The sequence below is a fragment of the Oryctolagus cuniculus genome, chromosome 6 (assembly GCF_964237555.1).
Source record: "Oryctolagus cuniculus chromosome 6, mOryCun1.1, whole genome shotgun sequence".
NCBI lineage: Eukaryota > Metazoa > Chordata > Mammalia > Lagomorpha > Leporidae > Oryctolagus > Oryctolagus cuniculus.
In genome coordinates, this window is record NC_091437.1 from 121,939,832 (window position 1) to 122,011,920 (window position 72,089).

The window sequence follows — 72,089 nt, forward strand, 5'->3', positions numbered from 1 at the left end:
TGGGGCCTCTTCTAGCCTTTAATGGCAGACGGGCCCACGGGCAACCATAACTCACAGACCTGGGGCTGGCTATATAAAAGGACATTGCCTACCATGTGCGGGAGGTCAGTCACCATCACTTGCATGTTAGCCACCTCACAGACCACGGGGATCTGACTTTGGAGAAGGGCTCAAGGAGTCCAGCATCACAGGAAAAAGTACACGTAATCTGGATCCAACGTATCAGTAAAAAATGTATGTACAGACCATTTTCTCAGTGGGAAATTTAGCAACTATTTTCCAGTCCCTGGTAGTGCATGGTTTTCTGTGCCAGTCCCTCCTCAACCACTGCCTTTCCCTGCCCTGACCTCACCCATGACTCTGCCTCTCTTTTATGCTTTGAGTGAAAGCTTGACAATGGTCACACACATATCCTCCTACTACATGCATGCATCAGCAGTTGTAGGACGAAGCTATTCATAGGTCAGTGGGGGAGACAGCATTAGGAAGGAGGTGTTTTCAAAGCCTGTTCCACCTCAGTGCTGCCCAGTACCAGGCCATCCTCCCTCACCACTTGCTTAGGGCAATGGCTGCTGTTTGCGCCCTTGAAAATTCGCATGCTGAAGCCCTAACGCTCAACGTGATGGTATCTGGAGATGGGACTTTTGGAAGTCATTGGGTTTAGATGAGGCCATGAAGGTGGAGAGCTCATGATGGGATTAGTGCCCTTATAAGAAGGGGAAGCCAGATTTCTCCTCCCCTCTCTCATTCCCTCTCCCTCTCCCGCTCCCACCTCCCAGGGAAGGCCAGGTGAGGACACAGTCTGACAACAGCTGCCTACAAACCAGAAGGAGGACCCTCACCAGAAACCAAATGTGCCTGCGCCTCGACCTTGGACTTCTGCCTCCAAAACTGTGAGCAGTGAGTGTCTGCTCTTTAAGCTGCCCAGCCTCTGGTGTTTTGTTACAGCAGCCACAGTGACTAAGTCAGTTATGCAAGTTCACTAACTGTATGATGGCAGATTTCCCCACTTAGATTACAACTCTCCAGGAGCATGTCTTACTCAGCATTGTCCCCACAGTGCCTAACCACAGGTACCCGCTTATTAAATGTCTTTTAGAGCTTAAACTCAGTTCGAAGGAGCTTGGCCTCAATCATTCAGGCAATGGGAGCCCCTGGGAGTTTTTGAGTGGGGAGCGGTATTCCCTGTTTTTCAAACTAATGACCTACCCTTTGGAACCTCAGGTTGCTGGCAAAGGACCCAGGTTGCACAAGCACAAAAAGATGTGCAGGCCCTTTGAACAGAGGGCATAACTGACTGTTAGATCTAAGCCATCTTTAGGATTTCCTGTTTTCTGTCCTTGCGCTCCTTGCAAGGCTAGAGCATCTTGCAGACCACCAGTCTGCAAAGGGTGGATTTTATTTCCGCTCATTTCAGTGGGACTAACCTTGTGACTGAGTCATTCTTTCTGACGGCTCTAGCTGCCTGAGTGGGGAAGGTGTCCAAATGTGGAGGCGATTGAAAATTCTTTATGAGGGGGAAGATCTCCCATCATACCTTTCAACTGTACTTCTAGGCGATAATGAACGGTTCCTTTCTAAATAACTAAATGTCACTTTGTTAGCCAGGAACTACTGAGGCGGGTAAAATCTTGCTTTTAAACTTATTCGATGCATTCTGTGGAACTCTAAGCTATTTAAACACACACATGTGCACGAGCACACAGGAGCACACGTGTACATGCACACACACACGTGCACACACACACTCATGCCTGCTGTGGTTGCTGCCTTTGATCTTTCGGGTGGCTTTGCTTGTAAAGAACACAAAACACCAAACCATTTCTATAGCAGGTCCCAGCCAAGGAGTTAGCTGCGCGATAAGGATTTCCATATATAGGAGTGCGACTGAGGGCTGAGAGAAAATGTGGTAGGGGCGGCTGGCTACAACTCTCAGATCATTCTCTGAGAAGGAAAAGAGAGGAGGAAAGCACCCTAGCAGTGCACAGGAAGTGCCCGGCTGACATAACGGCAGAGCACGTTGGTGTGGGAAAGGCATCGGCACTCGAGCAGCGGCTGCCACTGGAGATGCCTTAAAATGCATCTTTCCGATTTTCACCCTTTCAGATCTTAAGAGCTTCTGCAGGGACTCCCGAAAAAGACCTTGACTCTTGAGGCCGGGACATTTTGCACAGGCTTTCTCACAGGCTTAGCGCTATGTTCTTTGCAAACCGCTAAATCCTTCAACCTCTGCATTTTGTTTTGAAGTCATAAATTTCTCTCCAGGTTTCTTGGAGCAGAGAAACCAAGCACAGCATGTTTTATTTGTGAACAACTGGAAGAAAGCAACCTTACTGCCAAACTAAAAAAAATATTGTAGCTTTCATTGGTGTTGCGTTTTACATAAAGATATGCGCTGGCTGCCAGATGTGGGTATGTGCAATAGAATTAAAATAGTTTAATCCCCAGCACTGCACTGGTTTTCTGGTCTAAAAATATCTCAACAGGGCTATGAGTTGGACTGAGTAAACCAAATACAATTAGAGGATATGAATGGAACAACCCTTGCTGAGTTCCAGAAATTCGATTGTGTTCGTGTACTTGGGGGACATCTGCTTGCCTGTCCCCTGGCCCTTGCACTGATTTTCACTCTGCCAACTCAGCCCTACCACTCCCCCCAACAGGAAGGGGCAGGGGGGTGATGGGATCAGACAGACCACCTGGACTGCAGCCAGGCCCTGCCCTTACACATGTGTGTGTTCGGGGACAAGTCACTTCCTTCTCTGAGCCTTGACTCGCCTTGCAGGTGAGGGTAACAGGAGACCTCTTCCAGAGACGTGAGGGTCAAACAAGATGACAAAATGAAGCATTCATCCCAGTACCGGGCACTTCCTAAGCTCGCTGGATAGAAGCCTGCTGTCATGAGCGTCGCCTCTCTGGGCACGGACATGGCTTTGGAGGACAAGTTGATTGGTGGGATCCTTACAACCGTCAGTGTTTCTGAGCTAAACTACTCTGTAAGGGTCATTGCACCGAAAATGTTAAAGCCAACATGGGTTGCCTCAAAATTACTAAATATTTCTCACTCTGAAGAGCTTTGGAATTATCTGCAGAGTTTCAATAATTGGCTAGAAGTATTTCAAGTATATCAGTCTCTGGCCTTGTGTCACTCCCCCTTCATGGGTCCTAGGTTGGGTGTCCAGGCCCCCGCTGCCCCACATTCCCTGTGATAGGATGATGTTGAGATCAACTCAATGGCATACACACACACACACCAGAGACATTAAGTTTTGAGACTCATGTAGCTACTATAGCGTTTCTTCTTTCTAATGATTGTCTGAGTTCAAGTCCTCTTTCCTGAGTCTTCAACCAACTCTGTAATCGTGCCTCAATTTCCCCAGCAGTAAAATAGTGCTGAGCAAGGAGAAAGGCTATTTGTGTCAGAAAGATCTGTTTCTACTCTGCCCAAAGCCAAGTAACTTAGTCAAGGAAGCAGGAGCTTTGGACTGGGGGATGGGAAGGGGATCTGGTTTCAAATCCCAGCCTATTTTCTAGCTGTGTGGCCATTTCTTGGTCTGTTTTCTCCTTGTAACACCAAGTGGCAGACTGCTGTTGCTTATCATGTAGCTGTTTCATTTTCTTTTCTTCTTTCTTTTTTTTTTTTTTTTTTTTTTTTACCAGTAAAGACTTTTAACCAGTGAAAGGTTTTGTTTGGCACTAAAATGTGTTCAGATAAAAACGATCATCTTCCCAGCCTGCCATTTCATACAGTCTGGCCAGCTAGACATAGGTAGAAATTACTGACGAGAGTGAACAGGGAGATTGTATAAGAACAGACTGGGGGCTGGTGTTGTGGCACACATCACAGCCTCTGGTGATGCTGGCATCCCATGTCAGAGTGCAGGTTAGAGTCCTGGCTGCTCTGCTTCCAATCCAGCTGCCTGCAAAATGGGTACCCTGGGAGGCAGCAGAGGATGGCTCAAATACCTGAGCTCCTGCCAACCACATGTGACACCTGTATGGAGTCCTAGGCTCCCGGCTTCAGCCTGGTCCAGTCCTGACTGCTGGTAGCCATTTTGGGCATGAACTAGTCTCTGTCTTTCACAATGATGCTCTGCCTTTCAAAAATCAATCAATCAATCTTAGGAAAAAAAAAAAAAAAAAGAACAGCTAGTCTTGTATTAAATTTTCATTTCCTGGCCAGTGCCGTGGCTAATCCTCCACCTTCGGCGTCGGAATCCCATATGGGCGCCGGGTTCTAGTCCCGATTGCTCCTCTTCCAGTCCAGCTCTCTGCTGTGGCCCGGGAAGGCAGTGGAGGACGGCCCAAGTGCTTGGGCCCTGCACCATCATGTGAGACCAGGAAGAAGCACCTGGCTCCTGGCTTCGGATCAGCATAGCTCTGGCCGTAGCAGCCATTTGCGGGGTGAACCAATGGAAGGAAGACCTTTTTCTCTGTCTCTCCCTCTCACTGTCTGTAACTCTACCTGTCAAATAAATAAAATAATAAAAAAATTTTCATTTCCTTTTCTCCTGTTTCTCCCCTTGCCCCTTGGAAATTGCATTTAATGCCTGGAGGGGCAGCAGCCATCCCAAATCATGAGGTGGCAACCCTGAAGATGAAGGCTTCAACATCAAGGCTGGCAGAGAAGAAAGTTGGAAAGGCCCAGTGTCTGATGGCCTCCAGAGCTCCTAGGAAGCCCCAGGCCGCCCACCCCTGCACTTCTTATTTTTCCAGACAAATCTCTCTCTCCCTCATCTTATTCAGAACAAATATACATGGGAACTAGTGTGATATTTTCCAGGGCACGGTGTGAGCACAGAGGACAGGTGTATGGAGCACTCAGCGTGACTGCCAGCACGCGGCCGACTCCAGTTGCTGTGTGTTCCCTTCCCCCCTTTCTCATCTTCCCATTATGGATTCTCCTTGCTACAGGCAAATATCAAGGTGTGGGGGCCATGTCAGATATTTTCCTTTCAATGTTGTTAGTCCCTAAGTCTGAGCTGCACAACTAGAAGTGACCCCACATGCAATACGACTTCCAAAGCAAATAGGTTTTCAAGCTGCCTCCTTAGAGCAGAGTCGCGGGGGAGAGGAAGCTATCGGCCACGTGCTCTCTGAACCACACAGAGCATTACAAGCTTTATGATGAATTCTGACCTTCACATTTCGGAAAGGACGTCTCTTCTTAGAGCAGAGTCTGAAAATTACTGCCATACTCACTATGTGTGTTCAGCTTAGGAAAGATTTTATTTGTATTTTTTTTTTATAATGAGAAGTAGTGTGGGAGATTCCATCTAATGAGATAATACTCAAGATGTGATTTTTTTTCTATTTGTTTTTAAAGATTACTTATTTGAAAGGTGGAGAGGTGGGGGCAGGGGGGAGACACATACACACACACACACATACACACACAGAGGGGGAGAGAGAGAGAGAGAGGTCTTCCATTCACTGGTTTACTCCCCAAATGGCTACAATGGCAGGAACTGGGCCAGGCCCAAGCCAGGAGCCTGGAACTTTATCCAGGCGTTCCATGTGGGTGGCTGAGACCTGGGTACTTCGGCCATCTTCTGTTGCTTTTCCATGCTCATCAGCAGGGAGCTGAATCAGTGGTGGAGCAGCTGGGACTCAAACTAGCGCTTGTATGGGATACCAGTGCCACAGGTAAAGGCTTGATCTGCACCACAGTGCTGGCCAAAAGATGTGACTTCTCTAATTTGACAGGCACAGCCAGAGACAGTGTTCCCATCATCTGGTTCACTCCCCAAATGCCCACAATGGCTGGGCTTGGGCCAGGGGAGGTGGGAACTCAACACAGGTCTCCTTTATGGGGGGCATTCCCTGAAAAGACAAGAATGAGAGGACCAGCACCCTCTCTCAGGTTGTCTGGAGAGGTGCCCATCTGTTCTTATGGATGTCCCTACCCTAATAAACCTTGCTATTTTGCTTTCCACTGCTCTCTGTCTCACGCCTGAATTCTTCCTTGAGTGAAGACAAGGACCCTTTGCTTCGGCACTGTGGCATAGTGGGTTAAAGCCCCAGCCTGCAGCGCTGGCATCCCATATGGGCACTGGTTCGAGTGCCTGCTGCTCCTCTTCCGATCCAGCTCTCTGCTATTGCCTGGGAAGGCAGTAGAAGATAGCTCAAGTTCTTGGGCCCCTGCACTCACGTGGGAGACCTGGAAGAAGCTCCTGGCTCCTGGCTTCGGATCAGCTCAGCTTTGGCAGTTGCAGTCATTTGGAGAGTGAAACAGCGGAATGGAAGACCTCTCTCTGCCTCTCATTTTCTCTCTCTATAACTCTGACTTTCAAATAAATAAAATAATTCTTAAAAAAAAAAAAAAAAGGAATGAGAGGACCATGGTAGCTTTCTTCAAATATCACTTTGGTCCCAGGGGAGACCTGGAAGATCATTAGCTATGTGGACTTGGAGACAGCAACTTCCGAAGTCCTTTCCAACTCCTGCCTAGATGAATTGTGGGTCATGGGCTTTGAGCAGATATTAAGTGAATTAACTAAATAAATAAAGACTTACCCCTAGGGGAGGAGTTTGGCTTAGTGGTTAAGATACCAGTTAAGATGTGTGTGTCCCACATCAGACTGCTTGAGTTCAGTACCTAACTCCACTGCTGACTTCTTTTTCCTGCTAGTGTAGACCCTTGGGAGCCCATGGTAATGGCCCAAGTGATTGAGTTCCTGCCACCCATGCCACCCACACAGGACACCTACATTGAGTTCCTGGTTCTTAGCTTCTACCCCAGAGGCCACTTCAGGCATTTGAGGAATGAACCAGCAGAAAAGAGTGCTCTCTCTCTCTCTCTCCCCTGCCACCCCTTTCTCCTTCTCCCTCTCCCTCTGAGTGTGTGTGTGTGTGTGTGTGTATCTGCCTCTCAAATATTTTTTATGCTAAAAAGAACTACCCTTGTTTTTTTTATAGTTTTATAACTTTATTTGACAATCAAGAGCTAGTTCTCATCCACATTGACTGTAGGTTTTTGAGAGTATTGATGGGTATGTAGGTAACCAAAGTATATTGCTTGTCTGGTGAATCTTAGTCCTCATTATGTTTTCTGGGCAATCTCGTGCAGATGCGCTGTGGGGTGTTCCTTATTCCTTTGTTGATCCTGGCACCAGTGCATACACCTGGAGTGCCCATCTTCTTCTTGGCACATATCCAGACTTCTGAGTGCCTGAAGGCCATGTTTCCTGAAGCCAAAGATATGGATGCACTTGTGAATGTTGACAGTGTACTCCTGGCACATACTTCATTGATGGCAGAATGTTTCTTCTTCTTACCGCCATTCTTTGAAGAAGCCATCTGCAAGGGCTCAAGTTGGAAAAGTATCCCTGATATTTCTATAGAAAAATACAGTCCACAGCACCTAACTTATTGGTGGAGACATACCTATGTCAGCACCGCAAGGAGTAACCTGTCTTTGAAATCCAGCCGATGAGTCTCTTTGTGTGAAAATGCCCAGGGAAAACAACAACCTGCCCCAATCTAAATCCAAAAACAGTGGCTGCACAACTGAAATCACTAAGACCAGGGGGACTAACATTTGTGAAAGTCATGTTTATGAGCATCTTGTTCTATTTCCACGGAGTGAACATCACACATCTTTGGCATCTCCTATAAGTAGTCTGTTCTGCCAGCCAAGAACACACAGAATGGAGACTGGTCTCTCAGCAATTGCATGTTGGTTGTATTTGAAGCTATTAAATCTTGAACACATGGAAAAGAATATGTCATAATGCTACCAGTGGAGAAAAGAAAGTGCACACAAAATCTAATGTGAAGACAGCATGTTGGGAAATGAAGCAAAAGGGAATTTTTCATTACTTGCATCTGGGTTTTATGTTGCAATAAAAAGTATCTGGCTACCACAGTTGGTTTTATGTACACCTCGTCTATAACTACCTAAGCACTCCATTGGGCTAGAATTTAATCAAATATCCTGGTTTCTAGTTAGTAGATTTGTGGCAAGCATCAGTAATAAAAAAAGCTGAAATATTCCTTCCTTAGACTCAATAAATGTTCCCTTCTCAAATTCAGGTTGAAAAGAAGGAATTCGCTGACGGAGACAGGGAATGTGTTCTCTCACTTTTGTTTTTCAACTTACACAACACATTTATTTTATTGAGGACTCTTGCATTCAATTTGAAGATTCACAGCCTTGGAATTTATTTTTGAAGTGATTTTGAAAAAGAAGCAGCACATCATTTTAATGAATTTTTTTCTGTGATCAATAAAAGTCAGCCTTAACTTTACCCATCATTCTTCACTCCTACACCTTGCCCCAACTTCACATTTTGTTCAAACTTGTCAAATTGCAAGTAAAATCCTACTTCCCAAAATACAAGAAACTTTGAAAAATGAAATTAAGCCACAAAAGTTTGACAATGAGGAAAGGAACAAGATTTACTTGTATATGTTCTTTATGATTTATTTGGAACATCTAAAAGGCCCTTTACTCGTGTGTGTGCAAAATTTTTTAAAAATACTATAAGAATAGGTAGCTCATAAACTCCTTTGGAGAAGGCAGGAAGAGGTAATGTGAAAATAAATTAGCTTCTTAAACCCACAGCTGCACCCTCTCTCACCTAACAGGGTCTGTAACCTAAACTTTTGCAGGCTTCAAGAAGGATAGTGGAGAGTTTGGTTTACAAGGAACTGGATCCATTTTATTCAGCACTTGTCAGACAACACCTAAAGTCTTGTGTTTGGCTAATGTTCTTTAGTGTTTGCATAAGGCTTTCATATGTATCCTTTTAGTGGAGAGATATTACCCTTGTGCTACTGATGAACAGAGATTCTGAGACATCCATTACTTTCCCAATGTGATGTAATCATCCCAGAGTCTTAGGGTTAGAAGAGACCAAGGAAGTCATCCAGACAATGAGGGAGAGTAATGGATTTGAGATCAGAAGGTCTCCCAGCCTCCTGATCCCATGCTTGAACCTTATAGCCCATGTCCTTTCAGCCTATTCCTCTTGCTAGGAGATTTCAAATTCTCCCTGGGCCAGAGGTCCCTCAGGCCTCTTCACTCCTCTTCTCCCACCTTCACCCACAGATATACAGCACAGTAAAGAGTTATGCAAGCTGAGTGTAAGTCCTAGATCTACACTAACATTGTGTCAACTTAGGTGTGTCTCTTAACTTCGCCATGTCTCATCAGCTGGGAATGACAGCAGTACTTATCTCATGGGCTCATGCTGTGAGTGTTCAATGAGATGATACATGGACATCTTTCAATAGCACAGAATAAGCAACTATTGAGTTTTCAGCTTGATTACTTCTGCCATCACCTAGTTTAGCCCTACATTATTACTCCTTAGAAACCATACTGATCTCCTAACTAGTCTTCCCACATCCATTTGTACTCTGTCCAATTTATTCTCCATACTAGAGTTGAGTAAACTTCCTAAAATATAAATCTAGTCAATAAAGAAAGAAATAGAAGAGGATAACAAAAAATGGAAAAATCTTCCATGCTCATGGATTGGAAGAATCAACATCATCAAAATGTCCATTCTCCCAAAAGCAATTTATAGATTCAATGTGATACCAATCAAGATACCAAAGACATTCTTCTCAGATCTGGAAAAAAATTATGCTGAAATTCATATGGAAGCACAGGAGACCTTGAATAGCTAAAGCAATCTTGTACAACAAAAACAAAGCCGGAGGCATCACAATACCAGATTTCAGGACATACTACAGGGCAGTTGTAATCAAAACAGCATGGTACTGGTACAGAAACAGATGGATAGACCAATGGAACAGAATATATTGAAACACCAGAAATCAACCCAAACATCTCAGCCAACTTATATTTGATCAAGGATCTAAAAGCAATTCCTGGAGCAAGGATAGTCTATTCAATAAATGGTGCTGGGAAAACTGGATTTCCACGTGCAGAAGCATGAAGGAAGACCCCTACCTTACACCTTACACAAAAATCCACTCAACATGGATTGAAGACCTAAATCTACGACCCGACACCATCAAATTATTAGAGAACATTGGAGAAACCCTGCAAGATATAGGCACAGGCAAAGACTTCTTGGAAAAGACCCAGGAGGCAGAGGCAGTCAAAGTCAAAATTAGCTATTGGGATTGTATCAAATTGAGAAGTTTTTGTACGGCAAAAGAAACAGTCAGGAAAGTGAAGAGGCAACCGACAGAATGGGAAAAAATATTTGCAAACTATGCAACAGATAAAGGGTTAATAACCAGAATCTACAAAGAGATCAAGAAACTCCACAACATCAAAACAAACAACGCATTTAAGAGATGGGCCAAGGACCTCAATAGACATTTTTCAAAAGAGGAAATCCAAATGGCCAACAGACACATGAAAAAATGTTCAGGATCACTAGCAATCAGGGAAATGCAAATCAAAACCACATTGAGGTTTCACCTCACCCCGGTTAGAATGGCTCACATTCAGAAATCTACCAACAACAGATGCTGGAGAGGATGTGGGGGAAAAGGGACACTAACCCACTATTGGTGGGAATGCAAACTGGTTAAGCCACTATGGAAGTCAGTCTGGAGATTCCTCAGAAACCTGAAGATAACCCTACTATATAACCCAGCCATCCCACTCCTTGGAATTTACTCAAAGGAAATTAAATTGGCAAACAAAAAAGCTGTCTGCACCTTAATGTCTATTGCAGCTCAATCCACAATAGCTAAGACCTGGAATCAACCTAAATGCCCATCAACAGTAGACTGGATAAAGAAATTATGGGATATGTACTCTATAGAATACTATACAGCAGTAAAAAAAAAAAAAAAAAAAAAAAAACAAGGAAATCCAGTCATTTGCAACAAAATGGAGGAATCTGGAAAACATCATGCTGAGTGAAATAAGCCAGTCCCAAAGGGACAAATATCATATGTTCTCCCTGATCGGTGACAACTAACCGAGCACCAAAAAGGAAACCTGTTGAATGAAATGGACACTATGAGAAACGGTGACTTGATCAGCCCTTTCCCTGACTGTTGATGAACAACTTAATACTTTATCCCTTTTAGTATTTTTTTGTTCTACTTAATACTATTGGTTGAACTCTGTAATTAATACACAATTATTCTTAAGTGTTGAAACTTAACTGAAAAGTGATCCCTGTTAAATATAAGAGTGGGAATAAGAGAGGGAAGAGATGTACAGTTTGGGACATGCTCAATCAGACTTACCCCAAACGGTAGAGTTAGAAACATGCCAGGGGATTCCAATTCAATCCCATCAAGATTTCATGTACCAATGCCATCTCACTAGTCCAAATGATCAATTTCAGTTCACAATTGATCATAATGATAAGACTAAGAGAAAAAGGGATCACATAAACAAGACTAGTGTCTGAAAATACTAACCAATAGAATAAAAAAAGAGAGAGAGAACGATCCAACATGGGAAGCAAGATACTCAGCAGACTCGTAGAATGGCAGACATCCTAAACAGCACTCCGGCCTCACAATCAGCCCTTAAGGCATTCGGATCTGGCTGAAAAGCCCATGGGAGTATTTCAGGCATGGAAAGCCAAGACACTCTGGCAAAAAAAAAAAAAAAAAAAACTAAATGAAAGATCTCTGCAAGTGAGATCCCAGTGGAAAGAACAGGTCATCAAAGAAGGAGGTACCTTTCTCTGAAGGGAAGAGAGAACTTCCACTTTGACTATGAACTTGTCTAAATAAGATCAGAGTTGGCAAACTCAAAAGGCCTCCATAGCCTTGGCAACTCATGATGAGAGCCTAGGGTGATTACTGACACCATAAACAAGAGTGTCAATTTGTTAAGTCAACAATAGGAGTCACTGTGCACTTCCTCCTCATGTAGGATCTCTGTCCTTAATGTGTTGTACATTGTGATTTAATGCTATCACTAGTACTCAAACAGTATTTTACACTTTGTGTTTCTATGTGGGTGCAAACTGTTGAAAGCTTTACTTAATATATGCTAAATTGATCTCCTGTATATAAAGAGAATTGAAAATGAATCTTGATGTGAATGGAAGGGGAGGGGAGTGGGAGAGGGGAGGGTTGCGGGTGGGAAGGAAGTTATGGGGGGGAAAAGCCATTGTAATTCATAAGCTGTACTTTGGAAATTTATATTCATTAAATAAAGGTGTAAAAAAACATTAGTAGCATCCACTGACTTTAAAATAATGGCCAAATCTCTTAGCAAGGCCCAAAACATCATGCATGGTCTGGCCCAGCTCACCAGTCTCTAGCCTTGGCCCAGAGCAACTCCCTGTCATTCAGCTCTGGCCACACTGAACTTCTACCATTGCCCACAGCTTTGAGGATCTGCCCCCTACAGAATGTCAGATTGTTCAAGCCATCCTACCTGCTCTCAGAGGCCCATTCACATCCTTCATAGCATTAGCCCCATTTGCAGTTGTGTGTTTGTGTAGTTACTATACTTACAGTCTGTCACTAACCCTTTAGGGCCTTGAGGGTTTACTTACTGCTATTCCCTACATCGAACATGGGGCCTGCATTGTTTGGTGTTCACATTATATGTGTTAAATGAATAAAAGGTGTTGTGGGGACATTTTCAGATTTCTGAGTGTCTTTGGGTAGGTTTACTCCAAGGTCCCTACTCTCTCTGAGATCAGGTAATTCCATGCTTCTTGTCTATCCCCCCACCCCCTCCCTGGATGTCTCAGGAGGGCTCTTAGATGAGTACTCAGGAGACTTGCTGCAAACTTCTTCAGATTTATGAACAGATGAGTCAGAGACATAGAAAATATGTAAATTATCACCCTGACATTATCTTTCTCCCCACCACCAACACACGTTATTTAGAGCAAATTAATTAGCATTTCTAAACCTATTTTTTCATTATAAAAGTTCTTAGAGTTGGTAGAGACCTCAATTATATTTCTAGATATAAGTCCAACACATAAAAAATAAAATTAGACCAGCCACAAATAAGTTAAATTATAACTATAAAAAGATATAAGAGCAATGTGACAATATAAGGTACCTATGAATCATCTTAACACATCTATGTAAGATCTTTGTGGAGAAAATTTAGACGTTTTATCAAAAGATATTGAAGGAGACTTAAGTGATAATAGAAATAGACCACACTCATGAACTCAGTACAATCCCAAATTCTAGAAATTTTTATGGATTGGACAAGCTAATACTGGAATTAGATGAAAAGACAGTGGGCCAAGAATAATCAAGACAATTTTGAAAAAGAATCAGGAAATGAAAGCATGGAGGAAAGAAGGTGCCCATAATTGCCTACAGCAATTAAGACAATGTGGTTTGCCACAGAGAGAGAACAGAGCAGTCAAAAAGAATGGAGAGTTCAGAAAGAGATCCTTGCATCTTTAGAAATAATATTTAACAAAATTAAGACCGAAGATGAGAGAGGAAAGGATGGTTGAATCAGTAAAACTGTGCTGGAATAACTGGGAATCTGTATGGAAAAAAATGAAAAGAGATCCTCACTTCCTTAAAGCCCCTAAAATTATTTCCAGATGAATTAAGACATAAAAGTGAAACACAAATCTGTAAAAATTTTAGAAGGAAATACCGAAGAATAGCTTCTTGAAGAATTTCTGAAGCCTGATACAAAGTTCAGCCCTTAAAGGAGAAGATTTATAAATGTGACATCATGGAAATCTCAACGTATTAATGAATACAGGGTCTCAGTGGGGAAGGACCAGAAAGTCCCGGACATAGATGCTGGTGATGCACAGCCACGTGGCTGCACTTAATGCCACAAAACTGCACCTAAAGATGGGTAAAATGCTGTGTATGTGTTGCCATAGCTTGAAAGACATTCCAACACTATTTAAAAAGTGAAAAGTTACAAGTTGGAAGAAAAATACTTTCGTGAGTATCCACAATATACAAGAAGCCAAACAAATAAGTAAAAAGAGACAAAAAGGGAAAGTAAAGAATCCGTAAGCCCCATAAAGAGGCAATGCATGCAAAACAAAGTCCCTGTGATCATAAGCAGCCATGCTTCCTCATCTCCAGGGAGCTGTGAACAAACACCTCCACAAGGCATTTCACACCTTCCATGGCGGCAAAACTTAAAATGTCCGACAGTGCTAAACATTGGCTGGAATCTGAAAAATGCGAACTCCTACCCCTGTTGGTAGCTGGTATAGAACCCTTTAAAACTCACGCTGGCGGGTGTCTGACTGCAATGGACTGAACGTTGATGTATCCCACAAGTCATGCATTGAAATCCTAGCCTCCAAGTGTGTGGCATCAGGAAGTGGGGCCTTTGGGAGGTCATGAGGTCATGAGGGCAGAGTCCTCCTGAATGGGATTAGGGTCCTGATAAAGGAGACCACCCCAGAGAGCTTGTCTGCCCCTTCCACTGTATGTAGGCACAGCAAGAAGGTGCCCTCTGTGAACCAGAAATGGGACTCTCACCAGACAGCAGGTCTGCTGGCATCTTGATATTAGCTTTCCCAACCCACAGGACGATGAGAAGTAAATTGTTGTTGTTTAGAAGCCACCCAGTCCAGGGAATTTTGTTACAGAAGCCCAAACAGACTCCAGAGAGCTAAACCCTAAGACTCAGCAATCCCTCCCCTACGTAGACATCTTCCAGAAACTCTTGTTCCTCTGTCCAACACAAAGTGATCACTGACAAAGCCAGCGATGAAAAACCTAATTGTTCATCAACAGACATATAAGTACATTATAATATTGTCATATTACAGGATACACTCCAGTAACAAAATAAATCAACAAAGTGGGACTATTTGTGTTAGTCTGATACAGCTTAAAAGTTTAAAAATGAAAGCCAATCTCAAAAAAATTCATACAATAGCCCATTAAATAACATTTTTAAATCAGCAAAGCAACAGAGTGGGTTGTATAGAGATTCTTAGAAATGTTATGAAAGTATGAAGACCTCTAAGGGAATGGTAAACACCAAAACCAGTTCGGTGGCTAATTCAGCACAAGGAAGGTGGATGTGTGTCTCTCTGCATTTTTGTGTATCTGAACTATTTCATAGCAAACATTTTAAAAATTTATTTATTTATTTAAAAGAGTGGAGAGAGAGAGAGAGAGCGCACTTCCATTTGCTGGTTCACTCTCCAAATGACCACAACAGCTGGGACTGGGCCAGGCTGAAACCTGGAGCCAAGAATTCCATCCTAGTCTGCCACATGGGTGGCAGGGGTCTTGGGCCTTCTTCCCAGGTGCATTAGCAGGGAGTTGGATCAGAAGCAAAAGCAGCCGGCATCACAAGGGGCAGCTTAATCTGTACCACAAAGCTACCCCCTCATAATAAACCTTTTAAAAATACATATTTGGAGTGACTGATCCAACTTGAAATACAAGAGCTGCCATGTGGAGTTTTATGGGGGTTCCTAAGCTGGTGCACTGCTTAGAATAAAGTCCAGTTTCCTGTCCCCTTTCTGGGCTCAGAGGTTCCCTTAGCGCCCTTGTTGGGCATTCGCTGAGCATGTTCTCAATGGACCCCAGCAAGCACTCAGGCCAAAAAGTTCAAAAGCACAGGCTTTGCCTGTAGTCCTAGGTACTGTGGACAAGAACCTTTATCCTTCCATGGGGAGCTAGAAGGAGAATAAGGTAATAAGAATAGAATGGGTCAAAGGGACCCCAACTTCAGCTGTAAGGCAAGCATCATTACAGATGACCTTGTGCTACTCCGGCTAGAAAGAGAACTGGAGCTGTTGTTCTTTACAGTAGGTGAGCAGATAGAGCCCCTTTGCCCCACGTAGCCCCAGAAGTGGAGGCAAGCAAGGAATGGCTGCACTGCCTTCTCTTTCCCCTCCCCACCGCACACCTACCTTTCAGCCATTGCCAATGGGGGCGTATGTCTCTTGACATGAGCTATGAGATAACATGTCCACACAGGGTCTGCTCCTGAAGTTCTCTCTACCATCTCATGAGCCCTGCTCCTTCTCAGAGCATACAGAGCTAGTAGTCTTGAGAAAGAAGAGCTACCATCAAGACGTGGCCAATAAAACAAAGGAACACAGGGGCCGGTGATATAGCATAATGGGTTAAGCCGCTGCCTGTGACACCAGCATCCCATATGGGCACTGAGTTCTGGCTGCTCCATTTCCAATCCAGCTCGCTACTATTGCACCTTGGAAAGCAGCAGAGGATGGCCCAAGTGCTTAGGCACCCGCACCCATGTGGGAGACCTGGAAGAAGCTCCTGGCTCCTGATTTCAGCCTGGCCCAGCACTTGTTGTTGTGGCCATTTAGGACTTAAACAGAAGATTTAAAATATCCCTCTCTCTCTGTAACTGCCTTTCAAACAAATAAATAAATCAAAAAAGGAAAGAAAGGAGCCAGCACCATGGCTCACTTGGTTAATCCTCCGCCTGTGGCACCGGCATCCCATACGGGTGCCGGGTTCTAGTCCCAGTTGCTCCTCTTCCAGTCCAGCTCTCTGCAGTGGCCCAGGAGGGCAGTGGAGGATGGATCAAGTGTTTGGGCCCCTGCACCCACATGGGAGACCAGGAAGAAGCACCTGGCTCCTGGCTTCAGATCGGCACAGTGCCGGCAGTGGTGGCCATTTGGGGAGTGAACCAACAGAAGGAAGACCTTTCTCTCTGTCCCTCTCTCTCACTGTCTATAACTCTACCTGTCAAATAAATTTAAAAAAGAAAAAGAAAAAGAAAAAGAAAAAGAAAAAGAAAAAGAAAAAGAGAAAGAGAAAGAGAAAGGAAGGAAGGAAGGAAGGAAGGAAGGAAGGAAGGAAAGTAACTCAGGCCAGATGTGACAGTAGACATATGTTAGGGTTGCCAAGGGAAGGGCACTGTTAGCAGTATAGAGTTTTTTCAAAGTCAGTTTATTTATTTATTTTCATCTACTTGAGAGCCAGGGAGAGGAGAATGAGAGCACTTTCTTTCATTGGTTACTACCCAAATGTCTTCAATAGCCAGAGCTGGGCCAGGACAAAGCCAGGAGCCCATAATTCCATCAGGATCTACCACATGGGTGTCAGGGTCCCAAGTACTTGAACCATCAGCTGCTGCCTCCCAGGATACATTAGCAGGAAGTTGGACTGAAAGCAGAGTAGTTGGGATTCAAACCAGTGCTCGAATAAGGGATGTGGCATCCCCAAGTAGCAGTGCCACAGTGCCTGCCCCATGGATATTTGTTGAGCATTTGTCCATTTGGTCCCTTGGTGAAACCGATATCTCTTACCCATCAATATGAGACACTGCCCTCTGGTTTCCTTACCACCCAGACTAGAAGGCACCTGTCAGGGCAGAACCCATCTCCTAGGCTTAGCTTCTGCCATGGGATGAAAACTGAAGACCTTCATAAGAGTTTGTTCTCACTCTCTGTCTCAGTGTAGCCCTGACCCAAATGCAGGGAAGGGAGGAGGGTGGAGAGAGACACTCCCGGTGAAAAAGAGAGGTGAGGGTGCCAGGGAGAGGAAGCCCCATCGGCTGCCTGCTGTGCTGCAAGAGGCCAACACCAGGGAAGTAGCTACCCCAGCCACTCACAATCTACCCCCTATCCCTCGCCTTTTTGTCACTCAGGGTGAAGGGCACCGGCTCTGGCCCCACACTGCCTGGATCAGGGCCCAGTCACACCACTTACCAACTCTGAGCGCCGGTGAGTTTTGAAGCCTTTGATTGCCTCAGTTTCCTCCTTGCCCCCAAAAAGCTACAATAGAAACCATGGCACCTGCCTCACCCTCACGGCCAGGGGGTGAACTGAGTCAGGAGGAGCCAAGCTTGGAGCAGTGGCGTAAAAGGAGTGCAGTGGCAGTAGGGAGGGCTCACAGGACAGAATTTACTGCTGTGCCCAGCGTCCTCACTGTGAACCCAGGCCTGGCAAGGATCAGAAAATCGGTGCACAGTTGCTGTGCTGGAAAGCTTGGAGTCAAGGTGCCTGGTTCGCAAAAGTGATGTTTATTGGCTGCTTTTCATCATGCACAGGCATCATCAGTCATTCCATGTGCATGCTAAGCATCAATTATTCCACAGTGCATTCCATTCATTTTTATTGGAATTTTTGGTTGTGTCTTCATTTCCAGCAATCGTAAATAATGCACACAGCCAGCAGAGGAGCAGTAGACATGGCCATGGCCATCAGGGCCTAGGTTTTTTCTCTGCTGCTTCCTAGTGGTATGACCATGGGCAAGCTACTTCGACTCTCCAAGCCTCACTTTCAGTATCTACATAATTACCTTCCTACTTCATCAAGTTCTTAGAAGAGCTCAGGGAAACCACAGATATGTCTTTAAAAATTCCATATGTATTTGCTTATTATGAGTTAATGCATAGTATTTTCTTAAGATTTTTGTATTTATTTATTTGAAAGGCAGAGATTTGAAGAGAGAAGGAGAGAAAGAGAGACAGAATCTTCCATCTGTTTGTTCACTCTCCAAAGGACCAGGTTGGGCCAGACTGAAACCAGAAGCCAGGAGCTTCTTCCTGGTCTCCCTCGTGGGTGCAGGAGCCCTAGTACTTGAGCCATCTTCTGCTGCTTTCCCAGGCACATTAGCAGGGAGCTGGATCGGAAGAGGAGCAGCCGGGATTCCAACCGACACTCATATGGGATGTTGACACTGCAGGAGAAGGCTTAACCTTCTATGCAAGAGCGCCAGCCCCAGTATTTTATTTTTTTAAAGATTTTTTATTTATTTATTTGAAAGAGTCACACACACACACCCACAAAGAGAGAGAGAGAGAGAGAGAGAGAGAGAGAGATTTTTTATCAGCTGGTTTGCTCCCCAAATGGCCAGAATGACTAGGGCTAGGAGTGGTGGAAGCCAGGAGCCTGAAACTCCATCTAGGTCTCCCACATGGATGGCAGGGGCCCGTACTGGGCCATCTTCTGCTTCCTTCCAAGATGCATTAGCAGGGAATGGAATCCGAATTGAAGGAGAGGTTTAACCTGCTGCACTACACCACCACCACCTCCACCCCTCATTTTAACACCTGTTCCTCAGGACTTCCTTAGTGAGAAAAGAGGGTTCCAACATCCTCAGGTTCAAAGTAAGTGAGAGCTGCAGGCACTGGCCGAGTTCAGCAGCCAGAACAAGGCAGTGCTGGGGTGATCAGATCCCAGAGCCACCTTCTTCCCTGGGCACTCAGGGAGCGGGGGTGTTGAGTGCCCTTGTTATGATGGTGCTATCATAGTGTTGTGACAGCATCCTTAGGAGGCCGAAGGACATGCTGAGCCACTTCTGTTTCTTTGAAGCTCCTAGAAACATAAGAAAATGCTAATATAAGGTTTTTAAAAGTGTAGTGTATTTTAAATGTTTATACTTAACAAATTCATACTAGTAAATGTTTATTAAAAAATTACAATGCAATTCTTTCAGGAACAATAGACATAACAGAGAAGCCCCAGGCTGTTTCCCACAGAAGCTGTTCTGAGACTCCTGCATTCCACTACAGAACTCACTAGTGCCTTGGGTCAGGGATTGGGAAGCTGGGGAGAGCTCCCCTGAGAGCCTTGGGAGCCGAGCCCTGAGCTTGTCAATCTCCTCCAGGCTAGTTTCGGTGATAGAGCATGAATGCTACTGGTGCTGACTTGGCATGCAAAGTAAATACCGAATGTCACAGTGTAAATGTTAACATTTTAAGATCCTGGAAATAACTGCCATCCGTTTATTTCAAATGCACACTCAGGTAGCTGGTTGTTATTTTAGATCCCAAACAGATTTTTTTTTTAACTTTTATTTAATGAATATAAATTTCCAAAGTACAACTTATGGATTACAATGGCTTCCCCCCCGCATACCGTCCCTCCCACCCACAACCCTCCCCTTTCCCACTCCCTCTCCCCTTCCATTCACATCAAGATTCATTTACAGATTTTTTTTAAGATGTATTTTTTTTTTATTTCAAAGGCAGAGTTACAGAGAGGCAGAGATGGAGAAAGAGGTCCTCCATCCACTGGTTCACTCCGCAGGTGGCCACAATGGCTGGAGCCCCACAGATCCAAAGCCAGGAGCCAGGAGCCTCCTCTGGGTCTCCCATGTGGGTGCAGGGGCCCAAGTACTTGGGTCATCTTCCATTGCCTTTTACACTTTTTAAACAGGTGTCATCTTACTTGTTCATGGATACCAAGGCTAAAGTCACTACTACCTCCCTACCCTCTTTAAAAATGAAGATATAGAGGCTGGCTTTATAGCACAGTAGGTTAAGCCTCCACCTACAGTGCCAGCATTCCATATGGGCATGGGTTCTATGTTTTAGTCCCGGCTGCTCCTCTTCTGATCCAGCTCTGTGCTATGGCCTGGGAAAGCAGTAGAAGACGGCCCAGGTGCTTGGGCCCCTGTACCCATTTGGGACACCCAGAGGAAGCTTCTAGCTCCTGGCTTCGGATCGGCCCAGCTCCGGCCACTGCAGTTGTTTGGGAAGTGAACCAGCAGAGGGGAAGCCCTTTCTGTCTCTCCCTCTCACTGTCTGTAACTCTACCTCTCAAATAAATAAATTAAATCTTTTTTAAAAAATGTAGATATAGAATAGAATTCAGTAATATTTTATTAAGCAAATCCTTTCTGCAAAGTCCTGTATTTGGGGCTGTAACAATGACAGTGGCATTAACAACAGCCACTTATTGAGCACATACCCTGCACCAAGGCAGCCACGGTGCTTCGCATACATTATTTAATCTTCATAACAATCCAAGAAGGTTGGTTTGTTCTTATCATCATTTAAAATCAGGAAATGGATGCTCAAAGCACAGGTCTGATGGATTCTAGATCTGTTGTCTTGTCCTTGGGAATCTGCTCCTATTGTAAGGTCCAAGTTGAAGTGCAGGTCAAATAGTCCTTTCATAATTTAGCTTTCTCACCTATAAAGTAGGAGTATTAGGCTAGATTATTCCCAAGTTCCCTTCAAAGTTCTAACTTTCCATCACAGAGATACACATTTCCTAAGACATGTTCATTTGTCTTTCAAATAACACTTTCCTGTGAACTTCTGTATTTTATAACTTTTCATGGATGTTTATAGCTACGTAGAAAAAAGTGTATACATCTTGATGAATGAATCAAATGAATATGCACATGTAACCAGTACCTAGAAGAGAACCACGAGTTTCTGTTTTAATTTCAGAGAGATGTTGCCATTAGTAAGTTCATTTAAGTAATATTCATTGGACATCTACACTGTGCCGAAAAAGATGCAGAGCCAAGAGAGTGAGAAGATAAGACACAACCCGCAAAAAATATTTGCAAAAAACACATTTAACAAAGACTGGTATCCAGAATATACAAAGAACTCTTAAAACTCAACAGAACTCTTAAAACTCAACAACAGTAAAATGAATAACATAATTTACAAATAGACAAAAGATATGAGCAGACATTTCATGAAAAAGATGTACAGATGGCACAACAGCATATGAAAAAATGTCCAATGCCATATGTCACTGGGAAACTACAAATTAAAATAACAGTGAGAAGCCCTACATACCTACTAGCATGAGGAAAAACAGAAACATCAACACCAAATTCTGGAGAACAACAAGAACTCTCATCTATTGCTTTTTTTTTTTTTTTTTTATTTGACAGGCAGAGTGGACAGTGAGAGAGAGAGAAAGGTCTTCCTTTGCCATTGGTTCACCCTCCAATGGCCGCCGCGGCTGGCGCGCTGCAGCCGGCGCACCGCGCTGATCCAAAGCCAGGAGCCAGGTGCTTCCTCCTGGTCTCCCATGGGGTGCAGGGCCCAAGCACTTGGGCCATCCTCCACTACACTCCCGGGCCACAGCAGAGAGCTGGCCTGGAAGAGGTGCAACTGGGACAGAATCCGGCGCCCCGACCGGGACTAGAACCCGGTGTGCCGGCGCCACAAGGCGGGGGATTAGCCTATTGAGCCTCGGTGCCGGCCTCATCCATTGCTTTTGAGAATGCAAAATGGCACAGCCACTGTGGAAGACAGCTTGGCAGCTTTTTACAAAACCAAACTCACTCTTGCTATATGATCCAGCAATCATGCCTCTTAGCATTTACACAAGGAAGCTGAAAATTTACATCCGCACAAAAAATCTGCATATCACTGTTTATAGAAGTTTTATTCATAATTCCCCAAACTTGGAAGCAACCAAGATGTCCTTCTATAAGGGAAAGGCTAAGCCATAGTACATCCTGACCACAGACTACTGTTCAGCTGCTAAAAGAATGAGCGATCAATCATAAAAAGACATGGAAGAAACAGATGCCTATTACTAAGTGAAAGATGTCAACTTAAAAAAAAAGCTACACACTGCATGATTTAAGCTATATGATATTCTGGAAAAGGCAGAACTTTGGGACAGTAAAAAGGTTAGGAGTTGGAAGGGAAGGTGGAGAAATATGGAGTACAGAGGGTTTTTCGACAGTGACACTTCTCTGTTGGATACTATAATGGTGATTACAGGTCTTTATACGTTTGTCCATACCCATTCCATGTACAACACTAAGAGTGAATCCTAATGTGAACTAGGACTCTGTTCATTGATTACCCCAAATGTACCATACCGATGAAGCTTGTTGATTGCAGGAAAGACTTATGCAGGTGTGGGGGCAAAGAAGAAATGGAATCTCTCCATCCTTTCTACTCAGTTTTTCCATGAACTTAAAACTGCACTACAAAATGCAGTCTATTTTTTAAAAAATGATGCTGAGTGTGCATTGACATAAAGGAAACACATTGTAACCTTGCCACTCTAAGACCTGAGATAAATTACTTAATCCTTTCTGAAAAACAAAGGCATGGGACTTGATAAAATCACTTGCTCCCTGTAGCTCTAGAACCTGTGTAGTAAAAATTATATTGGGGAACTTAAATCATTGTATGAAGCATTTTGTCTTTGCCAAACTGACCCCTTGCTGTATTTCATTCCCTCCTGTGACTATGTCAAGAAGGGTTAACCAGATTATGCTCATGTTGTGATACCTGCTACCGTTGTGAGTGGTACAAGGAGTGGAGACACCAAACACAACTGTGAAGTTCATTGCTGCTCAATTTCCCTTGTCCATGCCACTTCCCTTAGACGTTCCCCTCTCCTGGGAGTGGAGGACCCTCATATTCTCCCCTTCTTCTTTATAAAGACCTGCTGCCAGGGGCAGATCTCTGTGGCTCTCCCTGACCACTAGAGTCAATTTGGTCCTTTGGGTGTGCCCGAGGTCTTGGGACTCAGTTCTGTGAAGGCCCAGTGGTACAGACATCAGTGACTCTGCCCAGTCCCTTAGCTGGATTCTAAGCAACTTGGCTACAAGACCCATGCCTCACTTTGAGCCCAGGCTTGGTTGATCATTTCACATAAAGTCACTTCCCATTAGTGCCCAGGACTGATGAAGCCTGCCTATCAGCTTCATACAGAGTATATTTGATCCTCATTATTTGTGGATTCTGTATTTTCAAATTTACCTACTCACTAAAATGTATTTGCAACCCCAAAAATCAATACTCACAAGGCGTCACACACTCACATAGAGTGGAGGCACAGCTAATGCACGTTTCCCACCAAGGGCAAGCGAGACAACACTGTCTTTCTCTTCTTCAGCCGATAGAGTAGAAACAAGCATCCTTTTTGTGGTCAACTTAGGGCCATTTTTTTTTTCTTTTTTTCATGTTTGCCCTTTTAGTTGGTGGTTTTGCTGCTCTAAAGGGCCCTCAAGCATGGTACTAAAAAGCAATTCAGTGATCTCAGGGAAAGAAGGTTGTGTGGTGCCTTAGAGAAAGCACATGTTTTAGAAAAGCTTCCTGCCAGCGCTGTTGGACTTGAGTTCAGTGTTAAGGGAACAAATGTCTATATGTACTCCACAGAAACACACCTAACATAAGGTAAGGTTTGGTTGATCAAAACATTGAGACCAGAGGCTGGCAAGGACATAGGATTGTGTGTCCCTTGGGGTTAATGGCTCATTCAGAACTGGTGGAGACTGCCAGAACATCACTGCTAGCAATCATGCGAATCAACTGCATTTGTATTTTGTAAGAAGTGACCTGGTTCTTTTCAGAGGGATCCTCTGACCATTAGGAACAAATGGTTTACTTAGTCAACAAACAAGGTGGAGGGGTGGCCGGTTCCAGTGTCCCTGAACCCGTGCTCCACCCCCGAGTCCACAGTTCAAAACATTCACTGCATTTTCCCAGAAACATAAAAACAACACCCAGCTGTCTTCTGATGTCCATTGTCTTCATCATTTAAACTCTATCAGAAACATAATTAGTAATTGGTTGTTTTTTTCTTAAACAATGTAAGATGAGGAAAACAATTTCTTAATTAGTGCTCAAGCCTATAACTGTTCTAAATCTAGATTGTTTAATAAAAGTTAAAATGCAAATTATGTTTTAAAATGTAAATTGTTCTGAAACTCCATAAAACTCACTAGAAGATTCATTTTGGGCAAAATAACTCTTTACTACCCAGGAAATGCAAAAAGACATCCAAAATTTCTACTCATCACTTGGATATGAGGTTTAATAATTTTGCATTATTTTTTTTTTATCTTTTATTTAATGAATATAAATTTCCAAAGTACGTCTCATGGGTTACATGGCTTTCCCCCCCATACCGTCCCTCCCACCCACCACCCTCCCCTTTCCCACTCCCTCTCCCCTTCCATTCACATCAAGATTCATTTTCGATTATCTTAGTATACAGAAGATCAGCTTAGTATACCTTAAGTAAGGATTTCAACAGTTTGTTCCCACACAGAAACATAAAGTGAAAAATAATAGATGATTTTTTTTTAAATGATGATGAAATCAGATCAGACCTATTGTCATGTTTAATCCCAGTGAGAGTCAAGTTGGGAATTGATAGTTTCTTTTCTTTTTTTTTTTTTTTTTAACAGAAGATCAGTTTAGTGTACATTAAGTAAAGATTTCAACAGTTTGCACCCCCATAGAAACACAAAGTGAAATATACTGTTTGAGTACTCGTTATAGCATTAAGCCTCAGTGTACAGCACATTAAGGACAGAGATCCTACATGAGGAGTAAGTGCACAGTGACTCCTGTTGTTGACTTTACAAATTGACACTCCTGTTTATGGCATCAGTAATCTCCCTATGCACCAGTCATGAGTTTCCAAGGCTATGGAAGCCCCTTGAGTTCTCCGACTCTTATCTTGTTTAGACAAGGTCATAGTCAAAGTGGAGGTTCTCTCCTCCCTTCAGAGAAAGGCACCTCCTTCTTTGAAGACCTGTTCTTTCCACTGGGATCTCACTCACAGAGATCTTTTTGCCAGAGTGTCTTGGCTTTCCATGCCTGAAATACTCTCATAATTTTGCATTATTTTTTACAACAAGACAAAAAGATGAAGAAAATAGCCTTAAACACAGAGTAAAAATAATCATTATTACCACAACCATTGTAATAATTATACCAAATCATTAAATAAGTGGTGCATTGGCTATCTGTAGCTACTGCACCAAATTATTACAATCAAATTACTTCAGTTTTGGAAGCTACAGGTCCAAAACCTGTTTTGCTGGGCCAAAATTAACTCATTGGCAGGGTCACACTCCATCTGGAGGAGCAACTTTTGCTTGCTTCTTCCATCTTCCTATTGACCAATGATATCCCTTTTCTTGTGGTCACAGTACTTCCTCCTCTTCTGTGTATCAAATCTCCCTGTCCCATCCTCTTATAAGGAATCAGGTGTTTGCATTACAAGCCCATGTGGATGATCTCACCATTTCAAGATTTTCAACTTAATCATATTTACAATAGCTTTTTGGCATATAAAATAGCATCTCAGTTTTCAGCTATTAGAACATGGCTCTTTTTTGGGGGGAAGTACAGCCTACTGCAAGTAGTAAAAATAATACTAATTGTATCAATGCTAGTGACCTAGCAAAATGGAAAACCAGTGATACGCCTATAAGAACATCACCCTTCATTCCTGAGCCCCCATCCTGCATGTTCAATTCTGATTCTTTTGTCATAACAACAATGGTCAATGCTAACATATATCTAGCACGTGTTGTGTACCTGCTCCTGTTGTAGGTTCCTGTGTGTTATCCCACAGAATCTTCACAACTACCCCCACAAGGCAGGGGTCTTTATTTTACAGATGTGAATACTGAAGAGGCTAAATCTAGGCTGAGTGGGGAGTACAACCTGGATTCTAAGCTGGGAGAGTGTGGCTCTAGCACTCTGTCCCTGGCTCACTGGGGATGCCCACTGGCCTAGAAGCAAGAATATGTCACAGGCAGGAGAGTGGCCACAGGTGCACACTTGCAGTCAAAGCCACAGCTACAAAACTGTGTGTGGTGTGTGGACTCCACAGTATCCTAAAATAAGATGCTGTGCTGAGAGAGTAAGAATTGCCTTGTAAGTTATTACCAAAGGCACAGCTATTCAGACCATACTGTGTTTACAGAATTCTGAAGGTGAATGGAACAGATAGAATGCACTAACACCCTCTGATTTTTGATCCTAGAGTCCATGAACAGCTACTGATGAAAACAGGCACTAACTGAGCTCGGGTGGTGGTGTGGGGAGGGAGGGGGCAAGGAGCAGTTCATGCAGGGCAGAGAGCACAGGGTTGTAGAAGCTGCAGATTCTTTTGCACTGGGCCTTAGCAGTACAGTCGCAGGATGGGCCCAACACATGCTTGCATGTTGAGATGCCAGACTCACTGCTGAAATGGATTAAATGGGCTGTAAAATGATTTTTCTGAGCCAAATGGTCCATTCGTCCTCCTGGAACACAGTATCTCCATGCCTGTGCTCACTCAGCTCTTATGGTCTCAATTCCCACCTCCTTCCTAGCTGTCAATCATCATGTAGTGAGCATCTTATTCAAGGCAGTGGGCTAGGTGTTGCTCATGGCAAAGCAATTGAATAGGATTTATCATAACTGTGGAACCAAGAGTTAGGTACCAGAAAAAGAGAAGGGTGATCTATTCCAATGCTCGAACTGGTAAAAAATTATTCATTCATTTATATCATAAATATGTAGGGGCCATCTACTGAGTGCCAGGCACTAAAGAAGCAAAAAACTGAAAATAAGAAGGCATCTTACCCAGACTGAGAAGGAGGGTCTGCCTCTGGGGGAGTCACAGACTTCACTTAATCTCCATGATGAACAGGAATTACCCAGGTCTGGTAGAGGAGGGTTTTCCAGGCAGTAGAGCAGCTCTGTAGAGCTGGGTCAGGGGAAACTAGGTAAGAGTTGTGATGGATAAGCCTGGGGAGTTAGGGCTAGAAATTGGAGGTGTTTGAAAGCCATGTAATGAATTCCAGACTACCTCAAGGGGACAAAGGAACTCAAAAGTTTTCATTTTTAATAAAGAAAAAGTGTATTTTAATCACAGGAAGCATCCAGACTATATACTACATATCAACAGAAGTTCAAAAGTATATTAGGTATCTTCCACTATAAGTTCAAAGTAAAACAGTTACTGTCTTTTAAATATAAAATGTATATAAAAAGGAAAACAATAAAAATGTTAGAAGTTGATGTGGATTGTCTAAGTGTCAATTTCCTTGTGATATTGTACTGTGGTTATGCAAGATGTTACCACTGGGGAAAATTGAGCCTATTATTATTATTCCTTATAATTGTATATGAATCTACACTTATCCCAAAACAAAAGTGTAGATTTTAATGTATGCACAGACAAACACAGAGAGATCTGTATCAGGGGAAAATATTGATAGTGCAACACAGCACAGTGGAACCCACTGACAGGTTCTGAAAACCAAAGACAGCAACTCATATTGTGATGCTTTGGGATCTGATGGGCACATGGCGGTTTGTAAGCTGTATTTTTTTTTTTTTTTACAGGCAGAGTGAATAGTGAGAGAGAGAGGCAGAGAGAAAGGTCTTCCTTTTGCCATTGGTTCACCCTCCAATGGCCGCCACAGCTGGCTTGCTGCAGCCGGCACACTGCGCTGATGCGAAGGCAGGAGCCAGGTGCTTCTCCTGGTCTCCCATGTGGGTGCAGGGCTCAAGCACTTGGGCCATCCTCCACTGCCTTCCCGGGCCACAGCAGAGAGCTGGACTGGAAGAGGGGCAACTGGGACAGAATCCGGCGCCCCGACCGGGACTAGAACCCAGTGTGCCGGCGCCACTAGTTGGAGGATTAGCCTAGTGAGCCGCGGTGCCGGCCTGTAAGCTGTATTTCATTGCAAAAGAGCTGGGTATGCCCATGGATCTGATTGATAGGAAGAAAGGAATGACTCAAATGACAATGAAGTTCTATTAAAAAAATAAAATTGTGACTGGGAGAAAATGTGGCTTCTGGACTCTAGTTCAAAGGTAGAATTAGACTTGTCCACCTCCCAAGTTACTAACAAATACAATTACATTATTTCATTGGCTACTATGGAATGCTGTGTCAGCCACTGGCTTCCTAACCTGTGGTACTGCCTGTGCTGTTTCTAGCCATGCTTCTGTGATACTTATTAACGTAAGAATAAACACAGACATGGAGGGAGGCGTGCACAAGTCCTAATACCCAATGCATAAGATAAAGTGCCCAATCACAAACAATTTAGAGTTTAAGAGTTCCCTGAAAGGTTTTTAACGATGGGATTGACATGCTCTCATTTATCGTGCAGGGGATCCCTCTGTAGCAGTATAGGCAATTTATTGGATAGGATGAAGGGTAGAGGGAGAAACAAGGACTTCCACTGAGGCAGCAGTGGTAATGGAGAAAAGATGGATTCCAGAATTATTAAAGATCCAAAAGAATTACTATCTTAGTGCTAATCTCCAGTGGAGCAGAGCCTCTGAACCTATTACAGTCAAATCCAACTGCAAAAGAGATATCTCCATATTAACAGCAGTATATATGGGATGGATGTCTGGTTCTCTCTGATAAAAAGACATTCAGACAGCATCTCGAGTATGGTGTGGCAGCTTCAGCATTATCAGGGACTCAGGACCCAGTGCTAATACACAGCTTGCATCCTTAAAGTTACCTCCTGGTCCAAGATGGCTACCATAACTGTGCTATTGTGTCCGGATTCCAGGTACCAGAGAGAAAGGAAGCAATAAGAAAGGGAGAAGGTGGGAGCCAGTGCTGTGGTATAGCAGGTAAAACTGCATCCTGTAATGCGGCACCCCATGTGGGCACTGATTCAAGACCTAGCTGCTCCACTTCTGTTTTTTTGTTTTTGTTTGTTTGTTTGTTTTTGTTTTTGTTTTTGTTTTTTTTTTGACAGGCAGAGTGGACAGTGAGAGAGACACAGAGAAAGGTCTTCCTTTTCCATTGGTTCACCCCCCAATGGCCATTGCGGCCAGCGCAGTGCGGCCAGAGCACCACTCTGATCCAAAGCCAGGAGCCAGGTGCTTCTCCCGGTCTCCCATGCGGGTGCAGGGCCCAAGCACTTGGACCATCCTCCACTGCACTCCCTGGCCACAGCAGAGAGCTGGCCTGGAAGAGGGGCAACCGGGACAGAATCCGGCGCCCCGACTGGGACTAGAACCTGGGTGTGCTGGTGCCGCAGGCGGAGGATTAGCCTATTGAGCCACGGCGCTGTCCGCTGCTCCACTTCTGATCCAGCTCTCCGCTCACACGCTTGGGAAAGCAGCAGAAAATGGCTCAAGTGTTTGGGCCCCTGCACCTACATGGGAGACCAGAAGAAGCCCCTGGTCTCTGGCTTTGGCCTGGCCCAGCCCCAGCTGTTGTGACCACTTGGGGAGTGAAGCAGGAATGGAAGATCTCTCTCTATGTGTGTGTCTCCCACTTTCTCTCTGTAACTCTGACTTTCAAAATAAATACATACATCTTCTTTAAAAAGAGAAAGAAAGGGAGGAGCTGGGTTAATAGCTTTATAGAAGTCTTCCCAGAACTTCCACACGATATTGTTGTTTATATCTTGTTGCCCAAAACACACAAGCACACCAGCAAAATATTCTAGTTGGGGGCCTTCCTCCAATCTGGGACTCAGAGTAGATGAATAATCAGCCGTCCCTGTCAGGGCCACTGCGGGGGATGAAAGTTTCCTAGCGCTGCAGCGCCTGAGTCCCGGTGTGCCTGGGTACACCATGTGTCGTCCCCGTCTCCCTCAGCAGAGGACTTGTGGACGGCTGCAGGGAACACTGCTGGCAGAGAGCCCCCTTCTGTCAGCCTTGCAGGGACCACCTCAGCTGCAAACAGCCTGCTTGCCAAGAAGCCCTGGCAGCCCACTTACTGAAGACTGGAGAACGTCAAGACTCGTCCATTGTGGCCTGAGGGTGACAGCTCAGAAGGGCTGCTGGCTCCCGGGCTTCCCATGGAGCCAGCCAGGCTGTGGCTGTGCTTTTTCCACCACTCACTCCTGCCTCTCTCCCCAGGGCTCTTCATATAAACTTGCATGCTGATGTCCTCCTGAGTCTGCTTCCCCAGCACGGAGAGGAGGGTGGATCTACCTGGCCAGGTATCAGAATCTGCAGGAGATGAGGCATTAATATTTATAGGACAGGGCTGAGAAACAGAGACATGCTGCTGAGCACGCATCGCCATTTGTCTGTCTCCTGCTTGCTCTGCATGGTTGTTAGCATGATGGCTATAGCATCGGCCCGGGCTTTCCCATGTGTTACTATCCATCTGTTGGAAATTTGAGAACCAGACGCTACTCAAATTTGCTACAATGGTGTGAAAAGAGGAAAATGGATGTTGGATGTGAGCTGGGTCTTCCTAAATGTAAAGTGCCCCAGTGCCATGCTTAGAACTCGGCCACCTCCAGCTGTGTGTCAAGCCCTTTGATTTTCTTCTTGGTTCTTAGCTAAGCTCTGGATAGGCAAGGTGTGGCTCTAAATACATTAAGCTAAGAGGGGAGAAAAAATTCCTGTAATTAGGTAGTATTTGTTTTTTCTAACTCAGAATTCAGCATCCCTTGCTCTTCTTGGTGCTTATAGAATGCTCAAGAAGTGAGAAATTGGGGTAGCGGTTCGGACACCGGTTGTGACACCGTACTTCACATAGGGGATCCCGGGTTCAAGTTCTGGCTCTGCTCCTGCTTTCAGCTTCCTGCTAATGTGCACCCTGGGAGGCAGCAGGTGATGCTTCAAATACTTGCATCCCTGCCACAGACTGAATTCCCGGTTCCCAGCTCAGTCTTGACTATTGTGGGCATTTGGGGAGTCGACTGGGGGATGGGAGATCTATGTCTATTTGTCTCTCTACCTTTCAAATAGACTTAAAAAGTTTTTGAAGGCAGAATGACACTCCTTTTTTGTGGCATTTCAGCTGTATATTTTTTAAAGAAGGTTTATTTATTCACACACACTCATATACACACACGTGCAGAGAGAGAAATATTCTATCCACTGGTTCATTCCCCAAATGCCTGCAAAACCAGTGCTGGGCCAAGTCAAAGCCAGGAGCCTAGAGCACCATGGGGGGAATCCCACATGGGTGGCAGGAGTCAAAGCACTTGGGCCATCTTCTGCTGCTTTTCCAGATACATCAGCAAGGGGATGGATGGATTGAAAGTGGAGCAGCCAGGACTCAAACCTGCACTCCAATCTGGGAAGCTGGTGTTGCAAGAAGCAGCTTAACCCACTGTGCCACAGTAACGGCTCCAAGCCATACATTTTCAGAAAGCCCTGTTCATATAAATGTTCATTCAGGGTGAAAATAGATTGCCTGGGATTCCAGTTATGCCTGAGGGCTGCTGGGGAACCCTACAGGAGGATGTCAGAGGGGTGGCAAAAGGGCAGGGCTGCATCTTACGCCTGCAGGGTGAGTAGCTTCCCTTGTCCCTCCATGCGCCTGCCCCCAGTCCGTGTCACCAGTGACCTGCAAGCATTGGACGGCACCAAGAATGTTGTACCCGGAAGCAATTGTTCATCTTCATGTCTCAGAGCAAATATAACTTCAGAAAGCCTATGAAAACATGTAGTTCCGGAGAAAAGGGAAACCTGGCCACGAAAGGAGACTGCCATCTGATTCTTTGGGGGAGTTTAGATCCTAGGTTAGAGAACGGCAGATGCACTCATGCCGTGTGACTCTGGAAGCTTTCCTGTTCACACGTCTCTGGCTTTTCCTGCTTGTCTCTGCCAACAATGGCTGCTGCAGTTTTATTCATCTGGATTTTTACAAATTGAATTTGCCATAGCACTTTTCTTCATGCATGCACTTCTCAGGGCAGGCTGAGTGAGCAGCTGATAGCAGGTTTCTTTTGGTTTATTTTAGGGAAGGTACGGGGGAAAAAATTATCATCTCCATTTGAAAAATATTAATTAAATTCACCTAAGTTTGTAAATACATTTCTGCAGGGACTGTTATTCATTTTTTAATCTTGCAGGGCCTGCTGCCTGGAGTATGCTAGATATGAAATGCGTGTGGAATGAATGATTGAGGTGAGGAAGTGAATGGCTGACTTACTGAATGAATAAGTGGATATGGGGTCAAGAAGGAAGATAAAGAAGTTGCAGGAAGGTTTGATACAAGAAGACTGAACACTGTGGGGGAGAGGGAGGGAGAAACACGGGAATTTAGATCAGGACACAGCCCTGGCTGTCTGCTGGAATCAGCTGCGGGGTGGAAAGGTTAAAACCCCCAGACATGCGGTGCCAGCTGTGTCAGAGTAGACCCAGTCCTTGGCAGATTTTTTTTTAAGTTTTTAAAAATTTATTTATTTGAAAGAGTGACAAAGAAAGAGTTTTCCATCGACTGGTTTACTCCCCAAATGACTGCAACGACCAGGGGCGAGGTCAGGTTAAAGCCAGGAGCCTGGAATCCCATCTGGGTCTCCCATATGAATGGCAGGGACCCAGGCACTGGGGCCATTTTCTGCTTCCCAGGGAGTTGCATCAGAAGCAGAGCAACTGGGACTCCAGCCAGTATCCTGATATGGGCTGCTAGTGTTGCAAGAAGCAACATAACCTCCTGCACTGGGACGCCAGCTCCAGGCTTTGGCAGTTTTTAAAGCTCTCTTCCATAGAGTCCAGTGTGCATCCAGGGTAGAGAACCACTGGAGCATCAGGAAAGGAGACACCAGCTCCTGTGGCTAGTTTTGCCTTGTGGAAACAAACAGGAATATGGGAGCCTAGGGGCTTAGGATGTACTGACTCCTTTCCTTCACAACCACAATTCCAGCATGTCTGTTACCAAATCCAGACAGGCGATGGGGGGCTGGGAAGGGGGCACCTGGGCCATGCGGGAGCCTGGGCACTCAGGCCTGAAGGACTCAGGCAAGGATCTGAGTATGGCAAATGCTGGGAGATCTGGCCCTGAGACTGCCCACCCCCACGAAGCATCTGCAGCGGCAGGAAGGGAAGCTCCTGCATTGGGGGCTGAAAAGGGAGGTTGAGTCGTTTCATTCCTGAGGTTGGGGACTCATGAAATGAAGGAAAACATGCAGGCTTCCTCCTTGTGGTGTCTTCACAAGGGTCCCCAACGTTACCACTTGCTCACTGCTGGCTCTTGGGACAGAGACCACAGGCATTCTGCTCTTGGCAGGATAGCGCACAAGGTACTTAGCAGCTATAGTCAAGGAGTAAACAGAAATAATAATAATATAATACATCATAGAAAGGCAACAGTTAGAAAAATAAAGCAATTCAAATTTAAAAACTTACAAGAAGTTAGAGCTACTGGAGGAGATAGTCAACAACCTGTACCAAAAAAAAACAAAACAAAACAAGAAATTGAAGAGATTTAAGAAAATCCTATAAAAGACACATTGTTATTTTACTAACAAATTAAATTAAATGAAGAATAGGATACAGGTGGGCCTTTGGCACAGTGGTTGAGTTGCCACTTGAGACACCTGCATCCCATACCCTGGAGTGTCTGTGTTCAAGCACCAACTTCACTTCTGATTCCAGCTTCGTTGGAGGCAGCAGTGATGTTTCAAGTAGTTGGGGCCCTGCCACCCCCAGGGGAGATCTGGATTGAGTTCCTGGCTTCTGGACTGGCCTTGGCTATTGAAGACATTTGGAGAGTGAATCAGGGGTAGAATACTGATCTCTCTCTCTCTGCCTTTCAAGTATAGTGAAGATAGATAGATAATTTTAAAAAGAAGTAAAATGGCACAAAGCAGTGCTTGCTGGGAAAGGAGGTGTTGGTAGACCCAGAGAAGCCAGACTACCCTCCAAGGCCCTGCGGTGGTCTCAGTCTTGGGTGTACCTTGGAAGCATCTGGGAAACTTCTAAGCATTCTAAAGATGTCTGTATATTCTGATATAACCAATCTGGAATAGAATGCAGGCATTGATATTTCTTATGAGAAGCTGTGACTAAGAGCCACTTCTCTAAAGCCCAGGAAATCACCTGTGCTTGGAGGCAGGTGTACAGTTGTCAGATTTAGCAAGTAAAAATAAAATTACTGCATGAGATACACTTAGAGTACCAATTATTTCTCTAAAATTCTTTTTTTAAAGATTCACTTATTAACCTGAAAGGCAGAGTAACAGAGATAGAGATAAGGATAGACATAGAAGTAGAGATAGAGATAAAAGTAGAGATAGAGAGACATCTTCCATCTACTGGTTCAATCCTCTAAATAGCTGCAAATGCCAGGGTTGGGCCAGGTCTGAAACAGGAGCCAGGAAACACATCTGGGTCTCCCACATAGATGGCAGGAGCTCAAGCACTTGGGCCATCTTCACTGCTTTCCCAGGTTCATCAGCAGGAAGCTCAGTTGGAAACAGAGCAGCCAGGACTCCAAATGGTGGTCTGAAATGGGATGTCGGTGTTACAAGCAGCAGCTTAATCCACGATACCACAATGCTGACCCCTTGTTTGTGCACAATTCTGTTTTCTGAGCATTGTTTATTTTATCTAACAATACTGGTAGAGGAGGAAAAAGATATTTGAACAGGATAGAAGATTGAAATTGAAAGCATGGCAGAGTCTTAGGGATCCAAAGTAACTATGACTGAAATATTATGTAATTGGGTTAATATGGCACCAGAGGAATTACTAACCAGTGAGAAATGGGGATATTTGACATGAGCATACGTTGGGGACAGTTGCAGGGAAAATAAAAACCAGTTTATGTGCCTGCCTCAGGTGAGTTGAGACAGCCAGTAAACCAGTTATGTCGTGTTGACCAATAACCTTGCCTGGGAGATGAACACATTTATGAGATTTGTACAAGTTCAACACATCTGGAGAATGACAGAATCAGGATCTGAATTCAAGTCAATTTGACTCTGAAAAAAGCAAATACAAAGTTCTTTTATTGTACCATATTGACTTTCAAAACTTTAATATTGCTACAGATTTAGTACTCTTAATTTTATATACTAGGGAACAGAATTGTTTTGCATTTCAGATATTTTTGAATTTTGGAATATTTGTATATACATAATGAGATATCTTGGGGTTGGGACTTAAGTATAAACACAAAATTCATTTATGTTTCCTATATACTTTGTACACATAAGTTGAAGGTAATTTTAAACAATATTTCAGTGCATCTTCAGTTTGTGACCTATTCTGTGAAGTGAAGCAATGAATTTTCCGTTTGTGGCGGTATGTCAGTGCTCAAAACATTCCAGATTTTGGATTTCACTTTTTCAGATGTTCAACTTGTAATACCAGTGCATTGATATCCTGAAACAAAGCTGAACTTTCTGAAGTCATTTCTCTAAAGCCAGAGTAGTGGCTTGTGGTTAGAGGAAGGTATAGGGTCACCAATTTAACAAATAAAAATAAAAGTATTGTATGAGACATACTTACAGGAAAAAAAGTGTGTTAATCTAAAATCTTAATTTTACTGGAGGGAAGGAAACCTATTTAAATGGACACCCTTATAAAATGACCCTTATAAAATAGGTGGGTCCCATTCCTGGCCTTGCCACCATCCCTAGGTGACAGGTTGAGGCTGAGCCAGAGACAGGTCTGTCTCCTTGTCCTTTAGTTGCTGAGCAGCTGAATGTCAGTGGCTGCTTGAATGTTTATTTGGTGGCAATTTCTGCTGCTCTGTCATGATGTCTTTGGCTGTATTTTAATTAAATGTCATCTCATTGTGCCTGTACTTGCTGTGCTTAAGCCCCAAGGCTGTTTCAGTAAAGGGTACAATTTTGCAAATCAAAAGGAGAAAAATAAACAGAACCACCTGTTCTGTGAGACCATGTGCTGCCAAGCTTGGAGCTCTCCCGTCCCTCTCTGCCTCTCCTGGTTTTCAAGGAGAGGGCTGGAGAAGACTCCGGCTTGGGACTGCATCAATGAAAGCGACCCTGTCCCCACTCTAAAGTCACTCTTCAACTGGGGGTCCCAACTGCAGGTTCTTGGCTTTCAGGAACCCAGAACAGATGTCATGACAGGTGGGGACAGAAAGTCAGGGTATATGGGGAGACAGGCTGCAGAAGGCAGCCAGTCCAAAAATTACCTTAGGCTCACACATGTGAAAGGAACAAAACTTACTAATAGTATTGCCAGTCTCTTTGCCTTGCCCATTTCCACCACCTGTTAAAGAGAACCATCTCCCTCCCCCCACCGCCTGCTTCCCTTTTTCCTTGCCCATATGCCAGCCTGTTTCCTGGGATTTGGAGATGTAGGATAAGAATGGATGCAGAGATAGGATTAGAAATATAGGAGGGGAGGGAGAGGGGACTTAAACCAATTTGGCTTCTGGGCTGGGCTTTGAGGGATATTTTTTATGGAGTTGAGAGTGAAAAACAAAAGCAATCTTAGGCTGGGAGAGAAAAAAAAATTCCCCCTCTTAAATCATTTATTGATGTGGAATTAAAATCACATGAAATTAATCATTATTAAAGTGAATAACTCAGGGATATTTAGTATATTCACAATATTGTGCAACCAACCACTTTATCTCATTCCAAAACACTTCCATTGTTCCAAAGTAAAAGCCTAAGAAAAAGTATCTTCAGAAGAGTTAACACAGATTTTGAATTGGGTCCCTTAAAGAGATGTGGAGAATATTCTTAATAACTTCTGCCTTGTAGACTGTGTCAAGATGTTGACCTTCAAAGGTGGGCCAAGGGATTCTGGGATTAATTTGGGTTCTGTACAGAGGTCTTATGGTTACCCAACACCCCAGGATGGAGACCTGTGAAGTGCTCACCTGCACACCAACAGGCTCTACGCTCCCTGGTTCTCTATGATAACCTTGCTATTCCTAGTGACCTGATATCACCAGGTCAGATGGTGGAAGGGCGTGGAGGCACAGAATGTGAAGTGTTACGCACCCACATCCTTCAAGGAGTGTCTGGCTTTGAGTGTTCTCCAAGACAACCTTGCACTATGAGCTCTGAGGTACCCAGAATCCTGGAAATACCCCCGAAGCAAGCAGAACTATTCACTCTCTTCGAGACATCCCCTGAAACTTCCCATCTTTCTCCTTCCAAGTGTCTACCCCAGCTCTTGCTCCCAGTTCCTTACCCTCAGGTAACCAAAGGCTAATAGTATTCTAACTTTCTCCATGTTTTATACAGATTCCTAAGTGCATGTGCATGAACACACACACACACATACACACACACGCACATGCACGCACACATGCAAGTATGTGTCTATATGTTTAGATTTTCTTTTTAAAGATTTGGTGCTTACTTCAGAACAAATGGATCACACATTCTCTTATTTCTTATTCCTATTTCAAAACTACCTTATGGAAATCCCTGTTAGTCCCCTCCTATGGCTGTCATTCAGTATCTGTGTTGGCTGCATAATAATCCATGATAAGGCTGTCTCATAATTTATCCAACCCTTAGTCTCTATTGATGGACATTTCCTTTGTTTTAAGTTTCTGTTCCTACAAACAATGAAACAAAGCATATTCACATAGATATGTTTTAAATATTGATGCTTTGACTTCCATCAAACGGAATCTGGAGTTGAAAGGTATGTGTACTTTAAAATTCATTGCATTTTTGACATTGCTTTAAAAAGGGCTGAAGCATGTTTTCAGTGCAAAATATGGAGAATACATTCCTCATAGCAACAGTTGCTATCCCTCCTGCTTTAATTTTTTCCATTCTGATAGTCACAAAGCCACATCACATTGTAAATGTAATTTGCAATTTGCTGACTCCTGATGAGATTCAGCATCTTCAGCATAGTCACTGGGCATTGGAATTTGTTTTTCTGTGAATTACCTATGCATATCCTCAGCCCACTTTTCCATTAGGATATTTAATTTTCCTTGCCAATTTGTAGGAGGATATCTGTACATCTGTACACTGTGCCCCAAATCAATCACTTGTCTATAATCTTTGGCAAAGTGGTTTTTTTTAATGATTTATTTTTATTTATGTGAAAAACAGAGTTACAGAGAGAGGTAGAAACACAGAGAGAAGGTCTTCCATCTGCCTGTTCACTCCCCAGATAGCTGCAATGGCCGGAGCTGAGTCTATCTGAAGCCAGGAGCCAGGAGCCTCTTCCAGGTCTCCCATGTGGGTACAGGAGTCTAAGGACTTGGGCCATCTCCCACTGCTAACCCAGGCCATAGCAGAGAGCTGGATGGGAAGAGGAGCAGCCAGGACTTGAACCAACACCTATATGGGATGCCGGCACTTCAGTCCAGGGCTTTAACCCACTGCACCATAGCACCGGCCCCGGCAAAGAGTTTTTAATTTAAATAAATCAAATGTATCCTTATTTCAGAGGTTAGGATTTTCTACACTGATAAGTTCTGTCCAACCTAGATTTTCATCTTAGCTATTTGTTGTTTAATTTTATTTAAATGTGAAAATTCCTTAATATGTTTAGAATTTATTCCTGTAATGGTGTAAAATAGGATTCAACTTTTTCTTGTAGGGAATAGTAAGATGAGCTAGCATTATTCATCATTTGCATCATTTATAATCCATTCTTGCCCCCTGACTCCAGCTGTCAACTTGATCATGTTTGAAATGCTCATGTCCCTGTCCTGGGATTGATTTGTTTATCTCCTGTTCAGTCTTCTAGTCTCCCATTGGTTGTTCTGTTCCTATTCCAATTCAATGGTTTGACTGCAATGGCTTTTTTGGAATGCTCTGGTATCTGTTAGGATTAGGCCTCCCTTACTGTTATTCTTTTTTTTTTTTTCCTCCATTTTTTCTCTTTCCTGGACATTTGTTTTAAGCACATTTTTATCCAATTAGAGAAAAAACTGGGGAAAAGTAACTCTGTGGTATTAGAAAATGGCATTGTAGGTCCCTCTGGCAGGGACAGAGACTGGAAGGGCACTCAGGGGCTTCAGGGGTACTGGTTATATTCTTGTTTAAAATGGGGATGCTGGGGCCAGTGTTATGGTGCAGTGGGTTAAAGCCCTGGCCTGCAGTGCTGGCATCCCATATAGGTGTTGGTTCAAGTCCTGGCTGCTCCTCTTCCCATCCAGCTCTCTACTATGGCCTAGGAAAGCAATGGAAGATGGCTCAAGTCTTTTGACCCCTGCACACATGTGGGAGAACTGGAAGAAGCTCCTAGCTCCTGGCTTCGGAACGGCGCAGCTCCAGCCATTGTGGCCAACTGGGGAGTGAACCAGCAGATGGAAGATCTCTCTCTCTCTCTCTCTCTCTCTTTCTCTTTCTCTTTCTCTCTGCCTCTGCATCTGTAACTCTGCATTTCAAATACATAAATAAATCTTTTTTAAAAAATGGGGATGCTAGTTACATGGGCACTCTATGGCTTGTGCACTTTTCTGCATGTATGTTACAATTCAGCACAGAATTTTCATACAAAGAGCCCACCATGTAATTATGTTCCTACCACCCTTGATGGGAGATCTGGATTGAGTTCCTGGCTCCCAACCTTGTCCCCTCCTGTCCACCTGGGTTGTTTTCGGGCATTTAGGTCGTGAGCCAACAAATGGAAGATGTGTCTGTCTACTTATTTTGGTCAAATAACTAAAACTTTTTTAAAAGCCCACTGAAATTTTAATTAAGATTATATCACATTTGTATTTTGGGGGAGAAGGAATTTTGTTATATTAATTTCAATAAGTTGTAAAATTAATTTCAATAAATTAATTTCAATAAAATTAATTTCAATAAATGTTAATTTCAATAGTTTGATGTTTTATAAGATTATTTCCACATAGTCCTGCTTATATTTATCCTACAATATTTTATATTTTTTCACTATAATTAATTGAATAATTTATCATTCCTATTTCTAGATGAACATGATAGCCTAGAGAGAAATCTTTTGCATGCATTTTTGATAAATCTTACCATCCTACCAAATTCCTTATTTTTTTTAAATGAGTTTTCTGGTTTTCTATGAATTGTGTCATTAGTGAAAGAAAATATTGTCAAATATTTATGCCAGTTATTTAATTTCATATTCTTACTGTATTTCCTAAAAATCTCCAAGGTAATGTTTAATAGTAATGGTGTTAGCAGGCATAAATCTGGAAGAGAAGAGACAGATCATGAGCAAAAGGAAATATTCTAATATATTGTCTCTTTTTTAAAATGTTTACAGGAACATTTCTTTTACATTTATTGGATTTTCTAAATATCTAAGGAAACTTGCATTAAAATTGCAGTAGTGGGCATTCTTATTCAGCTCTAGATTTTATTTAAAATGTTGGTATTTTTATGATGAGAATTATATTGGCTGTTGGCTTTTTATTAAAAGATTTTACTATAGGAGCTGGCGCTGTGGCTCACTTGGTTAATCCTCCTACTGCGGCACTGGCATCCTATATGGGCGCCGGGTTCTAGTCCTGTTGCTCCTCTTCCAGGCCAGCTCTCTGCTGTGGCCCGGGAGTGCAGTGGAGGATGGCCCAAGTGTTTGGGCCCTGCACCCGCATGGGAGACCAGGAAGAAGCACCTGGCTCCTGACTTTGGATTGGCGCAGCTCCAGCTGTGGAGGCCATTTGGGGGGTGAACCAATGGAAGGAAGACCTTTCTCTCTATGTCTCTCTCTCTCTCTCTCTCAATGTCTATAACTCTATCTGTCAAATAAAAAAAAAAGATTTTACTATAGCCAAAACAACTTATTCTATTCTAATTTTCCTTAAAGTTTTATTAATAATATTCTTTAAATTTTATCTAGCACATTTTTAGCAACTATTGATATGATCATATGGCCTTTTGCCTTATTGATTAAGATATTTATGTTGATAGATTTCTTGATGTTAGCTTTATAATTTTAGAATAAATTCTGCTTCATTATATTGTACTATTCTTTTTCCATATTGCTAGGTTCTATTTAAAATTTTATTTTATTTATTTGTTGCATCTATAGCTATAAGTAAGTTTGACTTATAGTTGCATTTCATTTTGTGTACCACCTCTATCAGATTTTAGTATGAAAATTATGTTTCTTTATAAAATACATGGAGAGGCTTTCATTTTTTTTCCCATGGCCTAGAATACATTAACATTGATATCTATTCTTTGAAGATTAGAAAACTGAGCTATGGCACCATCTGTCCTGATACCCTTTTGAGTGGTAGGTCTTTAATAATCTCTCTGCTTTCTCACTGTAATTAGTTATTCAGATTTCCATTTCTTTGATTAATTTTGGTAATTTCCTCTAGATCCTCAACTTTATTGTCATGGAGTTAGCATATAATAAATTCTTATAATTATTCAAATCTCTTCTGGATCTGTGACAATGACTCTTTTTCATTTCCAATCTCCCCCCCCCTTTTTTTTGCCTTCTCCTTTGTTCAATTAGACTAGAGAGGAGTTTATCATTACAGTTGTAGTTTTTAAGAACTAGCCTTTAGATTTGGTTGCAGCATGTCCTGTTTTTTTATTTTCTCTTTTAGTCACTCAGCTTTCATTTTGTTAATTCTCCTTTGGATCACGTTCCCTTCCTCCTTCTCCACAGAAGACATAAAATTACTCTTGCTTTATTGCCCCATCCCTCTTCCACTTCTAACTTTTGCCAATGAATACAAGAACTTTTAATTCTAGATTATTACTGGGATTTCCTTGCCTATTTCAAAATTCTTCTTTAGAACTTAGATGACACATTCTCAGACAGTCTATCATTATGGGTTTAGATATCATACATGTTTACATAAATGGCAAGCATCATAGCTCACTACTGACTCCTATTTCATTCTTCTTCCCTGATCTTGACTTTTCTATTCTGAGTCATATGTTGTTTGGTTAGAGTCTTTGACTTAATATTTTATTTAGCTAGGGCAAGGGAATAATATATTCCCTGGATGTTGCCCAATGATAATACCTCCATTATCTCCCCTTCTCACAGATGGAGGAAGGTTATCCTGGTTAGAATGGGAATCTTAGCTAGCATGTATGTCTTGTCAAAGGTCCACATTACTCTGCTAGCTTCCAATGTGGCAGAGTAGAGAGTTAGCCTGATTCTTCCACATTCTTTCTTATGTAATCCTGAAAGGTTGAACGGAAAGCAGGTCTCATCTGACTTGACTGCCTTTTGCAAGCTTGCAATCCTTTCTGTTGGTCAACATAGCTCCTCTGTCACCAGCAGACCATTTGCTCCCAGTGTACAGCAGGCATCCAATACGGGCTCTCCTGGGAAGCCATTTGTTGGTTCTTGGGAGGGCACTGTGAGGCTCTCCCTCCTGCCTGGTTCTGGTGTGAGAGAGCAAACTTCAATTTTCTTTCCCAGATGTGCTCTCTGCTAGAAGTAAGCCCCCTACCATTTCTTAAGCTGAAAGCCCCATTCCCCATTAGGGGCAAGTTTGGGGAATGGAGAAGATACTGACAAGACAGCATAAAGTCCAGAACCTTCTGCAGGGCCCAACTGACTCCCAGGATTCTCGGGTTTTTCTGAAATATTGAAGCTTGGAGGGAGGAACCTCTTCTCCCAAGTCTCTCCTTTCTCTTTTTACTCCAGAAGCTCAGAAAAGTTGCCAGTCCAGGGGCTTGGCAACTTCCCTATGACAATTACAGTTTCCAAATTAGTATAGGCAGGGACTCACTATAATCCCTACCCTGCCATTCCTCTTCCACTCGACAGAGATGTGGGAACTTGGCTGGCCCCAAGTACCCTGGTTCTCTGAGCTATTAGAAGTGTGGTGCTTGGGGCCAGCGTCGTGACGCACTAGGTTAATCCTCCACCTACGGCGCCAGCATCCCATATGGGTGCCAGTTCTGGTCCCAGCTGCTCCTCTTCCAATCCAACTCTCTGCTATGGCCTGGGATAGCAGTAAAACATGGCCCAAGTCCTTGTGCCCCTGCACCCTTGTAGGAGACCCAGAAGAAGCTCCTGGCTCCTGGCTTCAGATCGGCACAGCTCTGGCTGTTGCGGACATTTGGGGAGTGAACCAGCAGATGGAAGACCTCTCTCTCTGTCTCTCCCTCTCACTGTCTGTAATTCTACCTCTCAAATAAATAAATAAAATCAAAAAAAAAAAAAGAAGTGGGGGATGTGGGGGTGCTTAGCACCTCTTGTTCTCAGGTGGGGGCCCTAATTCCCATTTCCAACACTCCCTCTGCATCTACCACCCTGGCTCACTCATAATAATTCATGTTTGTGGATATTTTTTATGGTTCAGGCTCTGTGCTCAGCTAATTCATATATCTTCTCTTTTAATCTTCTAAAAAGGGCAGGACAATCAGAATCATTGCTCCACTTTCCAGATAAATAAATTTTGACAAAGAAATCTTAATTAACATGTTACTAAAAATCAGAGACCAAATTTGACTCCAAAGACCTTGTTTTTGCTGTTATAATTTAGAATAATACTTCCTCCCACTGTGATGTGATTTTTTTAAAAAAATTTTTATTTTATTTATTTGAAAGACAAAGAGAGGTAGAGCCAGAGAGACAGAAAGAGAGGTCTTCCCCAGTGTCTGCTAATACTAACTGATAGAATTAAAAAGGAGAGAATGCTCCAACATGGGAAGTGGGATACACAGCAGACTCATAGACAAATGCCCTAAACAGTACTCTGGCCTTAGAATCAGCCCTTAAGGCATTCAGATCTGGCTAAAAAGCCCATGAGAGTATTTTAGGCATGGAAAGCACTTTGGCAAAAATGACCTAAATGAAAGATCTCTATGAGTGAGATCTAGGTGGAAAGAAGGGGCCATCAAGGAAGGAGGTAACATTCTCTGAAGAGAGGAGAGAACTTCCACTTTGATTATGGCCTTGTCTAAATAAGGTCGGAGTTTGTGAACTTAAGAGGCTTCCATAGCCTTGGCAGCTCATGACAAGAGCCTCGGTTGATTATTGATGTCATAAATAAGAGTGTCAATTGTTAAACCAACAATGGGAGTCACTGTGCACTTACTCCCCATGTCCTTAATGTGTTGTACTATGAGAATTAATGGTAAAACCAATCTTCAAACAGTACTTTATATTTTGTGTGGGTACAAACTGTTGAAATCTTTACTCAGTATAGAGTAGATTTTCTGTATATAAAGCTAGTTAAAAATGAATCTTTTTTTTTTTTTTTTTTTTTGACAGGCAGAGTTAGACATTGAGAGAGAGAAAGAGAGAAAGGTCTTCCTTCCGTTGGTTCACCCCCCAAATGGCCACTACGGCCGGTGCGCTGCGCCAATCTGAAGCCAGGAGCCAGGTGCTTCCTCCTGGTCTCCCATGGGGTGCAGGGGCCAAGCACTTGGGTCATCCTCTACTGCCTTCCTGGGCCACAACAGAGAGCTGGACTGGAAGAGGAGCAACCGGAACAGAACCGGCGCCCCAACCGGGACTAGAACCCGGAGTACCAGCGCCACAGACGGAGGATTAGCCTAGTCAGCCTCGGCACCGGCCAAAAATGAATCTTAATAAAGAATGGGATGGGAGAGGGCGTAGAAGATGGGATGGTTTGTGTGTGGGACGGTGGTTATGGGAGAAAGAACTGCTATAATCTAGAAGTTGTACTTTTGAATTTTATATTTATTAAATAAAAGTTTTCTATTAAAAAAAGAAAAGAAAGAGAGGTCTTCCATCTGCTGGTTCACTCCCTAAATGGCCACAATGGGTAGAGCTGAATTAATCTGAAGCCAGGAGTCAGGAGCTTCTTCTGGGTCTCCCATGTTGGTGCAGGGGCACGAAGACTTGGGCCATGCTCTGCTGGTCTCCCCCAGGTGCATTAGCAGGGAGCTGGATTGGAAGTAGAGCAGCCTGGACTCAAACCAGTGTCCACATGGGATGCCCGCAGTGGAGGCCAGGGCTTTAACTCACTGTACCACAGTGCCGGCCCCTGTGATGTGATTTATGAATGAAACTTATCTTGGTGCCTGGTACACAGCAAGCCATCAAATATTACTTCCCTTCTTAGCTAACCCTAAAACTGGAAAATCTATCATCAAGTACAATGTTATAATGTTCCATCCAAGACACTTGGGAAAAATTTAAAGCTTAGTTTCATCATCCTCATGTATTAATCAAGTACTTAATTCACTCTTTTAAAACATCTGATATATGCCAGGCATCATGATAACTCTAAAGAGGGATACTAAAAAATTATATTAGTTTATGTGTGGTCCATAACAAATTATCACAAACTGGGTGGCTTAAAACAGTGGAAATGTGGGGCCAGCACTGTGATGTAGTGGGTAAAGCTGTCATCTCCTGCAGTATGGACATCCCACAAGGGCACCAATTCAAGTCCTGGCAGTTCCACTTCCATTCCAGCTCTCTGCTGTGGCCTGGGAAAGCAGTAGGAGATGGCCCAAGTCCTTGGGCCCCTGAACCTGCATGGGAGACCCAGAAAAATCTCTTGGCTCCTGGCTTCAGATCAGCTTAGCTCCAGCCATTGCAGCCATTGAGGAGTGAACCAGTGGATGAAAGACACTCTCTCTCTCTCTCTCTCTCTCTCTTTCTCCCTCTGCCTCTCTGTAACTCTGCCTTTCAAAATAAATAAATAAATCTTTTTTTAAAAAAGTGGAAACATATCCTCTCAAATATAGAGACCAGAAATTTGAAGCTGAGGTGACTGGGCAGGACCAGCCTGTCTCTGAAGGCTCTAGGGGGAAAATCCTTTCTTTCCTCTTCAAGCTTCTGGTGGTGTCAGGCTTTTCTTGGCTTGTGGCTGCCCCTGTTGGAACAAATTGCCTGAAGTGGGTCTGAACAGAGCATTTTCATGGCCTTCGCATTAGCAGTTGTTGTTCTTTATGTTCTGAAATAGTAATGATAATAATATCTATCTGACAGCAGTGCTGTGAGGACTAGACAAACAGAAAGTGTCTAGCAAGGTACCAACACAAAGTGGGCTCATGGTACCCAGTCTCCCAGCTGCCCCCTCGCAACCCATGACCCCTGCCCCTGGTATTCACTCTTGAATAAGCTCCTCCTGTTGAGTGTGGGCTAGCTTCAATTACTCACATGCAACTAATAGAGCAAGACTGAACTGGCGTTGTGTGATTCATGCAATGCACAAAGGTTCCAATTTTCCTATATCCTCACCAATATATATTTTTCCTAATTGCTCTCTAAATGTATATGAAGTGGTATTTTGCTGTGGTTTTGATTTGTATAGCCCAGTGATTAGTGATATTGAACATCTTTTCATGTGTTTATTGGCCATTTATGTATCTTCAGAGAGACACATATTAAGCAACTATCTTTAAATTAAGTTTTTTGTGTTAAATTGTAGTTCTTTAAATATTTCTAGTGCCAGGCTTGTAATTTGCAAATGTTTCTCCTGTACCATGGGTTGCCTTTACACTGTTGATGGTGTCCTTTGATATATAAAAGTTTTCAGTTCTGATGAAGTTCAGTTTATCTAGTTTTTCTCTGCTGCTCATGATTTTGGTGTCATATCTAAGAAATCATTATCAAATTCAATGTCAATTAATCTTTTCCCAAAATTTTATTTCTTTTTTTTTAATTTATTTGACAAGTAGAGTTATAGACAGTAAGAGAGAGACAGAGAGAAAGGTCTTCCTTCCATTGCTTCTCTCCCCAAATGGCTGCTATGGCTGGCCAGCACTGTGCCTATCGGAAGCCAGGAGCCAGGTGCTTCTTCCTGGTCTCCCATGTGAGTGCAGGGCCCAAGCACTTGGGCCATCCTCCACTGCCCTCCCAGGCCACAGCAGAGAGCTGGACTGGAAGAGGAGCAACTGGGACTAGAACCTGATACCCGGATGGGATGCCGGCGCTGCAGGCGGAGGATTAACCAAGTGAGCCATGGTGCCGGCCCTCCCAAAATTTTCTTGTAGGAGTTCTAGCTCTCATATTTAGGTTTCTTTATCCATTTTTAATTAACTTTGGTTTTTGATGTAAAGTAAGGAGGCAACTCCATTTTTTGCATGTGGATAAATCAGCTTTGTTTCCAGTGAGTCAGTAGGATGTCCTGGCTGACAGGATATGGGACTCAGGGCAGAGGCCTTTGGAGGAGTAAGGCAAATCATATTTTCTTTAATTGTGCAAGTTGGGCCAAAAATTCTAAAGGCTGAAGGCCACAATAGAATTTCATTTAAGGAGCTAAAAGATTTTTGTCTGGAAAACATCTTGATTTATTTATTGAGGTTGGGAAATGAAACAGAGAATTTGTTAGGAAGAAGACAGGACAAAGGACGGCTGAACTAGTTTGCAAATGAAATGAAGATATTTTGTTCTGGAAGAACAGCTAGAGAGGATGAGGGTCAGGTGCCCAGGAAGATGAATGAAATAAGACAATGCAAGAAAGTCTGGGCTGTTTAGCAGGATGTTGTACGCAGAAGATGCAAGTTTTGACCTTGGCTACTCCTTGGGTCTGAAACAATCCCTGAATCGAAATGATGCTCTTTGCTGATTGTAGTGTTTGGGCATTTTTCTGACATTCTCTTTCCAAGCGTGATTTTTAATTACTCCTGGAAGCAAGAGGAAGTTGTCGAGAGCCAGTCCTCCTGAGTTTAGGTCGCAGTTCTATCCCTACTCTGACCTCTGTGATTCAGAATAATAATAATAATACCTACCTCCAGCATGGGCAGGGAGATCACATGTCTGAATATTTGTAAAATTCTTCGAACAGTCCCTGACATATGATAAGCATTGAATAAAAAATTGAAAACTAGAGGCTTCTGGGATGGCTGATGTTCTCCTAGGTTTTATCCCCTTCTCCAGAATATATCTGCTCCCATCCTTTCCTTACCCAGTGGGAAAACCAGAATGCCTCAGTTGACTCTCTATCACTTCCATGACATAGATTCATCTCCAGGGTTCGAGAATAAATCACTGGCCTGATACTGATAAGGCTTTGGGGTCACTCTTTCTTCCTAGTGACAAAGACATTCTATTTGGAACACTAAGAAGTCAGTGATTTACAGATTAATGTCTTGTTCGTGGTGTGAAAAAGAGTGAACACCCGTATAAAACAGCAGTTAATGGAACAGCATTCTGGCTTGGTAGAATCTTTCAGGTTATCGCAGGCACTTAAAATCTCACATCCTTGGTCAAAGGCTTTTTCCTAATCAGAAATTCAGACAATGATTCAGACTGACTGTGATGTTTATTACAGTGTAGTTTATAATAATGAAACATTGAAAATGATTTAAATGACAAACCATGGGAACTAGTAAGTAAAATTATAGTGCATCCACATGATAAAATTATCCAGTCACTAAAAGTCTTATGTTCAAAAAACATTAGTGATGAGTTTTAGGCACAATGTTAGGTGAAAAGAACAAAGACAACAGATGGTATATTGTGTGCTTTTAATTTTCTTCTTTATGTTTTCCAAGTTTCCTATAATCCTGATGGAGTAACCTCTCAGTCCACGTCTACTCTGTTGGAATTCCTTGGATGACAGACCCACACATTTCTGCTGCTAAGATCTCTGAGCTGCCCTGGGTTCTTTATATCCCACATCTGGCATGTCAAACTCTACTATTGTTGTGCTATCTCTACTCAGAAAGTTCCCTTTTAGCTTACAAGGGAAGATCTGATGTTTGTTTCTTGTAAACAACAACAACAAAAAAATTCATGAATACTATACCTTAGTTGTTTCAGGCACATTCATCTTATATCCTCAACTAACTGGTCAACTCTTTGACATGAAAGATTATGTCTTTTACTTTCCTTCCTATCTCTCATAGCAGGGCTAAGCCAGTTGCCAGTACCTAAGAACTCAAATCCTGTGGATTTCCCTCCAATAGACTGGGAGCTGGAGCAAGCAGCCCACACACATCTCCTAAAGGAATGAGGGCCACTGTGAGGCCTGAGCAAGGCAATGCAGAACCAGCAGTAGCTCTTCCGTAATCACCTGCAGAGGCACAGGACCTGGGCCCTTCAAGAGCAGAGCTGGCTTTTGGGTGGAGGAAATGTGGGCAAGTGCTGGTCCTGTTAGAACAGCATTCCTTCCACTGCTTGTCACCAACCAGCAGCCCCAATTCTCTGGGAGAGAGGGTACCAGCCCCATGGGACCTACAATAGAATCTCTACTGGTCTAATGAGACACCCTTACGGGAGCCTGGGGATGTTCTCAGGGGGCCTTGTGGGCTCTCACCTACTTATGCACTGGGTGTATTCAACCAATCTTGAAACATTTTTTGGTGATGAAATGCTTTCATGGATAATGTCTACTTCATGCAGTGGGATTTTTGTAAGGATTAGGCAATACTTAATCTCCCTCTCCCAAAAGAAATGGAATCAAGGGGGAACCTCACTGTCTCTACAATGTCCCAGGGTTCATCTGTCACTGACCTCTTAGGCCTCTGCTCCCCTTGCCCCAGCTCTCTTTATGGGTCTCAGTGGTGCTCCCTTAGCCAGGAACCACTCTGCCCAGGTCTTCCTGCCCTCACCTGTTTGTCTTGGATGCTACCTCCTCCTGAGCGTCTTCTCCAACCCATCAATCCCCAATCCATCTTCCCCAAACCCTCACGGGGTAAGATGCCCCTCCTGTGTTTTCCTTAGTGCCCTGCTATCTCTTTTCACAGTTCATGCTGGCTAGCCATGGTCCACTTGTCATTTTCCCGCTAAATTGCACAAAGCTCATCATTGTCGTTACTACATCACCACCCTGCAGGCTGCTTCAGGTAAGCTGAGGGGCCCGTTTCTTCTGCATGGTAGAGAGGTTAGTAATTCACTCAACAAATATTTGTGGAATGCATCCTACATGCCAAGACTGTAGTAGGTACAGGAACAAATCTGACCAGAAACATGTTATCTATACTTAGGGAACTTACCATCTGACTGGAAAGATAGCTATGAATCCAAACAACACGGCAGCACCATTTATCCATGATTATGCCAAACTCTGTTCTAGATGCCAGGGACACAACAGTGAATCCCTACCCTTGTGGGGCTTATATTTCCTTTTTTAAAATTAGTTAATTTATTTGAAAAGCAGAGTTACACAGAGAGAGGAGAGGTGGGGAGTGGGGTCTTCCATCCTCTGGTTCACTCCCCAATTGGCCACAATAGCCCGGGCTGTGCTGATCCAAAGCCAGGAGCCAGGAACTTCTTCCAGGTCTCCCACATGGGTGAAGGGGCCCAAGGACTTGGACCATCTTCTACTGCTTTCTCACGCCATAGCTGAGAGCTAGATTGGAAGTGGAGCAGCCAGGACTCGAACCGGTGCCCGTATGGGATGCCGGCACTGCAGGTGGTGGCTTTACCCACTACACCACAGCGCCAGGTCCAGGGCTTATATTTCTAATTATCCTGTGATGAGCACGTAATGGAGATCAGTGACTACCATGAGGCATACAACAGGGCTCATGACCTTGTCTGGAACATCTCCATCTAGATATAAAGCTAGATGTAGACATAGGCATAGGCACAGGTGTAGAGGTGGTGCACCTGAATTCTGAAGGATGGGTAGCAGTTGCCCAGGTGAAGATGATGGACAGGAGCATAGCTGACGGTGGGAAGGGCGCTTTCAAAGCTCTGAAGCAGCCTGCACAATGGGGCCTCCTATCAGAGGACTGGTTGCAATGTGGGCAGCAGGAGCAACGTGGAGAGAGCTGAGACTGCAGACATGGGAAGCCGAGGACTGTTGGCTGATGAGTGAGGCAGAAGCTTGCACTTACTGTGGGAGGGATAGCCTGTCTGCACCTGTTTACCTGTTAAGGGCAGATTGTGCTGTCTTCAAGTGGCACCACCTCTCTCTACCCACTTGCTTTCTATTTGCTGGTTATTTTGATTGAAGGAGCCCCTAGAAGAGGTGGTGGTCCCATCCCTCTGGTCTTTCTAGTCCTTTCTCTGTGCCCGGCTTTCTTTCATGTCCATGGTGTGCTGCTATTTCATGGATGCCTTTGCTACACACTCAGAAAGATAGAGAGACATTAGGGAGATAGAATCTATTATAAAAATATTGTAAAAATACATGCAGATAGCTTAATCCACAATCTTCATGCAGTCAAAAAATTGGACTGAATTACTTCTTAATTTTGTTATTAAGAATCTCTCACTTCCTAATGCAGAGTTGAAAAATTCTTTAGTATGATGACATGAATTTTCCTTGAAGGATTTCATATAATCCTTCTAAAACCTATCTGTGCTTGTTGGAACAAACCAGGGAGCTACTGTGTAGTGTGTTTCCCTTTTTCTAAAGCTCTGCTTTACGGAGAAGTGATGTCTAGATGCTAGAATAGGCTCTAATTACTTTTTTGTGTTTCATTGAAGACTTTCAGGCTCCTGGTGAGTGGATTTCCATAGAACCCAACCTATGATCCCTGTCCTCACCATCTATAAAGCTCAGGAAGGGACAGCAGAGGAGAGGAAAGACAACAACATCTCTCAAATAAAAGAGCAAGTGATGAGAGTGGCAACAGGGATTAAGATGCTGAATGTCAAGAATGCACACTAAACAAAAGAACCTGGGAGGTAAGGAATATGGAGGTACTTCAAAAAAGTTCTTAGTAAAGTAGAATTAAAAGATGATGTGTTTCCTGTCTCTGTCTCCTTATTCTAGCACCCAGCTAATGTAGAACCTTGAAGGCAGCAGTAGTGGCTTAAATGGTTGGGTTCCTGCCACCCACATGGGATACCAGGATTGAGTTCCCAGTTCCTGGCTGCAAGCTGGCCCAGTCCTGATCATTGTGGACATTTGGGGCTGAACCAGCAAATAGGAGTGGGTTCCCTCTCCCTCTCTCTCCCCATGCCTTTCAAATAAATCAATAAAATCTTAAAAAAGAAAAAGATTGCATATTTTCCATGATCATTTTAAAGACCACTTTGTATACCTGGGCCACTGGCCTTTGGGCCCTAGAAGCTTCATTTCCACTACAGAGGGCCCACCTGTGTGGGACATTGATCAAGTAAAGGCTAGACAGAGCTGAGATGGCTCCAACCTAAACAGAGTTGGAAACCAGAGTCAGGAAAATAATGGGTATTGGAAATCAAGGAGTGAGGGCATTGACTGACAATGAGAGAGTGTGACTTCCTCAAGCTGGAGACATTTCAAAGCAATTGGCCACCTATAGATTTCCTGGGAGATATTCTTATCCTCAAGAAGATACTGATAATTAGGTCCCGGGCTAAAATGGAACCACAGAACAGACTGATTTCTTCATTTTTCAAAATGTATTTTTCTGGTTATAAAAAGTAGAACAGGAATGGTTTAGACGCTGCTTGGGATGCTTGCATCCTATCTCTGAGTGCCTGGGTTCAAGTCTTGGCTCTGTTTGCAATTCCAGCTTCCTAGTAATGCACACCTGAGATGCAGCAGATGCTGGCTCAAGTGCCTGGGTTCCTTCCATTCATGTAGGAGACCAGTATAGAGGTCTAGGCTTCTGGCTTCAACCTGGCTGAGCCTTGGCTGTTGTGAGCATTTACAGAGCAACCCAGAAGATGGAAGAGCTCATTCTCTCTGTTTCTCTGCTATTCAAATTTTAAAAAGTGAAACATACAGACAAATAAGAACAAAAATAATTTTATTCCCATCCTCAAGCACACATTAAAGCCTCTTTGGGTATATCCTTAGATCTTTGTTTCAACTGTGCATACACATATGGTATCAAACTTCCCCAAACTGAGAAATAATAGGGAGTATTCTATTTTGTAGCCTGTTTTTATTGCTTAAAAATATATAATGATGTTCCAGACCAACACATATTATTTTGCATCAATCTATTGACTAAATGGTATTCAATCACAAAGACTTGGAATAATTTACTTGGTCCCCATGGGTTAGAAACTTGTCATTTTGCATTTTTAAATCATTATAAATAATGTTACAATGAGATATTTGTCAATAAAATTTAGTACATAGCCATGATGTTTATTTTTGGATAAATTCCTGCAAGTAGAATTGCTAAAACCAAAGTTATGCTTGTTTTAAATAATTTGAATGGTATTCTGAATTCCCCCTGAAAGGGTCATCCCAATTCATACTCCTGGGTCCTACTAGCAGCACAGAAGCAGTCCCATCTTCTCTCTTTTTCAATGAAGTATACCTTTCATGATGTTAATTCAGGACAACTTCAGCTATGTTGATTAAGCAGATCTGAAGGGAAACACATATCACAACCCTATCATTCCAGTTTCTCCTCTGCTCAGCTCTTCTCATACCCCTCTGCCTCTCCCCATGTTTTCTCCTTGGCATTATTTAGGGACCCATCTGTCTCTTGAATGAAAGTCTTAGCTACTTTGAGGGTAAGGAACAGGTCTTATCCAATTGATGTTGTCTATACCCCTTATGGACTAGCACAACTTCTTTGTGCATTTGTCAAATATTTGTTGAATTAAAATGTATAATATAGATCCAAAGTAGCTCAAAAGATTAAAGTACTCAGTGAAGAAAATGGGAAGTACAGTTTTGAAGTCCAAAAGTTGCATAGCAAGAATCCCTACCCTTGAGTTCCTAAGAAAATCCTTGCTTATGTTGCCATACTCCACTACTTGTTTGCTTATTCATGTGTTTGTTCAAACTTATATTAGGGGCCCTTTGAATAGAAAGCACATCAGTGAAATAAAATATAGTCATTGCACTCAAAGATGTTGCAATGGAGTTCGAGAGAAGAAGCATATATGTTTCAACAACATTCATCAAACACTCATAATGTTCTCAGCCCTAGGATTACAGAAATAAATAATATAGACTTTGTGACCTCTAGGAACTTATGTTCCCACAGGGAAGGTTCACACTGGGACATAGACTAATAATTTCACCATCACACAGTTAATGTTGTACAGAGCATGCTCCTGTGTAAACAGTAGGCACCATGGTGAGGTGGGAAAAGAAAAAGCTTCAGGGAGTGGGCATTTGGCACAGCAGGTAAGATGCAGCTTGGGTTGTCCACATCCCACATCTCAGAGTACTTGGGTTGAAGTCTAGCCTCTGCTTTCAATTACAGTGTCCTGCCAATGGGTACCCTGGGAGGCAGCTGCAGTGGCTCAAGTACTTGGATTCCTGTCCCTGAAAGGGACACCTGGGTTGAATTCCAAGTTCCTAGTTTAAGCCTAGCCCAGCAGGCATTTGGGAAGCAAGTAAGTGGATGGGAGATCTCTGTATGTCTTGTCCCTCTCTGTCTCTCCACCTTGCAAATAAATACATTTTTTTGTTTCAAAAAAGAACGGACTTCAGAATCAGGCAGATTCAATTTGAGTTTGATTTTCTACTTTCTACTTTTTCAACCCTAGATAAGCCAATCAAAGCTTCCATTTCCATATACCAAACTTAATGTGCAGATTGAATGAAATAAAGTATGCAAAGGGTCTTCTATACATAAGGATATTTCAACAAGTTTATAGAAAATGAGAGTAAATGATAAGCTCATTTTGGTAAAAAAAATTGTTTGAATCTATGCCTAGTTTTCTCGTAATATACTTTTCCCATGAACTTTTTGAAGAGCCTTCATATGCATGGACTTTTTTTAATGCACAAAAGCAAACATAACTTTTCATTCCATTTTCCATAAACTATTCTGAATTACCCTTGCATTACACAGACAACCCTGAAAAATTGTTGCTGTTAGTAAGGCCACAGTCAGGAAAAGATTCACAGAGGAGACTCTGTACCTGGGCCAGAAAAGAAGGTATCACATCATTGGGCACAAAACATGAAGAAAGGAATTCCTAGCATGGTATGCAATGTGCACAAGCAAAGTGGGAGCATAACATCCACTTGGCCTGTTTGGAAAATTACAGTAGTGTTGTGATGTTAAACTACAAACTAATAGACAGGGAGGGGTAGGAAATGAGGGGCAAGAAGTAGCAAAAGACCATCAGAGGACCTTTAAGTCATACTATGATCTATAGCTGTCCAATAGGTAGCCACCAGTCACTTGCTGCCATTTAAATTTAAATTAACTAAAATTAAATCATTTCAAATGCTCAATGACTGCATGTAACCAGTAGCTACCATATTGGACAGTTTGGACAAAGAATCTTCCCCCCATCAGAGTCTTCCACTGGACAGTGCTGCCTGAGACCCTTGCTATTCACAGTGGTAAGAAGACCGGCAGCATTAGCTGGTGAGAAACTCACATTCTCAGGCTCCACCCCAGATCTGCTGAATTATCAGCTGTATTTAACAAGATCCACCCCCACCACCTCTCCAGGTGATTCACGTGAACATACAAGTTTGAGGGGAGTTGCTGTTTAGAATGGGTAGCCATTGAATGGTTTAAACAGGAGCAGCATGGTGAAACCCACACTTGAGAAGTTTGTTCTAGTAGTAGGAGGATGAGTAAGAAGAAGGCAAGAGCAGAGGAAGAGACGTGGGCAATGGGGCTGCTGTTTTCAAATTTGAACACGCTACAAAAAGTCCCTTCTGGGTGTAAGCAATCCAAACAGGTGTGGTGAGCAGAGTGCAGGCTGATTTAGCTCTCCCTTGGACCCAGGCCCCCTCCTGCAGTGAACACCGCACACGAGCACCCAAAGCAAAGCCATGATTCATGGGGTAAGTGATGGGGAAGGCCTGACGGCACAACTTGAGGATATTGATCAACGCAACAAGCCACCACTGTGTGGGGCGTGGCTTTGTAAAATGCCGCGGGCTGTGGGAGGACAGGGCAGTGGCAGGCCAGAGAGGAAGGACTCGCCCTGCAGCGACCAGGGATGAGAGCCGACCTCCTCACATCAGCACTCATGGGCAGCCCAGCTCTGTGGCTCCCTGTTGCCTTTCCCATCAGGAAAGTGATTAAACTAATTGCCTTAAACCAGTGCTGTATTTCATCTGTATAATACCCATAATTTGGGGTTTGAATACAACTGCAGTAAATTATACTAATCACAGGAAAACTTCATTAAACTAATATAGGTTTATTCAAACAAGTGCAGTTTTCAGCAACCCGTATTCCCTAGTTGAAGTGGTGCCTTCTTGTTTTATAATCCTACATTGAATACCCCAAATTCTACTCATTGGAACTCCATTTTTTTCTAAAATAATGGATGTTTTTGGATATTAACCTGCTTAGAGAGATGATCCGTTTTTAAATCATGAGCCATAATACTAAGAAAGAAAACCTAGAAACAACCTTATGTAGACAATCTTTAAACTCCTTTCTCTATTCTGTGTTTCTGGGGTATGATAAAGTTTATATATTTACAAGTACTTTAGATAAGGTGAATTGGGGCAAAGAAAATATCTACTATTTGCTACTGTCAGCCTAAATAACAAGCAGATAGAAATTCTCCAGAGATTAATAAGTTTATTTGGGAAATGGGTGTTTGGTACAGAAGTTAAGCTGCTGTTTGGGATATCTACATCTCATGTCAGGGTTCAAGTCCTGACTCTACTTTTTGATTCCAATTTCCTGCTCATGGGAACCCTGAGGGACAACAGGAATGGCTCAAATGCTTGAGTCCTTGACACTCACAGGGGAGATCCAGACTGAGCTCTGGGTTCCTAGCTTTAGCCAGGCTGTTCCCTGGCTGTCGCAGGCATTTGGGGAATGAACAAATGAATGGAAGATCTCTTCCTGTCTTTCTCTTTCTCTGCCTTTTAGATAAATAATAATTTTATATGGGAATGAACATTGCAGTGGGAATACGTGTGACATAGTAAACAATGAGTGTATTCAAGGAAGCTGAGGCAAGGAGTTTATAAAGGCAATATGGGGAGGGTTACATAATTGTAATTACATAATCGTAACAAGGGTGGCACCAGTCCAAGGTTATGCAGGCGTTGCTGGGCAGACATCCTTGCGGAAGTATTTTCTGTGTAAGGTTGGTGTGGCCTTTGTGCAAGGCTCCGGCTCCAGAGGAGTCTTCTGTGATAGTTCTTGTCATGAAACACATGTGTGTGAGATAGCCCTCTTTAGGATCCCCCCCCCCCAGCCTGATTGACTGATAAGGGTTTGACATGAATATTTCTATTCTGACAGCAGTCATACTATAAAATGTTACACACAGCACATTATACACACACAAATAGACACATATGCACCGGACTGCTCAGAGTTCCTGCAGGAATCAGGTGGCACACTCACTAAAGATACTTGAAAACAATTTGAGAAAAGACTCACTGGTGACTATGTAGGTAGAGCTAAAGGGAGTTAAGAAGGACTGTTGTAGCACTCAGTGATTAGCAGCAGCTGGTGGCTGTTACCACAGTGAGGCCAGAAGGGGAAAGGAGAGAAGGCACTTCCTGGGAGCCAAGAGTAGCTGCCAGAGAAGGCTAACCACAGGGAGCTTGGCCATTAGTCCAGGGATACAACCAATTTACAACCACCCAGCCGGAAGGGGGATGAGGAAATAAGCTCCCCAACTTCACATTCTGCCCTGTCTTTCTTCTCCTTCTTTGACCAAACCCGGAAGCTAGATGGTAAGGGAACCTGTTGCTGTAGTCCATTCCGGGAAGCCTTGAAAACACAACGCAAGGTGGAGAAGTGTAGAGAGTGAAACCACAGGAGGGAATGGGAAGCATCCACACGCTCCACACACACCCATAACACACACACACCCCCTACATTTTCATAACACCTTACACTTGGTATTTTCAGAACTTTTTCATACCTGTACCTGACCCATAGCAAGTCCTCTATGTGTGTTTATTGAATAAATCAATAAAATATAATATTTGCTACTGAGCTTATGTTTTCCTATTTCCAATAACTAGGTATCTTTCACTTTTTTATTGAAGACACACGTAACAAAATGGGCCAGTTTAATCATTTTGAAGTGTAAATTCTATGCCATTAAGTACATTCATGATGTTGTGCAGCCACCATTAGTAGTTAGTTCCAGAGCTTTTTCATTATAGAAATGGAGACTCTAAAACAAACTTACTTCTGGTGACAGACTCAGTTCTCCTATAAAAGAGTACAAAATCTACTGAGTAGTGTGACAATTTTCCTAATAACTAAGATTTTTATAGCAAAGAAAATTTCAATATAATTTTTACCAATAAACAGTAAAATACCTAGAGTAATTACATAGGGTTACATAGAATTAGCAGACATAGAGTAGTAGTTAATTCAAATATAGAACCTGGGTATTTGAGTTAATTTCCTTTTAACTGCTTTGATTGATCAAATTAGTCAGAAAGTGGATTAATTATATACTTCAACCTGACTGTAGAGATGTTAATGCCCAATAGCACATTCTTCTTCCTTTGCTAATGGTGGAATAACCTTGGAGAGTCCTCAGAAATCTACAAAGAGATCTACCATATGACCCAGGAATCCCAGTCCTGGAAATTTTACCCAAAAGAAATGAAATCAGCATATGAAGTTACCCATACCCCCACGTTCACAGCAGTTCAATTCACAGTAGCTAAGGTATGGAATCAACCCAAATGTCCATCAACTGATGATTGGATAAAGAAAATGTGATACATACACACACAATGGAATACTACTCAGCCATAAAAAGAATGAGATCCTGTCTTTTGCAATAAAATGGAAGCAACCAGGGGCCATTATGCTTAGTGAAATAAGCCAGACCCAAGAGACAAATATCAAATGTTTTCTCTGTTGCAGCAAATATATGGAGTACAAAAAAAGAATTTAAGGCATATGACTGAAATTGACATCTTGAGATTTTAGAATTGTTTATAACACCTTTCTAGACTCCTCTGAACAGTGGTCTTTCTAGTTTTTATTTGTTGAATTCATTTAGTGGAGCATTAAGCCTGTGATGATACAGTATATTACATGTACAGGTGATGACATGTTATTGCAAAATTTAAAAAAGAAAAGAATGAGGAGGGAAGGAGGAAGGGAAGTATCATTTTATTCTTAGAACTGTATCTATGAAAGACATGAAATCTGTTGTTTATGTTAATAAAAAATTAAATTTAAAAAAATTCCAAAGCCTTGCCAACAAAGCCAAAATAAATTTCAGAAGAGGTCTGAGTAAAAAAAATTTCACAATCTCCATCAGCCTGTTGGTGGCAGATGGTAGGCCTGGTTCTAGTTCTGCCACTGCTAGCTATGTGGATACAGGCTGGCAATTTGGACTCCCTTATCTGGAAAAACGGGCTGGACTTTGATCCCTAAAGCCCCTGGCAGCACTCATGTCCCTGTGACTCTAGGCTCTGCCTGTAAACCTCTGAAGCTTTCCACTGGAAAATGCTCTTAGTCGAGCACATCAGATATCTAAACATGCAGTATTTACCCTTCTGATGAAATGGACAGAGTGGAATTTGACCCTTTCAACAAATCATGGCTGTGAGAGCCAATGTTCTGTGTGTTTAAAACCAGTCGGGGATAGGTTTAGTGTTTGGAGACACAAGTAAGCCTAATTTGTTTTCAACGAGTATTTCAATGACATGGAGAAGTGAGTTCTGACCTATTGTCGACAGCACAGTTTTCCCTGCAGAGTTGGCTGACTGATACTGATCCATTGCCACTCTCGCACCTGGTCTCCTTGGTAACTAAGGGCCTAGATCTGTGAGATGCTCACAAGACATCTGGTTAGGATTAAGGTGCAGACTACTGCTATCAGAGATCAAGCCCATAGCCTGGGCCTATGATGACCCCAAGCTAATTAAAGAATCAGCAGCCACAGGCAGAGAATAGCCGATCCAGCATTGCTGATGGGGTGGGTTAGTACAGCAGTGACAGTGTAGGCTTGGGAACCACACTGCCTGGGACTAAATACCACCCTTGTTCCTTACTAAAAGTGGAAACTTGAGCAAGTTTACATGGCTTTTGGTATCTCAATTTCCTCATTTGTAAAATGAGTTTAGCAAAAGTACTTTCCTGGGACAGGTATTGTAGTACAATGGCTTAACCCACCTGATGCAACACCAGCATCCCATTTCAGACTTAGGTTCAAGACCCAGCTATTCCACCTCCACACTCCTTTAATATTCTGACCCAAGCCACACTGAAAGTCTTATCTGTTGACCACCAATGACTCTGTGAGTTGCATGGCTCAGTGTGTTACCAGTGGATGCATTTGGTTTCAGCCATGTGGTGGCTGGGAAGAACTTTCCTGTAGATTGATGGTCTGGGAAAGGACTAAGGCTCTATTTGCATTCTGTGTTGCTGGCTCATTTCTCTTTGGGGAGAGTGGATACTGTTGGGCTTCCTTTGTCCTTGACATTGTTGAAAGAAGTCTTGTGATCTAATTTCTTTTGTTACTCAAACTGGAATAACTTAACTTGTTAAAACAGATGGGGTAGGACCTGTAGTTTAGAAGCCTTTAACAGCAAGCAGTATTTCTTACATGCCAGACACAATGTTAGCTGCTGGAGATACAGAGAGAAACAAAACAGTAACTCAGTCTAGTGGGGGAGAGCAATGAGGAAAAATGGCCATCATGGTAAAGTTGGCAAACTGTGTGGGAGAAGAGAGTATGTGGGAGACCATGGGAGCTGAGAATGAAAGAAACAGCTTCCACAGGGGCTGGCATTGTGGTGCTGCAGGTTAAACTGCCCCTTGTGATACCAGCAACCAATACAACTGCCAGTTTGAGTCCCTTCTGCTCTGCTTCCAATCCAGTTTGCTGCTAACGCACCTGGGAAAGCAGCAGAATATGGCCCAGGTGCTTGGGCCCCTACCACCCATGTAGGAGACCCAGATGGAGTTCCAGGTGCCTGACTTTGGTCTGACCCAGCCCCAGCCCTTGTGTCCATTTGGGGAGTGAATCATCAGTGAATGGAGGATCCCCCCAGACTGTCTGTGTGTGTGTGTGTGTGTGTGTATGTAACTCTTCCTTTCAAGTGAATAAATATTCTTTAAAATAAAGAAATAGCTTTCAAAAACAAGCACAAGACTCATTGTAAAAGAGTATACTTGAGTTCCTACAAAAACTGGATCCTGCACTGGATATTGAAGTTAAATGATTCCAATTCATTCTCTCATCAAAGTCACACATAAGTAACAGGGCTAGGGTTTAAGTCAAGGTCAGTTTGGACCCAAACCCATTCCACTCCATCTCAATGCAGGGCTGGGCAGATGGGTAGGGGGTGGGATCTTAGATGAGGGGAAGAGCCCAGCCCCATGGTGGAAACAACTGTGAAGTTAGAGACTCACAGAAACAGCAAGTGTAGAAATTCTCTCCCAGGCCTGTGGCAGCACATGGCACTGTTACCAAGCCTAGAAGGGGCCTTAGAATTGTTCTCAAGCAGCACTGTAGGACCAGCATGGAGCCAGGCCGAAACACCTGCTAGATGGGGTCATGGGAACAGATCTGGGAGAGCCACCAGAATGCTAAAGGAGACTCTAAGAACCTGGCTTCATGAGGGATGCTTTTCCTTAAGTTCTCAGTTGCCTTAGGAAGGAAAAATTTATTAACCTAAAAATTCGACTGCAAAAATGTTAAGGAGAATGCTTGCACAAGGAACAGGATCGGAGTTCAAGGGTAGGATGGCTTTTCTTTGTCTGGTGCTGGACTCTCACCATTAGCCACCCTGAAACATTTGTTGACTATGCCACATTAGATTCCAGAATGGCCCTGAAAGTATGGTATGAAATGCTCAAAACTGGGCTTTGTATAGAAAACGTAACAACCAAACAGATTCACACCAGCTGCTGGCTTTGTTCATCTCTTTGATTAAAGTGTGCTGAGTGTCATTAAGGAAAAATGTGATTGGCAATCCAACTTTGGTTCAAACATTGATGTTAGATTGGACTAACCTGGAACAACCCTGTGACCCAGTCAGAACTTTGATTAAAAACCTGAAACATGCCGGCACCGCGGCTCACTAGGCTAATCCTCCGCCTTGCGCCTGCACACTGGGTTCTAGTCCCGGTTGGGGCGCCGGATTCTGTCCCGGTTGCCCCTCTTCCAGGCCAGCTCTCTGCTGTGGCCAGGGAGTGCAGTGGAGGATGGCCCAGGTGCTTGGGCCCTGCACCCCATGGGAGACCAGGAAAAGCACCTGGCTCCTGGCTCCTGCCATCGGATCAGCGCGGTGCGCCGGCCGCAGCGCGCCGGCCGCGGCGGCCACTGGAGGGTGAACCAACAGCAAAAGGAAGACCTTTCTCTCTGTCTCTCTCTCTCACTGTCCACTCTGCCTGTCAAAAAAAAAAAAAAAAAAAAAAACTGAAACATTTTCTGCCTCAACAGTTTTTGAGCATTTGGCTGATGTTTGATGTCCAATTGGGATTAATCTCCATATTCTGTTAAGGGGAACAACTCTTTCTCAGGTAGTTTTTTTGCTGTCTGCAATATCTTTGTAATATCCTTCCAGGGACTCCTGTGGGCTTAAATATATGACATTCAAAAAATAATATGTAAATGAACTTCTATCCATTTTATCGAGGGAGTTGTTTTCTCCATTTGCAATCTTTTTAGGATTTTCTTCTTATTGCAGGAAATAGAAGAGGTACATTCAAATCATATTTCTAACTTTGGGATCAGTTCTCTTCTAATGGAAAAGGAAGCAAATCAGAGATGAGAGCGCCAATTGTTCCCAAAGAACATTGCAAAGCCCAGTGTTCCTGACCAAGTTGTCACAGAGCAGAACCTCTGAGGAGAGCCATACAACATGCGTTGCTGGGGTAACCATCAATCCCCCAAGCCAGCCTTGAGTCATAAACAAGGAGAGTAGAAGGACTGCTGGGATGGAGGGCAGCACACACACACGTGTGGTGCTTCCTGGTCTCCAGATGTGGCCCATAGCTGCCATACAAGGTCAAGGGAAGCCTACTGTCAAGTTCCTGTCAACCTAAGACATCTCTTTCCTTAACTCTCATTCAACGATTCTTGGACCTCTATTAATCTTGCTAGAAAACTTGATGTTTATTAGTGCTTAGCATGTTATCAGTGCTGAGCAGCACTCCCCAAAATACCAGTCCATTGATTGGAATTAGATTGTCCACAGGATGCTTCCTGGACTGCACTCTGAGCATCACTGGTCCACAGCACCTGCTCCTTAGGGCCATGGTTGCAGCCCACAAGGGCTCACCCCCTTACTGTGACTTTCACTTGGGACTGCAGTGACATGAAAATTTACTGTTTCTCCTTTCATATACTCATAAAATTCAAGATGCTGCACACTAGTTCTAGTTCTCTAGAAACACTACTATATCTCAAAAAATTGAGAATAGGCTACAAAGAAAAAAACAGCACATGAATGTTCATAGCAGCACTACTTATCACAGCCAAAAGTTGGAAACAATATAAATTGGAAGAGTGAGTAAAGAGACAAAATATGGTATATCCATGATGAGTGTTTGGTGCAGCATTCAAAATACCACTTGGGAGGCTCACATCTCATGTCACAGTGACTGGGGTCAAGTTTCACCTCTGTTCCTGATCCAGTTTCCTGATTATTTGCACTCAGGGGAGGCAGCAGGTAATGGCTTAAGGGGTTGAGTCCCTGCCACCCACAAGGGAAACCCAGATCAAGTCCTAAGCTTCCAGTTTCAGCCTGGCCCAGCCCTGGCTGTTGTGGACATTTGGAGAGTAACCCAGTGCATGGGAGATCTCTGTCTCTGTATCTCTGCTTTTCAATTAAATTGGATAGATAACCTAAAAATCTGGCATATCCATACAATGGAAGAGTATTCAGTCATAAAAGAGAGTGGAGTACTGATACATGCTACAATAAGGGTGAACCTTGAAAACATACCCCTAAGTAAAAGATGGCACCACAAAAGAACACATACTATAGGATTCCATTTGAGATTTCCTGAGCAGATAAATACAGAGAGACTGAAAGTAGATTAATTGCCAGGGATTGGAGAGTGGGTGGAAGTGGGAGAGAATGCTTATTGGGTACAGGGATTCTAAAGGAGTAATGAGATACTTTGAAACTATAAAGGTGATGGTTGTACAATATGTAAATGTACTTAATGCTACTGAATTATATACTTTAAAAATGTTTAATTCTATGCTCTATGAATTCTACCTAAATGAAAAGAACAAGAAAAGTTATAAAAGGAGATAAACAAAGAAAAAAAACATTATCCTACATATCCACACTCAAAACCAAATATGGCTTGTATTTTTTTCAAATTTATGTTCCATAGTAATAATTCATTTTAAATATTTTCTTTTCTTTTCATGCTTCATGTTATTTCCAAAGTACTATGTTACATTAGCTTTTGAGCTTAAACTAGTAGGTGAAATTTCTTGATAACTACAATTTAAATTGCTTCTCAACATCATTGCATTAATTTATGCCAGCATCAGCTATATATATGAAAATATCTATTTTACACACATACTTGTTAGCATTGATTAGTTTCCTAGAAAAGAAAAAGAAGTGTTACATGATTGCTTTGGTTCTGTTTCCTTTTGATTGTTATAAGGTTGTCACCCTACAACTTTTCTGTTTTGAAATAACAAATACATGCTTAGTAGAGAGATCTCCATGCTTTGTTTTTGTTAGAATAGATAACATCTAGTCATTATTATTTTGGGGAGAATCCAACAGTACAAATGCTTTAAAAGACTGGATTAGACTAGATTCAGTTGCTTCTGAGGAAGAATTAAAATTAAAAGACTGATATGATCAAATTACCAGAACATAATATTGAGCAGAAATCAAAAATATAGAAGATAAGCACATGGAAGATAAAATTTTAAAATCCTGACAAATATCAAACAGGCAATATCAATGAAGAATTTGACCTTGCAAATTATGGGAGAGAAGGCTCAATTCCATAGTGCTATTACTGCCCTCCTGTCTGATGCTGGAACAGCCACTATCTTGCCTCATGGCTACTGATAGAGTCACAGAAATAAAACAGACTGGCATTGAGATGTAGGCTGTTTCTTTTACACCCAGTCCCGTGTTACCTGCCAAGATGTAAAAGAGGGCGGTGGGTGGTAATAATGGGAGCTGAGACTCTGGAGCTTTCTTGAGGTTGTTGTTCCACAGGAATTAATGGAGATTAAATTCCAACCCTGAAACTTACAAGTAGCAGTAAATTAAATGTTTTCCAAACATGTAATCTTTAATATTATTGTGTTGAAATGCCATTCGTATGGTAATGTGGCAGACAAATACCAGGGACTCATTAACTTCTCTGTAACTTGACATGTTAATGAGTTACTAGGGATAAGACAAAGGGCCATCCACATTATGGAGAGCAATCTGATTTGCTCAAAATCTGACTTCATTTTCATCTACAAAATACATTCATGGCAACATCTAGATTAGTATTTGACCAAATAGTCAAGTTCCATAGCTGTACCAAATTGACACAACAAATTATCATCACAAAGTGTGATAGACAACAGATAGATAAGTGGTGGTTCTTTCCATGGTGTAATTTAGGTTTTTTTATTTACTTATTTTTCTGATACCTTTTTCGTGTTAATGTAATATTAATACAAAGAGAACACATTCAATATAAGTCATAGATATAATTCTAACAATATAATGGTATTCCCTTCCTTTCTTTCTTCTCTTTTTTTTTTTTTCTTTCTTTCCTCCGCACTTCCCTCCTACTTTTCCTCCTTCCTTCCTTCTTCTCCAGTTTTTGAGATGACAGATTTTTAATTAACATTACAGTCAAGGGCTTAATGTCCCACTAAATAAAGATATCAACAATTAAAAAGACCCTAGTTCAGCTATGATATAGGCAAGAGCAATAAACAATAATCAAACAGAAAGATAACCATTTCACCTGTATACAGCAAATTTTAAAATAATTAAAGATCATTAAAACTATAGAACATTCTTAACCATTGGTTTGACAAAGATATAAAACAAAGTTTGACATATTTGCAGCAATATTGACATACACAGTCATTTCTTTGTTCTGTTCTTGTTTTTTGATTCTCAATCTTGACTCACACTAGAATCATCCGAGGACCTGTTTGAAAACATGGGCTCCTGAGCCTCATCCCAGACCAGTGACATCAGAATCACCAGGGATGAGGCCAAGGCAAGAATATTTTTACAAAGCAACTCCATGGTCTTGATGTGGGATAAGTATGCAGGAAGTTAGCTTAGGCAACCTGGAACTCTTGTACTCCTGGGTAGTGACACTGTTCCTTTAACTGGCAGTTTGTTACGCCCTATCACAGGGTGCACCTATCACACCCGGGACCCCACCTCATTAGTATATGCAATTGGGATACCCCCTCCTTCCTTATAAAAAGAGGTGGAAGGGGGAGAGCTTTCTCCTCTGCCAGGGACCCTGTTCAGAAGCACCACTCCTGTGTTCTCTCTTGCCTCTGCAGAGCACTCAGACGGACTACTCTCTTCTGCTGTGAAGCTCTCTAGGCACCGTCTTCGATTTTTCTCTTCCCTCATTTATGGACAATTCTTTGGCCCTCTCACGTTGGGTATTTCTCAGTGTGGGGCATCCCACATCAATGTGTGAATATACATTTATTCTCTCACTGTCCTTTAAACTCTGTTCCTATATACACATGATACCGGTCTCCACTTAACATTTCTATTTCTACGGGAGGCAAGACCCTGGATTGAAAATTGATAAATTCATTGCCCAAATCAGTTTCAGAGCACAGCTACAGTTGAAGATGACTCTCTCAAGTGTTCAAACGGTGATAGAGAATGCTCTGGCAGGACAGAGGGAACAGCTGACATCACCTGAGCAGTTGCAAATGGGTTCAGGTTATGGGTGTTGTGGGTCCATGTCATGGTGCAGCAGGTTTAGGTGCTGCCTACAATGCCGGCATCCCATATGGGTGCCAGTTCGAGTCCCGGCTATTCCACTTCTGATCTAGCTCACTGCTAATGCACCTGGGAGGGCAGCCGAAGATGACCCCAATACTCGGACCCTTGCCAAGGAGACCTGGCATGCAGTTCCAAGCTCCTGGCTTTGGCCTGGCCCAGCCTCAGCCATTGTGGCCTTTTGGGGTGTGAACCACCAGATGAAAGATCTCTCTTTCTGTCTAACTCTTTCTTTCAAATAAATAAATAAATAAATCCTTAAAAAGTAGGAGCAGGTTCTGAATTTGAAAGATGAGCAAGAATTTTTATCAGATGCGAGGACAAAGCAGGAAAGGCATTCTGGCTCTGGGAAATGGCATTGGCTATGAAAAGGGATTTAAGGAATGAGGTTCAGTAAATGAAGCATGTCTATGGTGTCACCTTGCACCCACACCTGTATAAACACATATATCATAATTCAAATATAAGCAGTTTATCTTCTACTGTTAGGGTGAGACTGCTCCTAATAGCTAAACTTACCTAAAACCTCTTGGTTGATGGATATTGTTACAGTTAGACAGGAGGCATACGTTCTGGTGTTTGCTTGTACCATTGGGGTTGCATTATATATTTCTAAACAGCTAGAAGAAGACAGAATTTTGAATGTTCTCACCACAAAGACATAACAAATGTTTGAGGTGATGGATATGCTAATTACCCTTATTTAACCACCACAAAATGTACACATGTATTGAGACATGACACAATGTCTCAGAAATATATACAATTACTACATATCCATTAAAAATAAAATTATAAATTAAAGAAAACAAAGAATAGAAACTATTCAGATATAATTTCTGATTGGGAAGGAAGAGTGAAATAGGGATTTCAGGAGTAAACACTGCTAAAAAAATCATGGTTCTAAGTCAGTTTACATGTTAGGATTTTAACATTGCATGAACTTTTTAAAAAACTATTTATTTGAAAGGCTGAGCCACCTAGAGAGACAGAGACAGAAACAGAAAGCTACCTCCCATCTGCTGGTTCACTCCCCAGATGACTGCTACAGCAAAGCCAGGAGCCTGGAACTCCGTCCAGGTCTCCCAGTTGAGTGGCAGGGGCCCAAGTACCTGGGCTATATTCCACTGCTTTCTCAGACACATTATCAGGGAGCTGCATCAGAAGCAGGACAGCAGGACTTGAACTGGTGCTCTAAAATGAGATTCTGCTGTTGCAGGATTCCAGCAGGAAGCAATGTTTGACTTCCACTCTGGGCTGGTTGGGGGTCTTCCCACAGACTTGTTTCCTCCCTAGCTTTCCAGCCTGTTTTTACTGCATTCCTTCTGTCCCTGCCCCAGCAACTTGAGCTTGAAGCTTTGACAGCAGAACACTGAACACACATCTCCCAGCTTCTTGTCTCCGTGCCATTATTGGTCTCATTCTCTGTCAAGATGGCCCCACCCTTTGCCCCTGCTGCACCCTGGGTGACACCTGCTTAGTCTTCAAACCTTGGTTCAGCGATTGCCTCTTCCAAGGCAAAGCCTTTACCTGAAGGAGAATGCTTAGGTTGGCCCTTGAGGATCCTTTACCCTGTTTGTAAATTCAGGATGCTTAGTGTTTTTCTAAACTATGTTGGGCTTGTGCAGTGAAGTTTTATCATTTTATTCTTTGATTCTGGAGCATAGGTCTAAATGAGATTCCAAAAGTGTAGGTCCTTTCTGAGACGTGGTGGAGCAGCTGGCACCCTCTGCTCCATCTGCTGTGGTTCTTTGGGTGGAAGCAGATTTGAAAGATTGTGATAATTGTGTGTTTGTTTTCCTCAAGGACTCCTGGAATATTGAGGAGGAGTTTATAAGACAACACTGTAATCTGTGGCAGGTGGTGTTATTCCAGAGAAGAAATGAAGGATTAATAAAGACAGTAACACTAGCAGCAGATGAGTCTCTCCTGTCTGAGTTGGGAAGTTACTGGAAGAAATCCAGGGTGTTGCATGGACACATCCTAAGCTTTCTAAGAAACAGAATTAGATCTCAAGAGGCCCTTTCAGAGAGAGATAGAGAGAGGTTTATTAGGCATACAGCTCTTGACCAGAAATGAAAAAACCCACATAAACAGTGATTCTCTCTTTCCCTGGAGTTCTCTACGGCAGAGGACAAAAAGAGATCTAGAATGAGGGAGACAGCACATGCAGAAGTTTTAAGAGAGTAAGAAATGTACCCTGGCAGGGGAGCGCCATAAGCGGTGGTATTTTTTTATGATGGGGCAATAAAGCTATCATTTGAGATGAGAATTGTTGAACTGAGGACTGCCCTGCTTAAATGAAGTGAATGAACAGGTACAAACAGAAAGCTGTGTTTGCCATGCAGGTAAGTAAAACACGGGTAAGCTGTAGAAGACTGTATGTAATAGCCTGCTAACTCTTCTTATTTCTTTTTCTTTATAGATTTTTTTAATTTTATTTGAAAGGCAGAGTTACAGAGAGGGAGAGGGAGAGGGAGAGGGAGAGGGAGAGAGAGAGAGAGAGAGAGAAAGAAAGTCTTCCATCTACTGATTCACTCCCCAAATAGCTGCAATGACCAGAGCTGGGCTAATCCAAAGCCAGGAGTCAGGAGCTTCCTCCGGTCTCCCACACAGGTGCAGGGCCCCAAGGACCTGAGCCATCTTCCACTGATTTCCCAGGCCATAGCACAGAGCTGGATTGGAAGAGGAGCAGCCAGGACTAGAATCAGCACCCATATGGGATGCCAGTGCCACAGGCAGAGGATTAACCTACCGTGCCACAGTGCGAGCCCCATTGTCACCTACTTTTCAACAGGAATTATCAATACGTGTTGAGACAACAGGTTATTAGTTTTGCTTGCTTTTGCATTTTTAGGGATCAAGCATTTTCTAGACAGAACACATATTGCTTTCACAATAGAAGAGCAATAACCTTTATTAAATAAGAGTAACAACAAACTTTAATATGGGAGGCTGGCGTTGTGGTGCAATGGGTTAAGCCACTGCTCACCACATTGTTATCCCATATTAGAGCACTGGTATGGCTGCTCTGCTTCTGATCCAGCTCCCTGCTAATGCACCCGGGGAAAGCAGTGGACAATGATTCAATTGCTTGAGCCTCTGACACCTATTTGGGAGACCTAGATGTAATTCCAGGTTGCTGGTTTCAACCTGGCCCAGCTCTTGCCTTTGTGGCCTTTTGGGGAGTGATGAAAGAGCTCTTTCTCATTCTGTCTCTCCCTCACTCTCTCTCTGTCACTCTGCCTTGCAACTAAATAAAAAATAAATCTTTAAAAAATATATGAGTCTGTATGTGCACAGAGGCACAGATCAGACATGGGGCCCTGAGTATAAATCCAATCAAGTCAGCCATGAACTTGCAGAATAAGTGCATGAACAAAGGCATTTCATACTCTTTGCCAATTTGACAAATGAAAAGAATGCACATCAGTGTTATTTAACTTGTGTGCATTTGATTACTGTTGATGGACTTGTCAGTCATCCACCATAGAGAATGATTCATCAAGTGGGGCCCCCGCAGAGTTCTCTGCACACACCAAAGTCACACGTTCCAGATCTGGTGATCTTTCTGTAAGAAGTGGCTGTTCATTGGCTGTTTCTCCAGTGGATACATAAATGAGGTGTGTGGGACTCTGCATCCTTCCAGAGAACTGATAGCCTAACACAGAGACTCAGAAGTTAGAGCATTCCTGTAGGTGATTCTGGAGAAAAAACTGGCTCTCCAAAGGAAGCAAGGTGGCCCTCTGGCCACACTCGCCACATGCACCTTGTGTCCAAGGAACCTCCATGGCAGCCTTTTGCTCCACCATTGACCCAGGGTCATCAACCATCTGGCAGTCACACCTGGCAGACAGGATCGCCTGGTTTCAGAAGCAGAGTCAGCCACTGAGGAAGAGTCAGGGCTTGCTTAGCAAACAGCAAATGAGGGGGGGGGGTGAAACAAGCCCCATAGGTATCTCTCTGGGTCTCTCTCCCTAGGAGACTCTTTGAGAGTCTTCCCAGGAAGTTGAACTGCCGCTTCAGAGTCACAGTGATGTGTCACTCTGGGCATCCCACAGGAAGTCCTCGCCATGTTTTGAGCCATGACTTGCTGACTTTCTTGCCAAGGAGAGGAGTTACTGTTAATATCTGTTAGGCTCATCCCACACAGATAAACCATTGAGGAACTGCTTCAGTGTTTCAGAATGCTGTTATCATAATTGACATCATCATCATCACCATTGTCATCATTACTGACTTCAAGCAAATTGACTGCAATCTTCAAGGCATTTTATAGCTACCCTTTGCTGAAACAATTTTCTGAACAAAATCTTCCTAGACTCACTGTGGAATTGAATGAAGTTTCAGCATAGCAACAGCAAGAAAGAGCTGTCATGAACTTGATGGGGGATTTAGCAGAGTGGGCAGAATGAAAGCTAGGAATACATAAAACAACTAGGTATCAATAACAACTACTGTTTACATGAAAACACTCATTGTTATCAATATCTATATTTATGATATATTTTATTAATTTTATTTTTTAAATTATCATCTAGTGAAATTGCACTTTTGGGGATGCACAGTATTATGAATTTTAGTGTACGTATGGATTAATGGAACCATCACCACAGTCAGGACACAGAACGATTCCATCAACGCAGTACAGTCCCTAGTGCTACTCATTTGTGGTCATACCCTCCCCTCCCCCACTCCTATCCTCGGCCACCAATCAATTCTCTCCACTGTAGCTTTGTCTTTTAAAAAACTTTATATATATATATATATATATATATATATATATATACATATATATATATATTAAGAGAGAGAGAAAAATCTTTCATCTGCTGATTTACTCTTCAAATACCTACAAGAATCAATGCTGGACCAGGCCAAAGCCAGAAGCCTGGAACTCAGTTTAGGTCTCCCACATGAGTGTCAGGGAACCAATACTTGGGCTGCGTACATACATACATCCAATGCTTGGGCTGTATACATAAGTAGGAAGCTGGAATTAGAAGAGGAGCCAGGACTCAAACCCAGGCACTCCAAAAGGGGATTCCAGCAACCCAAACAGCCTCTTAACCACTATGCCAACATCCATCCCTGTAGACCTTTCTTTTCTTTAAAACATCCCACATAAATAGATCATACAGCACATAAGCACATTTGATGCTAACTTGCTTCACTCAGCAGACTTCTTCTGATATTCACCCAAGTTGTTGAAAATATTAATAGTTTGCTCCTTTTTAAAAAAATATTTACTTGAAAGTTGGAGTTACACAGAGAGAGAAGAGAAGCACAAAGAGGGAGAGAGAAAGAGGTCTTCCATCCGCTGGTTCACTCCCCAGTTGGCCACAACAGCTGGAGCTGCGCCAATCCAAAGCCAGGAGCCAGGAGCTTTTTCCAGATCTCCCATATGGGTGCAAGGGCTCAAGGACTTGGGCCATCTTCTACTGCTTCCCCAGGCCATAGCAGAGAGCTGAATCAGAAGTGGAGCAGCTGGGATGTGAACCAGTGCCCACATGGGATGCTGGCACTGGAGGTGGTGGCTTTACC

At 43.0% G+C, this 72,089-nt stretch overlaps 2 long non-coding RNA genes across 2 annotated transcripts in view; both read left to right on the top strand.

The window, feature by feature from the left end:
- LOC138843185 (uncharacterized) overlaps nt 1–1,655 on the top strand; it is a 2,501-nt gene extending 846 nt beyond the window's left edge. Inside the window, exons 1-2 of the long non-coding RNA XR_011389497.1 lie at nt 1–234; nt 780–1,655. The exon at nt 1–234 is cut by the window's left edge and continues 846 nt beyond it. This is a non-coding gene — a long non-coding RNA (uncharacterized lncRNA). The remainder of the gene's footprint in view (nt 235–779) is intronic.
- Nucleotides 1,656–11,550: 9,895 nt separating this feature from the next.
- Nucleotides 11,551–57,953, top strand: LOC103348093 (uncharacterized). The gene is made up of 3 exons (XR_011389498.1): nt 11,551–17,570; nt 49,552–49,650; nt 51,242–57,953. It is a non-coding gene; the product is annotated as an uncharacterized lncRNA (long non-coding RNA).
- The last annotated feature ends 14,136 nt before the right edge of the window (nt 57,954–72,089 follow it).